Raw genomic sequence first — 72,089 nt, 5'->3', positions numbered from 1 at the left:
TAATAACCATGCTACATACATGGTTAGGTCAACGTAGACATTATACAAATAATTTAGAATACTTTTCTACTATAATCTTCCAGCAAATATCAAATTATGGGTGTTTCACATAAATAATACTTGTAAAAAACTTTAAGGAGCTGTATCTAATTTACATACTGTAACTTGCATGTTCTAGTCAAGTTCTACTATAGGCAAAAAATGCATACACTATACAGTACAGTATGTGTATAGTGAAAACACCCCACGGTAACTACCCTCTTAAACGTTTGCAATGAGATCAAGTGTGGAATGTAATTTACTAGTGCAAAATTCCTAGATTTTGCAAAGGCTTTTGATACTGTTGATAATGTTATCTTGTTAAAGATGCTCTGGAATAGGGGAATATGCTTTAAACTGATTTCACTCCTACCTATTGGGTAGATCGCAACATGTACTTGTAAGGCAACTTCAATTCACATGTACCTGTATACGGATGCACACAGCCCTAGCCTTTCTGACCTTGAACACATACTTCAATCTGAATTTTCAAGACTTGAAAACTGGATTTTCCCAAAACAAATTGTTTTTAAACACGAACTAAACTGTAACAAGGGTATTTGGGACTAAAGATACATTTGAGAGATGCGGAAGGTCAGAGGTAAGCCAGGTTGGTAAGCCAGAAGTGCGGAGTCCAAAGTAAAGCTGGGTCGGTACACAGGAGATCAATCTGAAACAAGGCACTGAGACAAGGTCAGGCAGGACAAGGAACCAGGAAGTGGGAGAACAGTGCTAACTGGATCAATACTCAGCCAAAGTGCAAGTGGCACAGCTGAGCATATGTGAGGGAGCATGACCAATGAGAGAAAGGGGCGGAGCACAGGCGCGGCCTCCGTGGAGACACTGATAGGGAGACAGACACAGGAGACAGGTGGGCATGATAACGAGCCTTGACACGCAGCATGGGAGCGGTGCAAATGCATCACGTGTGCGCGCCGCACAATGTTGATGCGCGTCATAAGTGGGGGCAGAGCCAGACTCCGCAATGTCAGAAAAGCTCCTGTGGGAGCGTGCGCACCGTAAGGACGGTGGGGTTGCGAGAGACATCAGGTAAGGAGGGAGTGTGCCGCGGGGGATGCACTCCCCGATTCCTTACACAATGGCAGCGCTACAGAACCTACTCCAACACCGCTCTAGCCCCTGCAACTTGTTTTAAATATATGTGCATGTGATTTGACTCCCATTTAACATTTGAGTTGCATATTGATACTCTAACATCCAAAACCTATGTCAAACTAGGTGTACTTTATAGGAACAAAGCTGCCCTAAGCCCGCTGATCAGAAAATGCACTTCAAATCTTAATGCCACTTATAGACTATGAGGGCAGTATATATGGTACGCACCACAAATTCACCTTAGTAAAGTAAATATCCTCTACAACTCACATCACTGCAAAATGTTCTAAAAACAAGTTTGGCTATCACTTGAGTCCAGGCGCAAAGTACATTTCTCCTCCTTCTTACCGTTAAATACTTTCTGGGAAAGCTACCCAGTTATTTGAACAAGCTCCTCACCCCTACCACATGCAGCACTTATCATCTTAGATCTGACTCCAAAAGACTGTTCACGCTCCCAAAGGTCAATAAGAAATCGCTCCTCCTTCTGTTACTGGGCACCGTAGGTCTGGATCAACCTACCAGAGACTCTCAAATCCGCCACCTGGCTAAATTCTTTCAAGACTTCAGCTGTCTCACATTTTAATCTTGTATGTAACTGTTACGTACATACATAACTTATATTATCTCTAACTGTCCATGAAATATCATTAAATATAATGTATAGCATCTGTTCATTTAATTTAACCATGTATTGACGTCAAAACTCTGTGCCCAGGACATACAGTACTTCAAAACGAGAGGTAACTGTCAATGTATTACTTCCTGGTAAAACATTTTTTTGATAAATAAAAATAAAATATTCTTCCCCACCCATCGTGCTGATCTCACATTCAGCATAACTAATCCACTGCCCCTCCCCCTGAGTGTCCGTTTCTGAGCTGGGCATGGCGTATGCCACAAAAGGTTGCCTGCTTCACATGAATTGCATTCATTGTTAAAAGCGAGAATGATTATCTCACCGATCAACTAGCCTTTTGTTAACCAATGGTCAAATTTGATGAAGACATTCACACCCCATCAGTGGACGATACTTTTCAGCTGTTACCGAAACTTGTATCTGAAAGAGACTTCCTACTTTCAATAACACTATAGAGAAACTTTGCAAAGCTATGTTTCACACAGCAGATGAAATTCGAGTCGATTTGCTCAGCTAATTTCTCAACATCATGAGACTTTTGAACGTTATGCTGATTGGGCCAGACTTGAACTTTGATGGCCTATTTGATGGCCTAAGAAGTCTATTCCTAACTATTTGAGGAGAGCAATTTAAGATGAACTTGGGAAGCAGTACAGTATACTGTAAATGCACTACTACAGAATTCAAGACTATGAAAGACTCAATCAATGGACGTTTACGGCATCAGAGGACTGTGGGCTTGACTAATCAAGGAATGACCTGATGAGTAAGACATGACATGTTTGAATTTATACAGTCTTTAATACAGTTATTACATTTTTGTCATTGTTTAATCCTTATTTTCATTCTTTTTTCAGATTTGGCAGGCTGATCAACGTCAACACCTTGTTCATGCATGAAACACATCCAGCAAGAATGGACAATCAAGGTAATGTATGCGTTCCATTCGAATGGCAATACATGTACTGCGCATGCACACAAATATACTGCATATGCGTTCCATACATACAGTTTACATAGAACATGCATGCGCACAGTTACAGGAGCACATTGTAATTCTTACATCTATTTCTTCTTGATTATTAATAAATCACATTCTCACAATTATTTTTCAGGTGAAACTGTAGAAGAGACACCCAGAAGCAGATGTTAGTTGAAAAAAACTGTATTATTGTAAGAAGATTGTATTATTTCATAAAGTTTTTCTTATTTATCTCTAAGCTCTAATTTACTCGAATAAAAATGTCATACTTTAAAAATACTTTTTAGTCATACATTTTTCTGGGAATAACTTGTGGCTTACACTGCATTTAGATTAAAGACATGCTAGCACACTAGAACTGTCTATCATTACTGCAAAATACTAAAGAGTTACAGTCACAGTCATAGGGCCATAACTTGCAAATAAATGCCAGGGTTTTTCACTTGGTTTTGTGCAGCACCAAAAACAGTAAGTCTGGCTATATCTATACAGATGTAGCCAGCATTATTGCTATCTCATTGATGCTAACCCAAGGTTTAATGTAGAGCTATTGAAAATGATGGTAACTCATGCATTATCTTCTAAATACACTCATTACTTATGAAATATTGTTAACGGGGGTAAGTGTGCCTGAAACATCTGTATATTCAGTAGGTAGATAGAAAGAAGTATAGATAGTTAGAGATACAAAAACAGTATACAGACAGACATAGATAGATACTGAAGGGTATGAATACATAATATTCAGATAAAGGGGCAGTGTGAGAGAAAGATAGAGAGAGAACAATGGAGAGCGAGAAAGAGGTAGAGAATGAGATCAAGGTCAGTGAGAGAAAGTAAAAGAATGTCGAAGCACAGACTACCTTAACATAGGGCATGCAGACACTAGTAGGATGTACTGTATGTATGTAGTATAGCTTTATATTGGTGCTTACAGTGTACTCAGAACTTTACAAAAGAGGCAATGCAATACAGAGAATTATAATGCAATAAGTGCAATAAACAAAACCATGCAATGGGAAAGTAAAGGAAATCTCTACCCTCACAAAGAGCTTACAAAGGGTGAGAGTGGGGAATAAAACAGGAGCAAGAGTTCTGATAAGGTGCGAGGGGATGGGATCGAAAGGGCATGGGACATATCCTTTCCAAACAGAGCTTCATCTGGAATATCTTTCTCTGTCTCATCTTGTTCCTTTAGATCCTCTAGTTTGGAGACTTGAGAGTGTTGTGCTGTAGTAACTCCTGGAATACTGGGAAAATAACAAGAAGAAGTTCTTTCAATGGGAGAATTTCTGCAATCCAGGAGAAATTTGAGGTTATATATAATTTTTGTACCTCGGAGGTACAAACATTAAGTATGACCTCAACAAATTTCTGTTGTGTAAAGAGAGAGAAGTGAAAATCAGCTTAGAAATGGCCAACTCTGTTTAAACAGAAGAAAGGAGTCAAGTGTAGAAGAAGAAGGTTTCGGTAGAAGCAGAGAGGAGGGGGAAGGGATAGAAGGAATCCCATTGTGGGTAGCATACACCTTGCCTTTAAAGTGGTTAGCAAAGGCTTGAGAAGAAGTGAAGGAAGGACAGTGGGAGGAGAAGGTCAGAGAAGGAAGTCAAATACAGAGAAAAAAATAATGATGTCTGACTATTGATGAGTGAGGATAGTAATGGTGTTTGGCTTGAGAGAAATCAGAATTAAAACAGGAGAGAGACGGTTACAGGTCATATATTTTTCATTTCCACACCCTTTTGTTTGTTGCACTGACTGCGCTGAGTACACGTCAGCACTATATAATTAAAAATATACATACATATAACTAACATATATATGGATATATAGCGATCAAGTGAGGAAGAGAGGATAGAGTCAGGTTCATACGAAGGACAGAAGTTAGTGTTCAAAGTACAGTAGATGCCAGTGCCAAGAGGTCAATGGAAGGTGAAAGGAATGAGGCGGTATATAATAGGATGTGAATATTTGAGAGCAGAAAAAAGAAAAAGAAATCAGAAAGGGAACAGTTTTTTTTAATAAAAAACAGGTCTAAATAGTTACCATCCTTGTGGGTTCTAAAATTGGTCCATGGGTGAATGCCAAAGGAGGAGGTTAATGAGAGAAGGCGAGATGCCCAGGAGACTGAGGGATAATCAATATGACCGTTTAAGTCCTCCAGTAAAAGGATGGGAGAATCAGAGGAGAGAAAGAAGGAAAGCCAGGATTCAAGGCACAGTGCAGAGCTGATATCGGCAGTGTGAGGAGTGGAGGATACCTATCACTCCACCTTGGCTAAACATAGCATTAGCAAAAGTCACTTTAAATAGTCCACAGGTGCACAGAGTTAACTCAATTAAGAGTATTTATTTGAGACAAAAAGATTGTACAGTAGTTTTTTGAAGCTGGACGTGTCCTCTGAAGCCATCCAGACATCAAAGTGTGGCCCCTGTGTGTTATGGAGAGTATCGCTGAAAATGTCCAGTCCTCCCATAGGAGTAGCCTCTCTGATACAGCATTGTTTTTACACTGTGGAATCAAGGGTCCAGGAAAATAAATATATGTACTTTCCCAAGACCTCAGTATTGTTAAGCTAAGTAGGGAAACCATTACCACACATTTAATAAAATTCCCTCCTAAACCAGACTGCAAAATGCCAAAGAGCTCTAACCCAGTCCACCATGTAGAGAAAGTCTAAGACTCTCACACAAAAAAAAGGTGTAGCGCTATTCACAGAGTTAAGGCCAGGACAGGTGAAAAACCTGAATTCATAGTGATTACGAAGTAGAGCTCTACTGGATGTATAGTGCAATAGTGTTAAGTGACTGTGTAAGAAAGAATACCTATATTGACTGCTAATAGAAACTGACAAAAGGGGAAACTGATGAATTTATTATCCACCTATTCATTATTTTTGTTACTCATCAGATACCTTTTCAAATGCAGGTAATTCCAATATACAGTATTAGCATTTATGTGTATTCAATTACTGTATTATTTTCCTTTATCTCTCTCCTCATCTTTTGAAGGAGCTATCTGTTTGGCCTCTCCCCGAGTTACTGGTTGATAAGAGTATACGTACCTGTGTGCAGTCTACTCTGGCTGGAGTTGTTGAGGGAGCCACAGAGAGGTTCAATAGATCTCCATTCCTAACCTAGTATTCCCTTGGGTTCAGCCACTACGCATTATAGACGGCTTCCTAATAAATGATGGGAGTTTTCTTCATAAATGATAGAGCTTTTCCTGACAAACATGGAGAGCTTTTCCTGATGCACATGGTTGAGGTTTCCCTGATACACAAGGTAGAGGATTCCCTGATACACATGGTAGAGGATTCCCTGATGCACATGGTAGAGGTTTCCCTGGTACACATGGTAGAGGTTTCCCTGATACACATGGTAGAGGATTCCCTGATACACATGGTAGAGGTTTCCTTGATACATATTGTAGAGGCTTCCCTGATACACATGGTAGAGGTTTCCCTGATACACATGGTAGAGGCTTCCCTGATACACACGGTAGAGGCTTCCCTGATACACATGGTAGAGGTTTCACTGATACACATCGTAGTGGTTTCCCTGATACATATGGTAGATGTTTCCTTGATACACATGAAAGAAGTTTACCTGATACACATGGTACAGGTTTCACTGATACACATGGTAGATGTTTCCTTGATACATATGGTAGAGGCTTCCCTGATACACATGGTAGAGGCTTCCCTGATACACATGTTAGAGGCTTCCCTGATACACATGGTAGAGGCTTCCCTGATACACATGGCAGAGGTAGTCCTGATACACATGGTAGAGGTTTCCCTGATACACATGGTAGAGGCTTCCCTGATACACATGTTAGAGGCTTCCCTGATACACATGGTAGAGGTTTCCCAGATACACATGGTAGAGGCTTCCCTGATACACATGGTAGAGGCTTCCCTGATACACATGGTAGATGTTTCCTTGATACACATGAAAGAAGTTTACCTGATACACATGGTAAACATGGTAGAGCTTTTCTTGATACACATGGTAGAGGCTTCCCTGATACACATGGTAGAGGTTTCACTGATACACATCATAGTGGTTTCCCTGATACATATGGTAGATGTTTCCTTGATACACATGAAAGAAGTTTACCTGATACACATGGTAAAGGTTTCCCTAATAAACATGGTAGAGCTTTTCTTGATACATATGGTAGAGGTTTCCCTGATACACACCAGAAGTTTTCCTGATATGGGAGGATGAGATTATTTTCTCCATACATGACAACTGAGAAAGACAAACAAATTATTGATGGCTGCCTTCTGAGGATGTCAAAGTTTTCCTGAAATATAATACATGATGTGTGATGGATGACAACGTTTTTGTTGTTGATTGATGCTTGCTGGGGGATGCTTGGTGAGTGATGAGTGATTACACAGTAAGCCAGGTGGTAAAAGGGAGACAATATTCAAAAAATGATCAATATACATTTTTGTCTCAATTATTTAATCTTAAACATATTTCTAAGGCTTTAATCTAAAAAAAAAATTTGAATGTACATTTTAAAGGAAACACCATGCATATATATCGCAGATCTGCATTTTTATTCTTTACTGCCATGTTAACCTGGTTTTAGTTATCAATTACTAATTGCTATCCACTTGTATGGCTACTAATTATCAATAGCCGCGATTGCACATTAGTAATTATATTGCTGTTATGATAACATAACCATTTTTATTCTGGGACGAAACAAAAACAATCTAATCAATGACAAAAAGCCCCCAAAAAAGTTAGTTGATACCCTGAGAGTCAAAGAGAACAGGTTTCTAGATGAGACAAAGGTTTCCTAAGTTAAAACAACTGTGTACTAAAGCATTAACTTGGCAATGTGTATGAATTCTCTCTACCATTTCATCCAAAGAAGGAAATTCAATTTCTACTTTAATATGCTTTGCTACATAATCAGTAACATTGATCCATGCCAGCCTGGCACTTGTTAATTGCAGATGTCAGATTTAAAAAAAATGGAACTATAGTACCTTAAACAACATTACAAATCAAAAGATCCAGGCACAAATTAAATAATCACTCATGCTTATTTATAAAATATTAAAAGTGGAAAATGAAGGCCCTAAACTTGGATTGTTTACACTGGAAGTTCTATCTGTTGTGTATTACAGCTTTGTAAGTGAATGTACTGTACTACTCTATAGTACTGTAACTGAAATGCCCCATTACCAAAAAAACCCTGAAATTTTGGGTCAGTTATTTAGTGGGGAAAAAGGTTTATCTATTCAGCTGTTAAAAAGGAACTGCACATATTAAGGTGAGACTAGGCATATGTTTATCGGAAACCATCTTTCTGTCAGAAATTTATTTACAGAATAAAGGTCATCACATTGAATTTTAGTCTTACAGATGTTTCAGGTTGTTCTAATTTATGAGCACAACAAGAAGCAAATCATGGGCAGTACGCTTGCACAATGTATTTTGAACATAAGCATAAAATACACTGGCGACACACTTTATTCGAGCTCGGCTAGTCCCACGAATTCGGGTATACCCGGGTGTATTGAGGTTTGTGACTGTTTTCTGCCCGAGTATATTGGGTTATTTTCTAGGCAGGGATTGAAGCATTTTATTCCCGCTGGCTGCAATACTGCACAGTATATATATATATACTGCATTACAATTCATGAATTTATGCCATCTGGTAGACACGCGAAGCATTGCAGCCTATTAAATCCTAATCATTATCATTTAACAAATCAGCCGCCCATCAGCCAGGCATGAACCCAGGCTGGGAAGGCAAACGCAACGGGGCTTGTCAGAGGTGAGGAGCGGCGCATTCCAGGTATCTGCCAGGTACATACCGGGTATTTGCTCGAATAAAGTGTGTCGGTGCAGTAAGTCTCTCTAATTACCTTCTCTGGGGAATCATGATACCCTTAGATTTAGTTTGCTGTGATGGTCAGCTTTAACCTTACATAACTTTATTACAATGCAACTCTGCAGACTTTCGGGTAGTTTGGACTGCCAGAACACAACAGAAATTAAGCTGCAGGCACCACACAAAATATTATCAACATGGGAAACATAAAAGACTTTCTGATTACCTTCTTTTATGATTCAATCTGCTGTTTGAAAGCTTTAACCTTAGAATGCCATATGTATCTTCGGTGTCTCAAACTCCTTGTTGAATCTATTTAAATAGTGGAATACATAGTCTTATCAAGCTCAAAACTCATACCCACTGCATTATATATATATATATATATATATATATATATATATATATATATATATATATATATATATATATATATATCTTTTTGACCAAAATGTATACAACAAGAGACACAAAGGCCCCAATGCTACATCCAAAATGACACATTTTTTAGTACATTAATATGTAGTTTATATGTATTTTTTCTACATATATATGAGTAATTTAGTTCAATACTTTGGCCAAAATATTTTAAGCCTATATATAACCACGTCACGGTAAACCCATTTGAGTAGGGCTTACATTACCAATATTATACTGTCTTATGTATTTCTTCCACTGCATAGAGAGAAGGGGAAACAAAACACTGATGCCAAGAGTATGGGGTGCATGACATACATGCGGTGCCGGAAGGGCTACATTTTAAGAAGCTCTATATGTGCTATGTATGAGCTGCAGTGCAGTTACATTTTTTAAAAATTACACATCTTATCGTTTTAATATGCTTATATTTAAATAGAATTCCATGGCACTTCAGCAGATTAAATCTAAACACTTAGTTTATTCCATCACGAAAATACAAAAGATAAAAAGTGTGACGTTTTGGGCTCTGTGACGAAGCGGCATGTATGCAAGGTCAGTTAAGAGTCCACAAGATGCATTTCAGAGTAAACCAAAACATTGTGTTGTATTGTATTGTATGTCTTTATTTATATAGCGCCATTAATGTACATAGCGCTTCACAGTAGTAATACATGTGGTAATCCAATAAATAACAGATAATATAAATAACAGATCATGGGAATAAGTGCTTTAGACATTAAAGTAACATTAAGGAAGAGGAGTCCCTGCCCCGAGGAGCTTACAGTCTAATTGGCAGGTAGGGAGAACGTACAGAGACAGTAGGAGGGAATTCTGGTAAGTGCGTCTGCAGGGGGCCAAGCTACTGTATATGTATCATGTGTTCAGAATATCTACATATGCTTCTTTAAGCAAGTGTGTCTTAAGGTGGGTCTTAAAGGTGGATAGAGAGGGTGCTAGTTGGGTACTGAGGGGAAGGGAATTCCAGGGGTGTGGGGCAGTCAGTGAAAAAGGTTTAAGGCGGGAGAGGGCTTTAGATACAAAGGGGGTAGAAAGAAGACATCCTTGAGCAGAACGCAAGAGTCGGGATGGTGCACATCTACACTAGTATTAAAAAAAACATAACAATAAACAATAATTCATTACCGTAGCGGCTATCCGCTATGGTAATGAAGCAGCATTAATGTATTTTTAATAATAGTGTGCGGGAGCAGGGGGTCCCCTGAGCTGAACTGCATTGATTTCTGCCTCAGAGACCCCCTGCATCCCGAGTTACAGGCCCCGGTATGGGGCATTGGGGGACCGGTACCGCTGCCATCTTTATAGCATCCAAGACGCGATGTGGGCTCTATAAAGATAGGGTCCGCACTGGCACCGATGCCCCAAACCGGGGCCTGTAACTCGGGAAGCAAGGGGACTCTGAGGCAGAAATCAATGCGGTTCAGCTCAGGGGACCACCTGCTTCCTCACACTATTAATAAAAATACATTAATGCAGCTTCATTACCTTAGCGGATAGCCGCTAAGGCAATGAAGGGGTTAAGGCACATTAGCATGTTTATTGGGGACAATTGCCCCCAATAAACAACACGCATCCCCCCACCCCCTAACACATACAGTACTGTAATGGGCAAAATTACTATTATCCACATATGGATAATAATGCATTTGCCCATTTAAAATACATATAAATGACAATAAATACAATAAAAACATTTTACACTTACGTTTTACAGGCACCAACGATAAAGGCCGTCTTCATCCTCATCTTCATTCTGGCCATGCCTCTTCGGTGCTGCAAAACATGCAAAACAATCACAATAGCCAATGTAATGTCCCCTAACCCCTTAATCACCATAGCGGTTAGTAACCGCTACAGTCATGAAGGGGTTAACCCACCCTCACCCACCACTCGGGAGGCCTACATACCCTCCCACACTAACCCCCAACCCCATGAGGCCTATCCACCCTCACCCACTACCCACAATGGAGGCCTACCCACATACCCTTGGGGCCAATACACCCCCCCCCCAACACATACAGTACAATAATGTGCAAAATAACTATTATCCAGATATGGATAATATATTATTTGCCCATTATGAAACACATAAAACATGCATAAATCAAAACATGAATTTTTAATCTTAAAATCACCACATTCCATGTTAAAAAAAATCCAGCATCTATTGTAAATATAAGCCAACAAATCAGCAGCTCCACAAATGTCTATGAAATGTCACACAATTGCATAGTGTGTACATGATGCAATTAATCTGTGCATCATGTAACACTATGCAATATATATGTAACAATAAAATACACTATGAACAAGTGGTAAGTCTTGGATATAATCCCTATGTGAGGGGCTCAGCAATCCTATGTATATGTATAGGAATCAGGCATATGTGATTGACTCAAGGTATCTGGGCATGCATGAATGCTGCTGTGGACTCACAGGATAATTAAAGTGATATACTAGTACATGTGATACTGAAGAACGAACACAGATTCATATATATACCATACAAGTCTAATGTGTGTCCCTAGTAAAACAGGTATGCAATAATGTATAATCACTGTGAGAACTCACTTTTGTAAGCAGCAGCCCAGTCCTAGGTAGTTGCGTGCATCACGCCCAGTATGGATAAGGAAATCTTGATCCCGTGGGGTCCGGTGGCGGAACACAGCTGCACAAGCAAAGGGGGCTGCAACCAGTGTGAAGGCTAAAAAGATTTTATTAGGTGGTCATAGGAAACAAGTAAACTCTAACGCGTTTCGGGACCTGTGTCCCTTTGTCAAAGAGTAAATCCGCGTTCAACAGGCTCCCTCGTTATACACTGCAATCCCCGCCCCCAGCGGTGACGTCACGGGGCCGAAATCTCGCGCGAGTAGAGCAGGGAGACCTAGCCATTGGAGGACTGAATCCCCAATGGGTGATCTAGCTGAGTGCTCGCCCCCTCTGGGAACTGTAACCACGGACGCTGTATATTGCGTGGGGGCCTGTGTTAGTACAAAATACAAAATAGTGAATTAAAATGACAATTTGTATACATAGTAAATAATTAAAAACACGAATATTGACCTGAATGGAAATAATGAAACTGTGTCATGCAGAATAGAGGCATACTGTAAAAAAGACACGGATTAGTATAGTGTGATCGGAAGGTAAGCGGGCAAAGTGATAATTATATCATAGAATCAGGCCCATATTAACCCTTTAACCTGGCACAACATAACTCATGTATTGATGGCTATGTGTCACTGGAGGTTATAAACATGAACAATGATCTATAAAAAGGTTATTTGTATAATGAATAGATATACAAAGGAGAAGGGGGGAGGGGGGGGGGAAGAAGGGGGAACAGGGGAAGGGGGGGAGGGGAAGGGAGGGGGTTGTATGGGGGCGGTGGAAGGGGAGGAGGGAAAGAGGAGAGGGAGGGAGGAAAACATAAAACATAGACCTCGCTCACAAGGTGATGGGTGTAGGTAAATCCACACAAAGGGGGATATAAGTAACTTCTACATGAAAATTGAATAACCTACATGACAATATAACATTGTAAATATATTCCATATTGTATATTAATGTAGTTGTTAAAAAACCTCTAGACCATCAATATGATATATGTACATAGACATTGATTAAATAGTCAATAATTGTAAAATCGCTCTATATAACATATGAATGGATAAATATGGTGCTTATGTGAGGAAATGTTTAAGTTCCCAATCTAGATTCATGCCCCTGGGTGCCAATGTCCCAAGGGCATAAATCCAGTACATCTCCCTTTGGTTGAGGAGAGTCTCTCTGTCCCCTCCTCGTATATTGGGACGAATGTGCTCAATCGCACTAAAGGTAAAATTCTGAATGGACCCTTGTTGACATGTAGAAAAATGACGTGCTACAGGATATCTTTCATCTCTATTTTTTATCGTTCTGACGTGTTCTGAGATTCTCTCTCTAAGTGGCCTAATTGTCCTGCCCACGTATGAGCTACCACAGTTGCATTTAAGTACATATACTACGTATTTTGTATTACACGTCATAAATGAGCACAAAGTGTGGTTCTTTTTTGTATGTATATTCTTTGTATTTTTCATGGGGGAGGCGTACTTACACATGTTGCAAGTGCCACATCTGAAGAAGCCTTTAGTCTTAGGTTTATTCCTTTCTTTATTTGGATCAAAAAGACTCGGTGAGATATTGTTGCCAATTGTTTTGGCCCTTCTAAATACCATTCTAGGATGGTCTTGAATTACTCTATCCAAATCTTTGTCGAGTTTTAACACTCCCCAATGTTTGGTTAGAATAGTGCGGATTTGCTGTGCCTGTCTAGAGAAGGTTGTAATGAATAAAGGGGAATCTTCAGTGGGTTTGTTGCCTTGATACTCATTTTTTGTTTTCTTGGACTTAATCTGTTTGAGAAGTGTAGTCCTATCTGTGTGTAGTGCATAGTTGTATGCACTTTGTATGTCTGTCTCTCTATAACCCCTGAGCTTAAACCTCTCGGATAGTTCTTCTGCCTGAGTACGAAACGCTTGATCTGTAGAACAGAGTCTCCGAAGCCTCAGAAATTGGCCCTTCGGAATGCCTCTAATAAGTGGCCGTGGGTGTGCACTGTTGGCCCTGAGCAGGGAATTTCTGGAGTTCTCTTTTCTATACATTTTGGTTTGAATTCTAAGATCCGCATCTATATAGAGGTGCAGGTCCAGAAAATCCATCTCCGTTGGATGTGTTTTGGATGTAAATTTGAGGTTAAACGAATTATTGTTCAGATATACAAAAAATTCATGTAGTGTGGAAATATTACCGGACCAAATAATCAACAGGTCGTCTATATATCGACGATAGAAAAATATGTGCTGTCTAAAGGGATTAGCATCACCAAAAATATAAGTGGATTCCCAAAAGCCCATAAATAAATTGGCGTATGAGGGTGCAAAGGATGTCCCCATAGCCGTACCGCGTGTTTGTAGATAATAAGTGTTATTGAATAAAAAATAATTGTGTTGTAACAGAAATATAATTGAATCAAGAATAAACGTGCTCTGTGCCAGGTGAATATTAGAGTGATTTAAATAATAACTAATGGCTTTGATACCTAGTGTGTGATTAATAATAGTGTATAACGAGGTCACATCTAATGTGACCCAAGAAAAAGAATGTGCCCATGTAATCTTTTGTATATCTGTCAACAAGTCAATGGAGTCTCTTAGAAAAGATGGAAGTGTCCTAACCATGGGTTGTAAGAATTGGTCCACGTACCTAGATAGACCATCTCCCAAAGATCCAATGCTCGATATAATTGGTCTACCAGGTGGGTTGACCAGAGACTTATGGATCTTTGGGAGATGGTGAAAAATAGGTACAGTGGGAAATTGATTATATATAAACTGGTATTCACGTTGTGTGAGAACCCCTAGTTCCCTGCCCATTTCCAAAAGCTCTTTGATTTCAACAAGGTATGGAGCTGTGGGTTTTTTTGTCAAGTTTGCAATAAGCCTCTGTATCATTAAGTTGTCTAAGGGCTTCATTTAAATATGCGTCTGCATGCATTACCACCACAGCTCCACCCTTATCGGCATTCTTAATCACAATGTCCCCTCTCTTGGCTAGTGAACTAAGAAATGTTCGTTCATATGTTGAGACATTGCCATGTGTACTGCCGGAGAAGGTGAACCCTCTGGCTAGTGTCTGTAGGTCTCTTTCTACAAGCTTCTCAAACGTATCAATCTGTGCCCCTCTGTTAGAGACTGGACAAAAAGTGGATCTATTCTTAAAGTGAGTATGTTTACTATCCACTAGAAAGTTGAATTGTTGATCTGTGTCAATATATGATGACTCTCTTGCTTCTTGTTCAGCGAGTAGGTCATTCATATCCTGTATGGCACTCAATTCTCTAAAAGAGGGTCTTTCCTGTGTATCTTCTGCAGGAGTGGACTCTGTTCTATCTAAAGTATCCTGTGAGGGAGTGTATATGCATCTGTCAACCTTAGACGAGAAAAACTTTTTTAAGGATAATTTTCTAACATATCTTTGGAGGTCAATGACAGTGCTGAAGAGGTCAAAATCCTCGCTGGGAGCGAAGTTCAGACCCTTCTCCAGCACTGCCATCTCTCCTTCTGAAAGAGTGGCACCCGAAATGTTGACTACATTAGTTGGACATGTCAGAGGTCCCTCTTGCCTCTGTTTTGCGCCCCGTCTTTTGGACGAGCGCCTTGTCCTTTTTGATAGTTTTTTGAGTTCTTTGAACTCCTTAGGTCATAAGAGGTTGTAGTGTCTTGTGGGGTCCTCGTCTGTCGGGTTTCATATTCTGTGCTGTCTTTTGTTTTGTCTCCTTCTTCATCGGTAGAAAACGAGACTACTACTATCTTGTCTCGTTATCAGACATATCTGACATGCTGGGCATTTCTGGATGTCTCTTAAGGATCGATTTCTTCGGTGTTGATTTTGTCTGATGGTCAGCACGTCGATTGGAGCCCTTTCTTTGTATGTTGTCTTGTCTGTTAAAGTTCCTTGTCGGTGGTGGTTTCTGCCAGGAGTAAATTTGGTTCCGCTCGTAATCAGTCCTGTCTCGATCAAACTTTGTTTGTTTTTTGATCATGATGTCATCTTCAATTTTATCAATATCTTTACTTAGTTGATGATCCATTTTCTCAAAGTCTGCCATATTTCTAAATGTATGGAGATTTTGTTGTAATTCTTTGATATTCTTCTTTACCACATTCCTTTCTTGTATTTTATTTTTAATAATTAGATCCATCAATTTCATTGAACAATCGTCCAGTACTTTTATCCACTCTGTTTCAAAACCTTTGGAAGGGAAGCCGAATGAGGGTGTTTTTTTGATCCGGAGACCTCTGGGGATCCTCTTGGAAATGATATAGTTATCCAACGTTGTTATGTCCCACCAAAGTCTGAGGTTGGTTGTTAATGCTTTTTCCAACCTTGCAAAGTACATGGTCAAGTCCAATGTGTCCTCACAGGTATTTAACATTATTCCCGTAAAGACATGTGCTGCACGGCGTTTGCGTCCACTATTATCAGCACATTTCTGAATGAATGTGGTATTGGTTGAAATATCAGGAATATTTTCCTCTACAGTTTCTTCCATTTCAAGAAAAATTGTCTCCTTATTGATCCACCAATTTAAAAATGTACAAATATAAATGTAAACTGGTATAATAGCAGCCCCCCGTATTGAGGATAATTGATTAATTAATAGTCCATGATAGGCGAGCTCCCAAACGAATAGATGCAAGTGGTAAGTCTGGGATATAATCCCTATGTGAGGGGCTCAGCAATCCTATGTATATGTATAGGAATCAGGCATATGTGATTGACTCAAGGTATCTGGGCATGCATGAATGCTGCTGTGGACTCACAGGATAATTAAAGTGATATACTAGTACATGTGATACTGAAGAACGAACACAGATTCATATATATACCATACAAGTCTAATGTGTGTCCCTAGTAAAACAGGTATGCAATAATGTATAATCACTGTGAGAACTCACTTTTGTAAGCAGCAGCCCAGTCCTAGGTAGTTGCGTGCATCACGCCCAGTATTGATAAGGAAATCTTGATCCCGTGGGGTCCGGTGGCGGAGCACAGCTGCACAAGCAAAGGGGGCTGCAACCAGTGTGAAGGCTAAAAAGATTTTATTAGGTGGTCATAGGAAACAAGTAAACTCTAACGCGTTTCGGGACCTGTGTCCCTTTGTCAAAGAGTAAATCCGCGTTCAACAGGCTCCCTCGTTATACACTGCAATCCCCGCCCCCAGCGGTGACGTCACGGGGCCGAAATCTCGCGCGAGTAGAGCAGGGAGACCTAGCCATTGGAGGACTGAATCCCCAATGGGTGATCTAGCTGAGTGCTCGCCCCCTCTGGGAACTGTAACCACGGACGCTGTATATTGCGTGGGGGCCTGTGTTAGTACAAAATACAAAATAGTGAATTAAAATGAAAATTTGTATACATAGTAAATAATTAAAAACACGAATATTGACCTGAATGGAAATAATGAAACTGTGTCATGCAGAATAGAGGCATACTGTAAAAAAGACACGGATTAGTATAGTGTGATCGGAAGGTAAGCGGGCAAAGTGATAATTATATCATAGAATCAGGCCCATATTAACCCTTTAACCTGGCACAACATAACTCATGTATTGATGGCTATGTGTCACTGGAGGTTATAAACATGAACAATGATCTATAAAAAGGTTATTTGTATAATGAATAGATATACAAAGGAGAAGGGGGGAGGGGGGGGGAAGAAGGGGGAACAGGGGAAGGGGGGGAGGGGAAGGGAGGGGGTTGTATGGGGGGGGTGGAAGGGGAGGAGGGGGGGGGGGGAAGGGAGGAGGGAAAGAGGAGAGGGAGGGAGGAAAACATAAAACATAGACCTCGCTCACAAGGTGATGGGTGTAGGTAAATCCACACAAAGGGGGATATAAGTAACTTCTACATGAAAATTGAATAACCTACATGACAATATAACATTGTAAATATATTCCATATTGTATATTAATGTAGTTGTTAAAAAACCTCTAGACCATCAATATGATATATGTACATAGACATTGATTAAATAGTCAATAATTGTAAAATACGTAGTATATGTACTTAAATGCAACTGTGGTAGCTCATACGTGGGCAGGACAATTAGGCCACTTAGAGAGAGAATCTCAGAACACGTCAGAACGATAAAAAATAGAGATGAAAGATATCCTGTAGCACGTCATTTTTCTACATGTCAACAAGGGTCCATTCAGAATTTTACCTTTAGTGCGATTGAGCACATTCGTCCCAATATACGAGGAGGGGACAGAGAGTCTCTCCTCAACCAAAGGGAGATGTACTGGATTTATGCCCTTGGGACATTGGCACCCAGGGGCATGAATCTAGATTGGGAACTTAAACATTTCCTCACATAAGCACCATATTTATCCATTCATATGTTATATAGAGCGATTTTACAATTATTGACTATTTAATCAATGTCTATGTACATATATCATATTGATGGTCTAGAGGTTTTTTAACAACTACATTAATATACAATATGGAATATATTTACAATGTTATATTGTCATGTAGGTTATTCAATTTTCATGTAGAAGTTACTTATATCCCCCTTTGTGTGGATTTACCTACACCCATCACCTTGTGAGCGAGGTCTATGTTTTATGTTTTCCTCCCTCCCTCTCCTCTTTCCCTCCTCCCCTTCCACCCCCCCCATACAACCCCCTCCCTTCCCCTCCCCCCCCCTTCCCCTGGTCCCCCTTCTTCCCCCCCCCTCCCCCCTTCTCCTTTGTATATCTATTCATTATACAAATAACCTTTTTATAGATCATTGTTCATGTTTATAACCTCCAGTGACACATAGCCATCAATACATGAGTTATGTTGTGCCAGGTTAAAGGGTTAATATGGGCCTGATTCTATGATATAATTATCATTTCGCCCGCTTACCTTCCGATCACACTATACTAATCCGTGTCTTTTTTACAGTATGCCTCTATTCTGCATGACACAGTTTCATTATTTCCATTCAGGTCAATATTCGTGTTTTTAATTATTTACTATGTATACAAATTGTCATTTTAATTCACTATTTTGTATTTTGTTCTAACACAGGCCCCCACGCAATATACAGCGTCCGTGGTTACAGTTCTCAGAGGGGGCGAGCACTCAGCTAGATCACCCATTGGGGATTCAGTCCTCCAATGGCTAGGTCTCCCTGCTCTACTCGCGCGAGATTTCGGCCCCGTGACGTCACCGCTGGGGGCGGGGATTGCAGTGTATAACGAGGGAGCCTGTTGAACGCGGATTTACTCTTTGACAAAGGGACACAGGTCCCGAAACGCGTTAGAGTTTACTTGTTTCCTATGACCACCTAATAAAATCTTTCTAGCCTTCACACTGGTTGCAGCCCCCTTTGCTTGTGCAGCTGTGCTCCGCCACCGGACCCCACGGGATCAAGATTTCCTACACTATGAACAATGTCCCCTAACCACCAATGCCATCATGAAAATCAATTAGAAACTAACCAACATCAATACAATTAGCATCAATCAATTAATCCATTTCCTCAAACAATTAAAATACAATACAAATCAATTATACAATTCCCTATTCAATTGCTAAAGCCAAACCATTGCCAAAACAATTCTAATTGAAAGTAACCACATCATTCTAATTTAAGTACCATAAAGAAGCCATTACCTAAATACAAATTACATTATTCACAACAATTACAAAATAAAGATGCTAAATACATTATCCATACATGAAAAGAACCTAAACATGAGCCAACCAATCAATTATTATCCCTGTATGTCTATCCATACAGATAGATAAACATAACATACAGGGGCAATAATAGAGCATAAAATACAAAGCATTTACATACAAAATTCAGATACAATACAGCCATTCAGTGTCCGTGAATGTATGTACTGTATATACATAGATACATTAACGGGCATTAAATGGGACTGAAAAAATAGACAGAGGCTTGGGGGAGAACGGATGTGACGTCTTTGAAAGCCTGTCACATGGTACTAGAGCCAATCAGAGTTGGGATGTATTTCCCACGCTCTGATTGGCTACCGTACCATGTGAGACCGGCCATGTTTCTTTTAATGACGTCATCTTAAAGGCAATTGAAGCAAAGCCATTCTCATTGGCTGTGCTTTCATTGCCTTTAAATGACGTCATCATTTTTTTTTTGGCTTGGCCAAATCACATGTTTTTCACAGCCCAATCAGGACCGTGGGAAACATTTGACCAAAATGTGACGTCATAGGCCTATAAAAGCCTACGTCGCCTCATTTTGAAGCTAGTTGCCGAGGAGGGAACATCTCCCCTCCTAAGAAGAGAAGAAGGGTGTGGCGTAAGAAGATGGAAGAAGACGGAAGAAGCTGGAGAAGACCCAAAGAAGGAAAGAAGACCCCAAGACAGACGGGAAGGATTACAAATAGAAGAAAAAGACACAGACGTGATTTGTTATGGTTTTTTATTTTATGGCTTACCTGTGGATTGGTTCCTGTGCTTCCGGGTCGCTTGGATTTCGGTGAGTGGGCATCTAATGGTGAGTAAACAAAAGAAAAGTTTATTATTTTTACTTTTACAGGATTTTATGATTTTTCATTCATGTCTTTTATTTTTTCAGTCCCATTTAATGCCCGTTAATGTATATATGTATATACATACACTCACGGACACTGAATGGGTGTATTCTATGTGACTTTTGTATGGAAATGCATTGTTTTTTATGCTGTACTATTGCTCCTGTATTTATGTATATCTATCTATATGGATAGACATACAGGGATAATAATTGATTGGTTTGCTAATGTTTATGTTCTTTTCGTGTATGGCTAATGTATTTATCAGCTTTATTTTGTAATTGTTGTGAATAATGTAATTTGTATTTAGGTAATGGCTTCTTTATGGTACTTAGATTAGAATGATGGTGGTTACTTTAAATTAGAATTGTTTTGGCAATGGTTTGGCTTTAGGAATTGAATAGGGAATTGTATAATTGATTTGTATTGTATTTTAATTGTTTGAGGAAATTGATTAATTGATTGATGCTAATTGTATTGATGTTGCTTAGTTTATAATTGATTTTCATGATGGCATTGCTGGTTAGGGGACATTGTTCATATTGTATTTTATTGTTACATATATTTTGCATAGTGTTACATGATGCACAGATTAATTGCATCATGTACACACTCTATGCAATTGTGTGACATTTCATAGACATTTGTGGAGCTGCAGTTTGTTTTTTTTATATTTACAATGGCTGCTGGATTTATTTTAACATGCAATGTGATGATTTTAAGATTAAAAATGCATGTTTTGATTTATGCATGTTTTATGTGTGTAATAATGGGCAAATAATCTATTATCCATATCTGTTGGTGTTGGGGGGGGCGGCATGTATGTATTGAATATATAGGCCAGGTTTATTTATTTAACATTCAGGATTGGTTCCTTGGTTCTGCGTGAGACCTCTGGAGACCACCTGCGGTATCCTCGGGTATCTCACGGGTATCAGGCTGGTGGTTCCACGGATGACACCTACGGGGAAGAACCGGTGGTCCCACATCCGTGGGGGCACCGCAGACCCGTTGTGAGCACTCGTGAGTCCCCAGACCCCTGTGAGAACCACCCGAGGCCCCGCAGCACCTGTGGGTCTGACCCGGGGCTCTAATTTTTTTTGAGGTGGGGGATTCTATTCAATACCTTTGGGTAGGCTTAGTCTACTTATAGTATCATTCTGTTTATGGAAATATCACACACACATGGTATAGTCATAACTTTTATTGTATTTTACAACAGTTAAAATGATTTGTTTCAACTTTAATCCTGCAGGCTCACCACAGCATTATGTACACCAAGATAAAACATTTGGCTAATTTTGACTAATCTGGTTTTTAATTCCATGAGGTTTAGCTGAGTCAGGGATTTAGCTGAGTCACCTCAGACAGTGTAAAATACCTTTTGTCATTGAGAGAGGGTTGGATTAGGACAAACTATTGACTGTTATTATGCACACAGTACAATAAGCTTGAACACCCCCCCCCCCTTCCAGAAGTGTTGCATCTCTGAAAGATAAAAAATGGCTGCAGGATTAGTAAACTGAAGACCTGGACTGGTTAACACTACTGGAAGCTACACAAAATGAATAAACTACATTATAACTTGCCGTACATGTAAACTATAAGGAATTTATAAATAAAATAGGTAATACACACGTCTAATACAAATACTATACATACAGTTCTGTATATAATTAAGAATATATAAATTGGAGAGTAAGGAGAGACATAAAATGGTTAACGTTCCATTACTTTTAATAGAAGGCTATCATTTAATCAGGTTATTGTCAGTAACATACTTACATGTACTATGCTTAACAAATATATAATCGCCGTGCTTTTCCATGTAAGGAACATGTAGCTGAAGAAGGGATTGGCCATACAAATGTGAAAAACAGACAGTAAATCCCTGTGTTCTCCCTTTGGGAAAGCAATAAATGGGGTGTATATATATATATATATATATATATACATACAGTGTTCGACAAACCTATACATTTGCTCGCCCCGGGCGAGTGGATTTAACATCGTGGCGAGCTCCTATTGGCCCAAGCAGCATACGTTTGGTACTAGGTGGCGAGTAGATTTTTTTGTGATTTGTCAACCACAGTATGCATGCTTTCCAGTAGACGAGGGGTTAACCCAGCTTGATAAGCAGTTCACAGGTGATTCAAATTAAGCTAGTTCACCTGCTTTAAAACAAGAAGAGGAAATGCCTCTGGGGCGGCAGTCTCTCTCTCTGAGGTGCAGAGAGAAGACAGAGGAATATTGACAGACAGACACAAGCTGCTCAGATTGATCCTGTCCCAAGGGGGAAGAATAAAGCTCCCAGGTAAGGAGCCAACTGCTATTGCTGAACCTTGTTGGGCTGGACTAGGTTAGCTAGCAAGCCAGGTAGTTAGCCTGCACTTTTGTTTAGTCAGTGCCCGACCGGGGTTAGGCTTTTGTTTACGTTTCAATTTAAAGGGACAGTGTACCCATTGTTTTAGTTACCCTTTTTGGACAAATAAAATCCACCAGCACTATTTCACCAGAAAAGTCGTGTTGTCTCCTCACTTACCACGACCATCCTGCCACACGTGGTGTAAGAAGTGGGTTGTCGAACACCCTGTAAAAGGGGCGGAGCTACCGATTGCAACTGGTGGGACCTGTCCACGCGTTAACTATCAGTATGGAGGACGTTGTAAAGGCCTTAGTGCACAGCACCGCTGTTCAGCAGGAAAGCACGGCTGCACAATGCGAGACGAACCGGATACTTGCAGCCCAGCTTGACATTATTGCAGGCACACAGAAAAAGATGATTGAGCAGCTGACCCAGATTAAAATGGACTCGTCCAGTACGGCCCCGGCGCGGCCCGTCCAGGCGAATGTGTACCTGCAGAAAATGACGCCGCACGATGACGTCGAGGGATACCTCAGGTCCTTTGAGCGAATCGCTTCCCGGGAAAGTTGGGCCCCTCCAAGTGGGCTGGGATTATCGCACCCTTTTTACTGGGGGAAGCCCAAAAAGCGTATTGTGACCTTGACGAAGAAGCCGCAGCAGACTATGACTGTCTGAAAAGCGAAATCCTTGCAAGGATTGGAGTGACTCCCGCAGTTTGTGCGCAGAGGTTCCATACGTGGAGATACCAGGAACAGAAGCCACCCAGGTCCAAGTTATGGGATTTGATTCACATAGCGTCCAAGTGGCTGAAACCAGAGGAATATAGCCCGACACGGATCCTTGAGATGGTTGTGTTGGACTGCTTCATTCGAGCGTTACCCCAGGACCTTCAACAGTGGGTGGGGCAGGGAGATCCCCTCTCTTGTGATGCCATGGTAGGAGCAGTGGAGCAGTTTTTGGCTACCCGTGAACTGTCACGCCCCACTGTCACGCACAAAGCACAACCCACATACCAACTCGAACAGTAGAGGCCAGCGCTGGCGCCAGGACCCACGACCGTTCGCACGATTTGAGCGGGTGGAAGAAAACCCGGATAGGGACAGAAGCTCTAAATCTCAGAAAGGGTTTCAAGAACGAACTGGGCCAATTGTTTGTTTTGAGTGTGGGAGACAGGACATATTAAGGCTCACTGCCCACAGTTGTCTGAGCCAATGGAGTGTGCGTATGGCTCTGTGAAGTCTGAATTTTGTGGGGTGGTAGGTATGACCCGCGAGGGAAAACGTACCCACAACTTCCTCACCACGGTGATTTTAAATGGTAAACCAGTCTCCGCCCTGGTGGACTCAGGGAGTAATATTAGCTTGGTATCAGGGAAGTTGGTTTAGCCTCTCCGGTTACACCAGGGTGAGAAGTTGCGGGTATTATGTGTGCATGGATGTGCGCTTCCGTACACCACGACTCTGATAAAAGTAAAAATTGAGGGGCAAGTCATCCAAACTATGGCAGCAATTGTACCAAAGTTACCCCATTCCATAGTGTTAGGCTGTAATTTCCCGGGTTTTGACACCCTGATCAGAGGACAGCTCACCTTAAACAATCCTACTCCAGATGAGCTTTTTCCATTTACAGACCCCGGATTAGTCTCCGAGGTGTCTAAAACTCCTAAGTCGAAACGAGAACGTAGGATGGAAAAAAAAAAGAGGTACACCCCCACCCCAGTTAGCACTGGCCACTACTCCTGAAGGAGGGGGACCAAAGGGAGAAGAGTTGTCCGAGACAGGACCTGTTGATGCTCAGGTGTCCGAGTCATCCGTGGAGGTAACCGGCCAAACTCCAGATGAGGAAGGTTTTGAAAGTCTAGAACTTTCCCTGACTAACTTTGGTAGGGAGCAGGCTAATGATCCCCAGTTGAAAAATGGGTTTAGCCAGGCAGTAGAAGTTAATGGAGTCCCGGTAGAAGGGACAACCAAGGAATCCTATCCCTATTTTTGTATTAAAAATGACTTGTTATACCATGTGAGCCAAGAGGAGGGCCAAGAGATAGAAAAATTGCTAGTACCCAGTTCATTAGTAAGGAAGGTCCTGAAGCTAGCGCACACTCATTTATTGGGGGTCATCTGGGAGTAGAGAAGACACAGCAAAGAATCCTAAAAAGATTTTACTGGCCAGGGATATATAATGCAGTAAACAGATTCTGTGCCTCTTGTCCAGAGTGTCAGTTGACAGCCCCCCGACCAAGTTTGAGGGCCCCATTGATCCCTATGCCTATTATTGAGATCCCATTTGAGAGGATCGCCATGGATATAGTGTGTCCCTTGGAGAAATCTGCCAAGGGTCATCAATACATCCTAGTGATCCTAGACTATGCCACTCGCTGTCCAGAGGCATTGCCTTTACGTAATACTTCCTCCAAAGCTATAGCTAAGGAATTGTTACAGGTCTTCTCCCGACTCGGGATACCGAAAGAAATTCTGACAGATCAGGGAACCCCGTTTACATCTAAGCTTATGCGAGACTTATGTGTAGAGCTAAAAATACAGTCGCTATGAACCTCTGTTTACCATCCGCAAACGGACGGACTGGTAGAACGATTTAATAAAACTCTGAAGATGATGTTGAGAAAGGTGGTTGCTAGTGATGGGAAAAACTGGGACACCTTGTTGCCTTATCTCTTGTTTGCTATCCGAGAGGTGCCACTGGCCTCTACAGGGTTTCCCCCATTTGAACTCCTGTATGGGAGACGCCCAAGAGGGATTCTGGATAGCCTCAAAGAAGAGTGGGAGCAACAAGCTGTTCCAGGGAAAAATGTTGTCCAATTTGTGGAAGATTTGAAAGAACGTATTGCGCATATTACCCCCATAGTCAGACAACATTTAGAAGAGGCACAGAGGGCCCAACAGAACCTTTACAACAGACAGGCTACGGTTCGCAACTTCTGACCAGGGGATCGAGTAATGGTGCTTGTTCCCACGGCCGAAAGCAAGCTGTTATCACATTGGCAGGGGCCATATGAGGTTCTAGAACAGGTCGGCCCGGTGAATTATAAAATTTGACAGCCAGATCGGAGGAAGGTAGAGCAAATCTATCACATAAATCTATTAAAATCCTGGAAGGATAGAGAGGTATGTCTGACGGTAGTAGCTAATAAATCCGGGAAAGGGGAGGAACCACTTGTTCAAATATCGGCAGAACTCACCCCTGAACAATACAGAGAAGCTGTGGACTTGGTAAAAAGGAACAGGGATGTATTTTCCAGCGTACCAGGGAAAACTAGGGTAATTTCCCATGATATCATCACCAAGCCAGGCGTAGCCATTAAGATAAGACCCTATAGAATCCCAGAAGCCAGAAGAGGGGCTATTCAGTCAGAGGTAAAGAAGATGCTAGATTTAGGCGTAATTGAGGAGTCCCATAGTCAATGGTCCAGCCCTATTGTCTTGGTACCTAAGCCAGATGGGTCAATACGGTTCTGTAATGACTTTAGAAAAGTAAATGAAGTCTCGAAGTTTGATGCCTATCCTATGCCACGGGTAGACGAGTTAATTGAGAGGTTGGCAAGGGCTCGTTTTTTAACCACTTTAGATCTTAGAAAACAAGGGAGGATTGGGGAGTGATCACAGGGCCACACTAATTGAGTAAAGTGAAAAAATATTTTAATGTAGTGCTTTTAAGTCTCCTGGCTCTATTTATGCATTAATGTAGTGCTTTTAAGTCTCCTAGCTCTATTTATGCAGACGGCATTTTGCTGGATAAATATAACAACAGGCAGTGAGTTTGCCTCCCTGCTACATACAATACATGATATATGCACAATTAGAGCCTCTCTGCTGGGTAACTCTATGTCAATGGCACTGTGAGTCCCAGCTTAACTACACTGAGGGTTATTCTCGATTGATTGTGCCTGTGTCAGCGTCACCTCTCAAGCATATGCATTTAATACAACCATAGGTGTTCGCTGCTATATATATCATTGCAGGATTGCTGGATCTTTGACCAGTTAAAGGCTCACTGAGTAGGATACGGTTACCCACAGTCTGCATATAAACTCCAGAGGGGTTAATACCCTAACTTACAGCATCCACTGTCCTGTCAAACCCAAGAAATATTGCATTTGGGTTTGCACAATCATACATTTATTGACAGGGTTGCACGTTATTGTACATTTAATTCATTTTTTTAAAACACATAGTACACTACGCTTGTAATATATGTTTTAAGTAAATTTATTAAAAGTTAGATTTTACATTATGTAGGTGTGCAGTTAGTGAATTCTTTAGGGGACTCATTCATTTTGTGTTCCCCTCCCCCCTCTTTTTGCCTGATTCACTTTAGATCTTAGAAAGGGTTATTGACAAATCCCCTTAACAAGTTCAGCAAAAGAGAAAACGGCCTTCTCCACACCTGATGGTCTTTTTCAGTATACTGTCTTACCCTTTGGTCTTCATGGGGCGCCTGCAACCTTCCAAAGGTTGATGAATAAATTGTTACACCCACACTCGAACTACGCCTCAGCGTACTTAGACGATGTGGTAATTCATAGTCCAGATTGGGACTCACATCTACAAAAGGTTGAAGCAATGTTGAGAACCTTTCGGGGGGCAGGTCTTACAGCCAACCCAGCTAAATGTTCAGTTGGCCTAGCAGAAGCAAAATATCTTGGCTATGTTGTGGGAAGGGGGACAGTAAAACCCCAGCTCAATAAAGTTGAAGCCATTGAGAGTTGGCCCCGTCCCCTTAAAAAAAAACAGGTTAGGACATTTCTAGGCATGGTAGGTTACTACAGGCGATTTATACCCCATTTTGCAACCCGGGCAGCACAGCTTTCAGATCTAGTAAAGGCAAAGGCACCTGATGTTGTAAAATGGAACAGTAATGCGGAGACCTCATTTTTACACCTACGTACAGCGCTCTGTAGTCACTCAGTCTTGGTAGCCCCGGATTTTACTAAGGAGTTTTTTCTGCAAACGGACGCCTCCGAAGTAGGTCTCGGAGCAGTACTGTCCCAGTTTGTAGGAGAAGAGGAACACCCGGTCCTCTATTTAAGTCGCAAATTGTGTCCCTGCGAACAAAGATATGCCATAGTAGAAAAAGAGTGTTTGGCCGTAAAGTGGGCAACAGACACATTGAAGTATTACCTGTTAGGCAGGTCTTTTACGCTCATTACAGATCACGCACCCCTACAGTGGATGCATAGAAATAAAAAAAAGAACACGAGAGTTACCCGTTGGTTTTTGTCGTTGCAACCTTTCAACTTCACGGTCCAACATCGGCCAGGCATACTGCACGGTAATGCTGACGCACTCTCTAGGGTGCACAGTCTCGGTGCACGGGCCGCTCCACTCGGTAACGTTATGCTGGGAAGGGGGATATGTGACAGGGTCATTGACTCAGTATATGTTAGTAGGAGATGGCAGTATGCATGCTTTCCAGTAGACGAGGGGTTAACCCAGCTTGATAAGCAGTTCACAGGTGATTCAAATTAAGCTAGTTCACCTGCTTTAAAACAGGAAGAGGAAATGCCTCTGGGGCGGCAGTCTCTCTCTCTGAGGTGCAGAGAGAAGACAGAGGAGTGTTGACAGACAGACACAAGCTGCTCAGATTGATCCTGTCCCAAGGGGGAAGAATAAAGCTCCCAGGTAAGGAGCCAACTGCTTTGCTGAACCTTGTTGGGCTGGACTAGGTTAGCTAGCCAGCCAGGTAGTTAGCCTGCACTTTTGTTTAGTCAGTGCCCCGACCGAGGTTAGGCTTTTGTTTACGTTTCAATTAAAAGGGACAGTGTACCCATTGTTTTAGTTACCCTTTTTGGACAAATAAAATCCACCAGCACTATTTAACCAGAAAAGTCGTGTTGTCTCCTCACTTACCACGACCATCCTGCCACAATATATATATATATATATATATATATATATATATATACTGCTGCGGCCAAGTTTATTCGAGCATTTGCCCGTTCTTGGCCGCAGCAGTAGCCTGGCGCGCGCCCGAGGGTGACGGGCGCGCGCCGAAGCAGCGGAAGAGCGCCCTCCGATCGGGGCGCTCTCCCTAGCGCTGCCGGGTCCGCCGGGTCCCCCGGAACCCCCTGCCGCCGTCCCGCGATCGCGGGACACCAGGGCTCCCTCGGGGAGCCCTGGACGCGCGTGCAGGGGGCGCAGGCTCCCGAAGACGCGTGACCGCGCGTCTATGACGCGCGGCACGCCGAGGGGCAGCCACTAGGAAGCCGGGAAATCTCCCGGCTTGCGGATCTGGCCGCAGTGTAATAAACTGTGTCGCCACTGTATATATATATATATATATATGGTGTAAAACTCTATATGATAAATTAGACTTTTCTTCCTCTCTCTCTCTCTCTCTCTCTCTCTCTCTCTCATTTTTGCATGTTTCTGCTATTATAAGTAGTCTTGCAATGGGTGCGGTCGCTTATTGATATTTCTATGCACTAATATTTACACACAAGAGTATTTCTCTATACTCCATATTGATAGCTCTGTGTCTAACAGCTATGTATTTTAATAGTATCTAATTGATAGTGCTTAGTTACACTCAAACATATGAGAGAGAGGGAGAGATATTGTATATATATATATATATATATAAAAATAGAATTTACCAGATTGGAGTCCGGAAAAAACGAGACAGCACACAGTCTTAGTGATTCCAATGCAGATCATATATATATATATATATATATATATATATATACTGCTGCGGCCGAGTTTATTCGAGCATTTGCCCGTTCTCGGCCGCAGCAGTTACCTGGCGCGCGCCGGAGGGTGCCGGGCGCGCGCCGAAGCAGCGGAGGAGAGGCCCGCCGATCGCGGCTTCCCCCTCTCCTCTCCGGGTCCACCGGGTCCCCCGGAACCCCCTGCCGCCGTCCCCCACATCGCAGGACACCAGGGCTCCCTCGGGGAGCCCTGGACGCACGTGCAGGGGGCGCAGGCACCCGATGACGCGTGACCGCGCATCGGTGACGCGCGGCACGCCGAGGGGATGCCACTCCCGGCTTGCAGAACTGGCCACACTTCAATAAAGTGTGTCGCCAGTGTATATATATATATATATATATATATATATATATTTACTATGGAGTCATTGTTATACATTCTCCATATTTTTCAATATATTTTTCACTTTTATTTTCTGACTGGTTATAATAATGATAGGTTTTATTCATTTATTTGTATTTGACTAGTTTTTATATTTTGTCATATAATATTGCTGTGTACCTACTAGGATTAGTTCAGTATGGTATACAAAGGGTTATGTAACACAAGTCTTCTACAACTGATACTAATCAAGCCAATTAGCTAGATCTCTTCCGATTGGATTGTTTTATCTATATATACTAATGATGCTACATCTTAGATCCATCCCCTGATGAAACCACGTAATGTGAAGAAACGCGTAGGGTGTATATCGCGTTGCTGATGTGAGTACTTACCTTTTGCATCTTGGATTTACAAAACGATATAGGCAACTAATTTCAGCTCAGACACGGTACACATTTGTGCCCGGAACTGGTCACACACCAGTCTTGTTTCCGGAGGATCATCTGAACCACAGTGTCGTTTCCTGAGTTCCTGCTGGACGGAGACCCAGTGGAGCACTGCAAATCCATGCGGTGAAGACACGGAGTGAGCTGAGTAGCTGTATCCTCGTCCGGTGCATGAGTATACCTCATAAAACGCTGTTTTTAGTCTGTTGTTTCTGAGTTAGCATTTATTTGGATTTTTATGGGAAATAAATGTATATATTTTTGGACATATTGCACTAGGATCGGGCGCTTTCTTTTTTGTTTTTTTGTACAGATTGGTTTGGAATTCGTTGGCTCCCTGTGGAAGGTAGCATGTTCCTGTTTGTAGAAAGATCTCACTACTGATCCATTCAAAATTGGACTTTTTTCATCAGTTCATGCAGTTGTATCCATAATTTTATTGTTTTACTTGTTTTGTTTGTATTATTATCCCTTGTCCTATCCATTGGTGGTATATGCTACTCTATTCAGCTTCATATAGACCAGCAATATTTAGACATACATTTATATATATTCTTTTTTATATTCTTTATTATAATTAATTTTTTATATTTGATCTTGTTTGTTACATCATCGGTTTGATATCTATTATATCCACCATTATTTTGTTTATAAATAAATTATATTGTTATATCTTTTAGCTGGGGATCGGTTCACATTTTAAGGCGCAGTCTTGTTTGTTTTTTATATATATATGATAAAGGAGACTTTTGGTTTACATCCATATGCTTATATAACATAGTGTATACCAGTTTTTAACTGCACTATGTTATATAAGCATATGCTTGGCTATATTAACCCCTTCTGGGTTTATTTCACATAACATTAGTATGCCTTTAGTGTAGGGACCTGCTATAGGGACTTACATTGACGTGGTTAGCAGGCTTGGCATTATTTTATCAAAGCATGTAAACCAAAAATCTCCTTTATCATATACATTTTTACTCAATATATTATATATATATATATATATATATATATATATATATATATATATGTTCCCCATTTATTGCTATCCCAAAGGGAGATGTACTATGCTTACCTGTTCCAGAAGCTCATTATTCCTTGTATTAATTCCTCCTTTTTTGACTGTTTAACAACCTTTCATTTATGATCCTTCTGATCATGCCATACCAGTTTGATGGGGTTCAGACCTGGTGATCTTGAATGGGAGGGGAAAAAGACAATGTGCCGGGAACCTCCCCCCCCCCACCCCCTTTTTGGTGTAGAAACTCTCCCAGCAATACGGCCAGGTAAGACACACAGTGCTCAAATCAACCAGCCGTGCCAGGCTTATTGTGGGTAGCAGAGGTGGGTGAAGGGGGTATTTGGCCCTTGGTGGGTTTTTAGGCCTTGCGGGGGGGGGGGGGGTGTGGGTGGACTTAACCCCTTCATTACCTTAGCGGTTAATACCGCTAAGGTAATAAATGGGTTAAGCCTACCGCTACCCACCCGCAAGGTCTAAACACCCATCCTTGGGGCTAAAACCCACTTCACCCACCCCCACTACACACAATAAAAACAATACACACACACAGACACAACAGCCCTAAAACCCACCTCCTATGCCACAATAAAATTGCAATATTTAATATACATCAATACACCCCCCCATAATGTAAAACCATTATTTATTTTTTAACATATAGGATTCATACCCCAGACCTACGGTAGTCCCCGGTGGTCCAGACGGGTGTCAGCAGGCCCCACAGTGCACCAGAACCCCAGGGTCTGGGTGTCTATGGGTGGTTCCCATCAGGTGCCATAGGGCCTCCAGGTGGTCCCCGCGGGTCACCGTGGGCCACAATTGGGTCCACGGGTAGGTCCGTGGGTGTCTGGGGGTCCCCAGGTCAACCCCACAGGTGTCTGAGGCCCTCAGGTGGTTCCCACAGGGGCCTGGGGGCTCTTGGGTGGTCTCTGCGGATCCGCTGGGCCCCCACAGCTGTGGGGCCCCCGGTTCTTCCCCGCAGGTGTCTCCCGTGGGTACACCGTGGGTCCGCAGGTGTTATCCGTGGGTGTCCGGGGGCATCCTCAGGTTGTCTCCATAGGTCACCGCAGACCTAACGTACCAACCCTGTAAGTCAACAAATAAACATGGCCTATATTTCAATCAATCGCCCCCCCCTCCACCCAAACACATACAGTACAGTAATGGGCAAAATAACTATTATCCAGATATGGATAATACAGTGGCGACCAACTTTATTCTTACTTGGCTAGCTCCGCGAATTTCAGAATATCCCGGTGATGTGCGGTTTTGTGTCGTTTTCTCCCGGGGTGTATTGCGTTATTTTCGCGGCTGGGTTTTAGGCATTTGATTCCCTCTGGCTGCAATACTGCAATGCCGTGTAAAAATGCATGGGGGCGTTTGCGAGCTGTTGTCTTTGAGGCCGAGAAATTCATGAATTGTAATGCAGTATATACTGTATATATACAGTATATACTGCATAACAACAACCCCTATAACCCCTAACATACACATACAGTACTGTATATGCACATCAATGATACTATAGGCCGGCGGGGGCGAGATGTGTTTGCAGCAGAGAGAGAACCGCTGCTCTCTCTGCGCAAACATCGGCACATTAAAAATTATTTAAAATACATTTTTATTCATAGTGTAGATGTGCAGGGGGTCTCCGGAGCTGAACCACGTTGGTTTCAGGTCCGGGGACCCCTTGCTTCCCGAGATACAGCCCCCTTTATGAGGTGCCGGTATCCCTCTGCATTTAAAGGTCCCGATCACGTGACCGCGGCATGTAAACCAAGCAGAGGGATACCGGCACCCCCTAAAGGGGCCTGTATCTCGGGAAGCAGGGGGTCCTCGGACCTAAAACCAAAACTTTTCTGCTCCGGAGACCCTCTGCACATGTACAGTATAAATAAAACACATATATAAATAAACACTCGTTCCTTACCTTAGCGGCTATGTGCTATGGTAACGAAGCAGCATTTCTGTATTTTAATAATATTGTACAGTGAGCAGGGGGTCCCCTGAGCCAGAAATTAATGCTCAGGGGACCCCCTGCTCCTGCACAATATTATTAAAAATACAGAAATGCTGCTTCATTACCGTAGCTGATAGCCGCTAAGGCAATGAAGGGGTTAACCCACCGTGCTCGCCTTATTGTGGGTAGCGGGGGTGGGTTAAGGGGGTATTTGGCCCTTGGTGTGAGTTTAGGACTTGCGGGGGGGTTGCAGGTGCACTTAACCCCTTCACGACCGTAGCAGTTAATACCGCTACGGTCATGAAGGGGTTCACCCCTCCCGCTACCCCCCCCCGCAAGCCCTAAACAACCACCGTTGGGGCTAAAACCCCCTTCACCCACCCCAGCTACCCAAAATAAAAAAAACTCACACACAGCAGCCGCCCAAAAAATAAATAAATAAATCTAAATAAATAAATTAATATAAATAAATACATTTAAAATACATTTTTATTCATAGTGTAGATGTGCAGGGGGTCTCCGGAGCTGAACCGTGTTGGTTTCAGGTCCGGGGACCCTTGCTCCCCGAGATACAGCCCCCTTTATGAGGTGCCGGTATCCCTCTGCTTTTAAAGGTCCCGATCACGTGACCGCGGCATGTAAACCAAGCAGAGGGATACCGGCACCCCCTAAAGGGGCCTGTATCTCGGGGAGCAGGGGGTCCCCGAACCTAAAACCAAAACGTTTCTGCTCCAGAGACCCTCTGCACATCTACAGTATGAATAAAACATACACATCAATAAAGAATCGTTCTTTACCTTTGCGGCTATGTGCTATTGTAATGAAGCAGCATTTCTGTATTTTTAATAATATTGTACAGTGAACAGGGGGTTCCCTGAGCTAGAAATTAATGCTCAGGGGACCCCCTGCTCCTGCACAATATTATTAAAAATACAGAAATGCTGCTTCATTACCATAGCTGATAGCCGCTAAGGCAATGAAGGGTTAAGGCAGAATAAACAATAAATACATTAAATACATATTTTTAATGTGTGTGTTAAACCTCCCTGCCTTGACTGTAATCTGTGTAAGACCCCCTCCCCCTATTGTGTGTGTTAAACTTCCCTGCCTTGACTGTAATCTATGTAAAAAACCCTCCCCCTGTTGTGTCTGCTAAACTTCCCTGCTTTGACTAATCTGTGTAAGCCCCCCTCCCCCTATTGTGTCGGTTAAATCTCCCTGCCTGGGTTTCTGTGAGTGCAGTGTACTGTATGTAAATGTGGGGAGGGGGATCCCGTGTAAATAACCACACGCACACCCACTACCCACTACCCACCTTCACATGGCCCCTCCGCTGCTGCAAAACAGAGACAAAAATTAAAACCTACAAAGTAATGTCCCCTAACCCCTTAATCACCATAGCGGTTATTAACCGCTACAGTCATTAAGGGGTTAACCCACCCTCACCCACCACTCGGGATGCCTACATACCCTCCCACACTAACCCCCCACCCCGTGAGGCCTAACCACCCTCACCCAGTACCCACAAGGGAGGCCTACCCACATACCATTGGGGAAACACCCCCCCACCCCCAGTACCCACAATAAAAACAATACAGTGACCCACAATAAACATCATTATATTTATTAAATACATTACCCACCCCCTGTGCCCCCCCATAAATACATGATTTATTCTTTTACATACAGGGTTCATAACGCAGCCCCACGCGAGTCCCCGGTGGGCTGGCGGGGCACCTGGACAGACCTACAGTGTACCAGCAGCCCTTTTTAAACAGGTTCTGGAGGCCTGCTGGTGGGTCCCGCCAGCACCATGGCCCCCAGGTGGTCTCCCTGGGTCCCCGTGGGCCACAATTGGGTCCCCACGGTAGGCCCAAGGATGTCTGGGAGCCCCGGGTCAGACCCTCAGGTGTCAGTGGGGCCTCGGGTGGTTCCCACGGGGGTCTGGGGAACTCACGAGTGCTCACTATGGGTCCGCGGTGCCCCCACAGAAGTGGGACCACACATCATCATCCCCGCACCTACGGGTCGTTGGTGCCCCCACTGAAGTGGGACCACACAGCTTCATCCCCGCAGACTACGGGTCGGCGGTGCCCCCACAGATGTGAGGCCACCGCTTCATCCCCGCATGTGCCACCCGTGGAAAAACCAGCCTGATACCCGTGGGATACCCGAGGAAACCACAGGTGGTCTCCAGAGGTCCCACACAGAACCACGGAACAAACCCTGAATGTAAAAAAAATAAACCTGGCCTACACATTCAATACATAAACCCCCCCCCCCCAACACCTACAGTACAATAATGTGCAAAATAACTATTATCCAGATATGGCTAATACAGGCATACCCCGCATTAACGTACGCAATTGGACCGGAGCATGTATGTAAAATGAAAATGTACTTAAAGTGAAGCACTACCTTTTCCCACTTATCGATGCATGTACTGTACTGCAATCGTCGTATACGCGCATAACCAATGTAAATAACGCATTTGTAACAGGTTCTATAATCTCCCCACTTGCGCACAGCTTTGGTACAGGTATGGAGCCGGTATTGCTGTTCAGGACGTGCTGAAAGGCGCATGCGTGAGTTGCCGTTTGCCTATTGGGCGATATGTACTTACTTGCGAGTGTACTTAAAGTGAGTGTCCTTAAACCGGGGTATGCCTGTAGATTAATTGCCCATTATTAAAATCATTAACTAGCATATTAAAATAAATAAAGTACTACGGACCTCATCAATACGAAGTGTCCATCGCCAGCAACATCCTTGTCTTGCCCACAAAATACATAGCCAATACAAAGCCAATCCATTGCAATTACATTCAGATATCAATTAACCCCTTAAACACCTTATCAGATAATAACCGCAAAGGTAATTAAGGGGTTAAGCCACACTGGCCCGATACCCACCCTTCAGCAATGAATTTGTACAGTGGCTTCATCATGCAGCTATTGTTCTGCTCCAGGCGTGAATTAGTGAATTAGTTAATTGTTTCATTGTTCGGGATGGACTGTCAATTGTTTAGGGATGTAAATAATGATTGCTAATTGATTTTTGTTTACTTGATTGGTTAAAATAGTTGACTTGTTTGGAAGTGTTTGTATTTTGCTTGCAATGATATTGTTCACATTCATTTGCAGAATGTATATGGTGCATATATTTTATGCATCATAAATACAATGTAAATGCAATGTATTGATTGGAATGTGAGTATATATATATATATATACTGCACCGACACACTTTATTCGAGCAAATACCCAGTATGTACCTGGCAGATACCTGGAATGCGCCGCTCCTCACCTCTGACAAGCCCCGTTGCGTTTGCCTTCCCAGCCTGGGTTCATGCCTGGCTGACGGGCGGCTGATCTGTTAAATGATAATGATTAGGATTTAATAGGCTGCAATGCTTCGCGTGTCTACCAGATGGCATAAATTCATGAATTGTAATGCAGTATATATATATATATAGTGCAGTATTGCAGCCAGCGGGAATAAAATGCTTCAATCCCTGCCTGGAAAATAACCCAATGCACTCGGGCAGAAAACAGTCACAAACCTCAATACACCCGGGTATACCCGAATTCGTGGGACTAGCCGAGCTCGAATAAAGTGTGTCGCCAGTGTATACAGTGGTTGACAAATCACCAAAAAATCTACTCGCCACACAAAAAAATCTACTCGCCACCTAGTACCAAACGTGTGCTGCTTGGGACAATATTTACTCGCCCGGGGGTTAAATCCACTCGCCCGGGGCGAGCAAATGTATAGGTTTGTCGAACACTGTATGTATATATATATATATATATATATATATATATATATATATATGTATAGGGATAGTTGTTATATATATACTGTATATATATACTGTATATATATATATATTATTATATATTAGTGAAAGCACTGTATGCCTGTCTGCATCTTCCTCTGTCCCTACGGACAATCTGATTGCACCTTTGGCCTGTCACTCCACCTCAGGCCATACCCGCCCCCGCACACCTCTCATTGGTCTGCGGTTCGCCCCCGCACAACTCTCATTGGTCTGCGGCCAACACCACTGCCACACTGTCCCACCCCTCACTGACCTACACCACTGACACACTCTCCCACCACTCACTCACTGAGCTTTGGGAACGCTTGCCAGCACCTAACCCTCAGTGCTCTGAGAGATTTGCTCCTAACCCTGAGATTTCCACCTAACCCTCACTGCTCTCAACCCAGAAAACCCTGACCGCCTGCTACCACGACAGAACTGCACAATCAGGTACCAGTCTTATTGCTTTCAGCACTGCAACATTCCACCCTCACACAACACCACACACACCGCACGCTCACACCGCCTCTTACGGCCTACACTGCCAACACACCTCCCCTTCACCTCACCACCTCATCCTCACCTCTCCAACGGACACCGCACACACACCCCCTGAGGCAGCAGCGCTGTCTGATCCCCCCCCCCACACATCCACCCCACCCTCACACACACGCACCACCCCCACACACACACCCACACCCCCCACACACCCCCCCCACACCCCCAGGCAACAGCGCAGTGTGATACTCACATCACCAAAGGACACCGCACGTGGCCGCAGCTGAGGTCTGTGAGGTGCAGGGAGCAGTGGTGGCGGCCAGTGCCAGGGAGGCAGCCACCATGATCGGGGACAGCGCAACTCCACGCCAGTGACACCCCCCCCCCTACCTCTACTTCCGGCTGCCGCCATCTTAGGCACTTGGCGCAGCGAGGGAGGAAGGGGGTCCTTCAGCCCGCCGCCATCTTGGCCACTCGGCGCCGCGAGGCAGCCTGCCTGGCCACTGGCTGTTCCCCCGCCGGGGAGGGTGGTGACTTGGAGCGCCGGGGAGGGGGAGGCATGTGGGGAGGAGGGGGCATGTGGGGAGGGGGGGGGGCATGTGGGGAGGGGGTATTAACCCCCCCCCCTCCTGAGGCCGCAAGGGAGGAAGGGGGTCCTTCAGCCCGCCGCCATCTTGGCCACTCGGCGCCGCGAGGCAGCCTGCCTGGCCACTGGCTGTTCCCCCGCCAGGGAGAGGGGTGACTTGGAGCGCCGGGGAGGGGGGGCATGTGGGGAGGTGGGGGCATGTGGGAAGGGGGGTATTAACCCCCCCCCCACTCCCGAGGCAACAGCGCTGTGTTATCCCAACATTACCCCCCCCCACAACCCCCCCCCCAGGCAACAGCGCTGTGTTATCCCAACATTAACCCCCCCCCCAACCCCCCCTCCTGAGGCAACAGCGCTGTGTCAATTCACTGCACTCATCTTTTCTTTACATTAATTTCAACAACACACACTTCACCATTACTACTATCAAAAATTCACATAACCATCTTTCACCAACACTTTCCAACACTAACATTTTCACAACTAACAACCGTAACAACTAACATACACTTACCAAAATTACCCTCATATACATGTGCTTTCTACTGTTGTTGTTTTACAAATACACTTTTCACAAATATTACATAACATTCACATTAGCTTACAATTTTACAATACAACATTTACACATACTTATTCACACTTCACATCCCGGGCAACGCCGGGTCTCTCAGCTAGTATATATATATATATATATATATATATATATATATATATATATATATATATATATATACATATATATTTATTTATATTCATGTATTTATTTATTTATTTAGATTTATTTATTAATTGTGGGGCTGCTGTGCGTGATTTTTTTTATTGTGGGTAGCGGGGGTGGGTGAAGGGGGTATTTGGCCCTTGGTGTGAGTTTAGGACTTGCGGGGGGGTTGCGGGTGCACTTAACCACTTGACGACCGCAACGGTTGTGAAGGGGTTAAGTGCACCCGCTACACCCCCGCAAGCCCTAAACAACCACCGTTGGGGCTAATACCCCCTTCACCCACCCCCGCTACCCACAATAAAAAAAATTCACACACAGCAGCAGCACAATTAATAAATAAATCTAAATAAATAAATAAATACATGAATATAAATAAATACATTTAAAATACATTTTTATTCATACTGTAGATGTGCAGGGGTTCTCCGGAGCTGAACCGCTTTGGTTTTAGGTCTGGGGACCCCCTGCTTCCCGAGATACAGGCCCCTTTAGCGGGTGCCGGTATCCCTCTGCTTGGTTTACATGCCGCGGTCACGTGATCGGGACCTTGAAATGCAGAGGGATACCGGCACCTCATAAAGGGGGCTGTATCTCGGGAAGCAGGGGGTCCCTGGACCTGAAACCAACGCGGTTCAGCTCCGGAGACCCCCTGCACATCTACACTATGAATAAAAATGTATTTTAAATAATTTTTAATGTGCCGATGTTTGCGTAGAGAGAGCAGCGGTTCTCTCTCTGCTGCAAACACACTCACCCCCGCCGGCCTATAGTATCATTGATGTGCATACAGTATACAGTACTGTATGTGTACAGTACTGTATGTTAGGGGTTATAGGGGTTGTTGTTATACAGTATATATATACTGCATTACAATTCATGAATTTATGCCATCTGGCGGACACGCGAAGCATTGCAGCCTAGTAAATCCTGAACCATTATCAATTAACACATCAACCGCGCGTCAGCCGGGCATGACCCCTGGCTGGGACCGCTGCATGCTCCGGGTGAACAGCGTGGCATTCCAGGAACCAGCCAGGGACAAACCGGTGATTTGTTAGAATAAAGTGTGCCGCTACTGTAGATTATTTGCCCATTATTAAACACAACATTAGCCAACATAAATAAAGTAAATAAATATAGTTCTACTTACAACAGCAATATGCTGGCTCCGTTACCAGAAAGACATTCTAATGGCCCCTAACCCCTTAATCACCTTAGCGGTTAATAACCGCTACAGTAATTAAGGGGTTAAACCACCCTGCCCTGCTACCCACCCGGGAGGCCTAACCACCCACCCCGGACTGACTATACCCACCCCGGACTGACTATACCCACCCTGTACCCATTGAGTAGTATAGTGGTACATCATACCCATATAATAATATATTCATGATAAGTATCTATAGCACTCAATGGGCACCCAAATCACAATACATGAATGCACAAAACACACAATCATAAAACATTAAAAAACTCCAACAAAAACACACTTCACGAAATAAAAACAGTAGCCAGCTAATCCAAATAATACAAACAAGTGCTAGGAGATGGAGAGACATACTGTAAGGTGGGGGTAATGATAGTGCAAATGTAGTGGTGTGCTTACACAGAGCGGGTGAACCCTTTTTGTGGATCTTGACTTGAAGGTTTATACTGACATTTACAGAAAACCAAATTCACATAATACATTATTACATGCACATACAGTAGCTGCCATCATCGTAGCTTCTTTTCTGGCATTCCTCGTGGACAATTCTTACGTCTACAACAGAATTGTTCTACAATGACAGATTATGATACTAGATCTCTAGAGTTAATTCATAGATTCAAAAATAGAGGCTATGATTTCAAAATAATAAATGATGCATATCTTAATGAAAGATCACAATTGAGAGAGGAGATGATTGATCCTGATCCGATTACATACTGTAATAGGAACAGTAGAGATAGAACTGAGGATCATAAACTTTACAGCTCCAATCGAGATCCTCTCTTCATTATTACAAAATATAGTAATCAGGCAAAAAGCATCAAATCTATTGTCAAAAATACTGGCATATTCTATTAACAGATCCCCTTTTGAAAGGTATAGTCATAATGGATCCCAAATTCGATTAAAAAAAATCGGAAACACTGGCTTATATACTGTCTCCCAGTATGCTTAAGCCCATTACAAAATACAACAAGGAATTGTTTCCACATCTGCATGGCCGTCATGCATGAGGTAAATGTAAAATCTGTAGATTTGTCCTAAAAGCAAATACATTTAATAATACAGTAAGTAGGGACTAAGGAATTTCGTATTCTGTCATTTATGAACTGTAAAACAGATTATATTGTCTATATGCTCATTTGCCGATGTAACCTGAGGTACATAGGTCTCACTACCAGAGCCTTTAAAGAGAGAGTACTTGAACATATGAGATTAAAGTCAAAGAAAGTGTAGAGGGAGAAAGGGGGTGGCCCGGTATTAAAGGGGTTGCACCCCCTATGGCCATCCCCTGACCTCACCAGAGAGACAAGGGGTTAACTGGACTGCGGTCCAGGGATGAGGTTTGCACCTTGTTGTACCTTGAAAATGTATGTTCCCCTGTTCCCATGTTTCATTATAAGCATGTATTTTATTGTTTTAAAGTGCATTTCTGTATCTCCAGTTCTGGAGGTCATAGAGAGTTCATATTTGGCCAATATGTGGAGTCACTGTAGGCATTAAAAACTGGCAAAGGTCGACCCACTGAGCCCACCAGAATGGAACTTATTTATATGTGTAGATATTAAAGTGTATATGTATTTTATTTTGGATCTGTTCTGAAAATGCAGACGCCATGTGCTAGGCTAATAAGTCATGAAGGGCAGACGGCTGAGTAACCTAAGCACGGTGATCAAAAGTAACTGCCTTGATTGTTACCCAATGTCTAGGGATTAAGTATTAGTCAATCAACAAACTCTGCCAGTCTAATTGTTACCTGAGGGCATGGGTTAGTCTGTTAGTCTGTGTCTCCACATTAGAGAGTGGATACAGATAATTGTTCACCAATAGGCTGTGTTCAATGTTAAGAATAGGGTTGCACAGGTATATAAACTGTATCAACCCTACAGTTTTTAGTTGTGCTTCTGATACCATCTTGAATGTCACTGGACTGCTGGAGAATTGCTATTGGATACTTCTCCATTCCCCAACACTAAGTAAGTGTTATCTTCTTGCCTGTTAATTGTACTATATTGCTGTGTTCACCTTATTTAAGGAATAAATTATATTTTATTATATCTAAGCCTCGTTCAGTTCAACCCATATATTTGGTGTTCATTATATCTTGTCATAAGCTACCGTGACAGAAAGATCAGACACATCCGATGTCCAAGCATTTCAGTACTTGCCAAATGGGCAATAATTTCAAATGTATACACTACCGACACGCTACCGACACGCTTTATCCCGGCTTGCTAGTGGCCGCCCCTCGGCGTGCCGCGCGTCATAAACGCGCGGTCACGCGTCTTCGGGAGCCTGCGCCCCCTGCACGCGCGTCCAGGGCTCCCCGAGGGAGCCCTAGTGTCCCGCGATGTGGGGGACGGCGGCAGGGGGTTCCGGGGGACCCGGCGGACCCGGCAGCGGTAGGGAGAGCGCCCCCGATCGGAGGGCGCTCTTCCGCTGCTTCGGCGCGCGCCCGTCACCCTCGGGCGCGCGCCAGGCTACTGCTGCGGCCAAGAACGGGCAAATGCTCGAATAAACTTGGCCGCAGCAGTAGCAATAGAGCATGTAAAAACACATTTATGAGGGGGCAATAGGACCTCTCTATTACATCAAAGAGAGGCCTATTGGATTTTCACCTTAGATACCAAATAGTTTAAATACCCAATGGAACTTAAACATTTATTATAATCCAATAACATGGTTGTTTCTCTCTTGCTGGCCCCTTCCCCCCCTCCCCTCCCGGCCCTCTCTCCTTTTCCCTCCCTCCCTCCCCTCCCCCATCCCCCCCTTCCTTAACCTCACATTTCTTACATTCATTATCTAAAGCCATAGCCATGTCCGTTTTGGACATTTTTCTCTGAGACAAGTAATGAGTCCCTGACTTTTTGGACTCTTTCAGAGAATTTATTATTTCATATTATGTGGATCTCCATCTTTAGAATATAATGCTCTATGCATTTAATATTCCATTTCTTGTTTATCTATTGCATTTTTTCATAATCATGTAATGATAAGCTGTCTTTATGTGTGTTTACGTGTCTCTGAAGTCAGATTAATCTATTGATAATGGACTAAATATACTAATTATTAACAAAGTATAATTGGTTATAATATATATCTATTTTCATATTTGATTTTGTTAAGGTTCATGATTGTAGTTATTATGAAAACAATTAAACTCCACATGTTTATGTGGGTTTCAATATATGTCCTTAAACATACCATCAAGGCTCTAAAATTAGAGGCACTATTTACTAGTCCATTTATGCTTAGAGAATACTATTGTCTGTAATCAGATTCATGATGCATGTTTGCTTATCATTTACTATTTTACAAACAATTAATTTAAACAAATTATTTTTATGTTTTGTTATTTAATTGTTTGTTTATTTATCTATTTATTTTTCTATCATTATATTGCCTTATTTACAATATCAATATCAGATGGACTTATTTTCTTATTCTTTTTTCCTTTTCTTTCTCGTCTTGTATCCAGTTTAGTGTCAAGCATATTATCTGTTCTCCTGTTTCTCTCTATGTCATTATATGTTAATTGACATCAGCGATTCTGTCTCTGTGATGGAGGTATATATTGCACCTTCATCTCCTAACTGCACACTCCTTGAAAAAGCACCGCAGTGGGCGTACAACGCGTGGGAGGAAGAGTATGACCTATCTTTGTCCATTTTTATGTAGCTGAATAAATGGATTTTAACTTCTAAATCAGCTGGCGATTTTCCAATATTTTTTCACTCGAAGCGGCAGTCATATCGATCTTTCTTTTCCACTAATAAAACACACATGCCATTTTAATCTTAAAATGCCACACCCAAAAAATTGACTGGCATGGTGGCACACCCATGCCCTGTGGGCATGAGATGCCACTATGCTATGTAATGGGCAACCTCTCCCATCTTAAAAAAGCCCTCTCCCACCTTAAACCTTTTTCACTGACTGCCCCGCACCTCTGGAATGCCCTTCCCCTCAATATCCGACTAGCACCCACTCTATCCACCTTTAAGACCCACCTTAAGACACACTTGCTTAAACAAGCATATGAATAGCACTGTGGATAATACTGGACACATGATACATAAAGCTTGGCCCCCTGCAGACACACTTACCAGAACTCCTTCCTACTGTCTCTGTACGTTCTCCCTACCTACCAATTAGACTGTAAGTTCCTCAGACCAGGGACTCCTCCTCCTTAATGTTACTTTTATGTCTGAAGCACTTATTCCCATGATCTGTTATTTATATTATCTGTTATTTATTTAATTACCATGTGTATTACTACTGTGAAGCGCTATGTACTGTACAAGGTGGTGCACTAATGCTGCTATGTGTGAGAACTGTATGAGTATGGATTTCACTATGACTATGACGATATATACCTAGAGAGGAGGCATTTGTTATCTTAACATTGTTATGGCAAAGGTAATCCTGATAAGGTTGATGAGAACATCAACATCTTTAGCAGATGTAACCCCCTTGTAAGTGCATGTATTCTGAAACACATTGCACCTTGCACAGTGCACATAGCCTCCTGTGACTTGGGATGGACATGGCCTCAGCCAATGATATTGGACTCTGGATAATAGGGAATAATGAAAATGAGTCTTTAAGAGACTGGCAGAGCACGTGGTGGCCGAGCTGCTGTAACCCTGAGGGATTTGGGGGAAACTTAAGGTGATAAGGGAGCCAGTCTGTACAGTACAACTCAGCAAATGCTAAATGACCAGATCCAAGTGCTGAGTGCCTGATACCATGAGGCTACTGAGAGGATCCTCAACACAGACAAAGTAAATGGATACCAATGTCTTTGTGCAGACAGGCCTGCTACTTTTAAATACTATCTACAGAGGTGCATGCGCGGCGGCTGGCTGAATGGGAGCTTGAAGGAGGAGCTCCGCTCTACCCGGCACTTCAACAGATAATAAACACACTTTATACAGCCCGATAGTACCCGAATGATGGGGCATAGTATCCAGACCCAGCAGAGATGTCGAAAAGGCCAAAAACAAAGAAAGCGGCGTCCCCCCTTGTCCGAGACTTTTGAAAAGGAGATCTGGCACGAACAGAGATCCCTGAGTCGCCGGCTCATCATGGCGACGGGGATTCCGAAGAAGAACCGACATAGTGGGGGAGAGACCAGAAAACCCAGGGGGAAGCTAGGTGATGACCCGTGATGACATGGGGGACTTTTGTAGGGAAATAAAAGCGTTTTTCCACAAAGAGCTGGCAGACCTTAGGAAAGAAATTTCCAGCATTGGAGAGTGCACCGACTCGCTGCAGAGGAGGATGGACACCTCAGCTAATTCACAGCAATCTACGGATTGGCAAATCGCTCACCTGTCAAATGCGGTCTCGCAGCTGCTGGATAAGCAGGAAGACTCCGAGAACCGCGATCGCCGAAACAATATAAGAGTGCGGGGTGTACCGGAGTCAGTGGCAGATGTGGAGGACTTTATGACAATATGGCTGACAGGCCCCATGCCAGATCTGACTGAGCGGGATATACTGTTAGATATGTGCAACAGGGCACTCCGATCGAAACCCCAAAACGGAGACCCCCCTCAAGATATTATAGCAAGGTTTCTCCACTTTACTACCAAAGATAAAGTTTGCAGGATATCCAGAGCCTCACCGCATATAGAATTTGAAGGGATGAGGCTCCAGATCTTCCAGGACATTTCCCCCACTACATTGGTGAAGCGGAGGGGTTTGGCCCCAATCACCAGGATTTTATGGGATAATGACGTCAAGTACAGGTGGATTTTCACATTTGGTCTGCTTGTCCTTAAGAATAGAACGGCCGTGACCCTGAGACACCCAGACGTGGGAGCTGCTTTCCTGAGGAAGCTAGACATAGGAGATAAAGCTGATAACTTCCGGGATCCTGGAGAACGTCCTGTCGTGGAGCCAGCCTGGAGGGAAGTGAGAGGCGCATCTCGAGGTGCATCGCGAGTCAAATCCCCTAGAAGCCCACGAGGAGGACGTCCAGAGACTTAAAGGAATCCGGCCAGGATCTTCGCTGTGCGGCCAGTATGCTTCTAACCTCAGGGTGGCACCATGGTTCTACTGATGACTGGCATCCTCCTGCAGCGGTGGAGCTCCCTGCTCTTGTGGCCATCTTGGACTGCGGCAGCAACTGACTGACCGAGGGAAGGTCTGCGCATGCGCAGGGACGGGCCAATAGGGAGAGGGGGGCGGAACAAATAGAGCAAACGACAACATGCGCGGGTTTAAGACGGAGAGCCTAGGCGACAGGAAACCCAAGGCAAAGAGAGTCCCCCGGAACACTGGGAGGGGGGAGGAAAGGCCCACGAGAAGCAAAGGCTGGGTTACAGTGGCATGGCTGCAAATGAATCTGAGAGAGAGAAAGAGAGGACAGAAGCCTGATAATCCCACTTAAAGGACGGTTTCGGTTTGTATACACTCTTGCCTATACTGTGGACTTTTGACCAGGGCTTGATACTGAGCTAATTCTTATTTGGCTACTTTGTGTCTTGTAGGGGGGGTTAGGGTTAAGGGAAGTACCTTGTGGTTCTGTTGGACCCAAGGGAACGTGCCTGAGGAAAGGGTTATTACCATGAAACGTTGCCCCTCTTACCCTCCCCCATTGTCTTATTCTATGTTTATTTGTTTGCAGTTTTTCCTTTAGTGTTTTTTCCCCCACTCCCCTTCCCTGTGTCTCTCCCCCCTACTCTTGTGCTTTTTAAGATCCACATATTCTGCATTTATAGTCGTGTAGCATTTCCATATTTGTGTGATACCTATTGTTCTATTATTACCGCTATTACATTTTTGGCTTATTCCGTGACTCTTTTGTTTCCTCTAATCAGTGTGTGCTGGAGCCCTTGTTTTGGTTTATATGATCTTCAGTGGGGTTGTTTGGGCCCACTTTGTTCCGTTTGCACCCTGTACATCATGATTTTTTTATTGATTATTTAGAGTGCAGTCTATAATTGTTTATACACTGGTGCTGTGATTTTGTATGAGGTTACGAGGATGTACGATGTCATGAGTTTGTGAGGTATGATGTTATGAGATATGAGGTTAGGATGACGCTATGATGTTATGATGTAATGAGGATATGATGTTATGATGATAAGATGTAGGATGCTAGGAGTATGTTATGATATTATGATGTTAAGATGTTAGGATGTTAGGATAGTATGATATATGAGGTTATGTTAAGTTAAGTATGTTAAGTTAAGTTAAGATGTTATGATGATGTTATGATGATGCTATGATGTTATGAGGTTATGATGGACTGAGGATAGGATGTTAGAATGAAGGATGTTAGGATGAGGTTATGTGATTAGGATGTTAAGATACTATCATATTGTGATATGTGAGGTCATATTAAATTAAGTATGTTAAGTTCAGTTAAGTATGTTTGCATTCATGTCACATGAACTCGACAAGGGCTGTGAACATTTGCAGAAGTGCCGGCGGAGTTTTAGCCGCAGTCGTTCGCCAGCGCCCCACTATGAGTGCTCGGGCACACGCTCGACCACCCAACAAAGTCCATTGGGAGGCTAAACCCCGGGCTGTCCTGGACAACTGGTTGCCACTGTTAGGGTACCAGTCTTTAGCCATTTATCAAAGACAAGGGAGCCAGGGGTGTCCTGGACATCGGCTCTCCAGTTAAGTTCCCCCTCAGTGTCTTGTCTTCCCTGCCCCATTTCCCCTCTTTACCCCTTATAGGCCGACTCGCCACGGGGTGGTACCCCAAACCAGTTGAGAGATCCTCTAAGGTGACTTTGAGAACAGGTAGGATAATCAACACAATATGGCCTTAGTAGTCTTATCACATAACGTTAAAGGATTTAATTGTCCAAAGAAACGCAGGGTGTTTCTGGCAGAATACAAGCGGAAGAATGAAGACGTGATCATGCTGCAAGAGATGCATTTTAGTGTCAGGAGCCACCCTGGGTTTATTGATAAACATTTCCGACAAATATACATGTCCTCAGCACAGAGAAAAAGAGAGGGGTGGCAATTCTAATAAATAACAAACTCCCACTCCTCGTAGAGACAGTAAAAAGGGACTTGGAGGGTAGATTCTTACTGCTCGTGGGTTCCATCAACCAGCAACCCATCTCCTTGGCCACAATATATGCGCCGTGGGAGCAAGATCCCCTCTTTTTTAGCAAAATCTTTTCGGACACTCGGAAGATTGGCCAGGGCTCGATTTTAATACGGTATTAAACGCTTGAATAGATAGATCAGGCTCCTTGAGGGTAAAGAGCTCAGAAAAGTCATCTACTCTAGCTAAGTGCTTAAAGGAGAATAAGCTGGTAGACATATGGCGGGAACTTCGCCCACTACATAGGGAGTATACCTTCTATTCTTTCCCTCACAACACATATAGCAGAATCGATCACTTCTTTGTTTCTAGTAGACTGGTTCCACGGATCTCCCAGGCTGGGATCCATGATATTTTGTGGTCTGATCACGCATCTATAGAGCTATGGTGCACCCAAATTAGCCTAGATTAACCGGGAGCAAACTGGAAGCTCAATGAGTCCCTCATTAAAATCCCAGAAATATAGAATACGGTGAATGGAGAGATAGATCAGTTCTTTAGAGAGAATTTGGGAAGTGTGGAGTCACCCCTGACCCTCTGGGAGGCACACAAATCAACATTAAGAGGGTTTTTAAGTAACATTGCAGCAAGGAGTAAAAGGGAGCAAAATAAAAAAGTCCTTGAATTACAGTCCAAGTTGGGAGTTCTCTCCTCTCACCATAAACAGAGCCTGGATAAAGAAGCCCTTAGAAAAATGAAAGACACCCAAATAGAACTGAACCTCCTCCTAACCTCCTCCTAACCTCCCAGGCGGAGAAATCGTTGAGCTGGTCAGAGAGGAAATTTTATGAAAAAGCAAACAAGCCAGATACCATGCTAGCTAGGCTATTAGGCTGCAATCGGGGGGACCTCTGTCAATCCGAAAACAATAGTGGGGGAATTCAAAAAGTTCTATGAAAAGCTTTACGACGGGAACAAAGTGGCACATAACAATTCTACTAAGAAAGCGATGAAGGACTTCCTTCAGAGTGCCGGACTTCCCAGGCTGAGCAGCTTGGATGGGGAAGTGTTGGGGAGAGACTTCTTCTTAGAGGAGATATCTGAGGTCATTAAGAATCTAAAAACCTCTAAAGCCCCGGGGCCTGAGGGTTTCTTGAATTTATATTACAAAAAATGTACTAAACAGCTGGCTCCCCATCTCCTCCATATGTTCAATGCGGTGCTGGCGGGGACCCCTTTCCCAGAACACATGCTCCAAGCGTCTGTATCCTTAATCCATAAACAGGGAAAAGATCCGTTGGACTGCAAGAGATACAGGCCAATTTCCCTTATAAACACTGATGTGAAGATATATTCGAAATTGCTGGCCAATAGATTGAGTGTCATCCTGTCCAGGCTAATACACCCAGAACAAGTCGGTTTCATTAAGGATTGTCAAGCTGCAGACAACACCCGACGAATTATTGATCTGATAGAGATAGCCAATTCAATATCACTACTGGTTATGGTGCTAAGCCTGGATGCCGAAAAGGCATGACAGGATAGACTGGCCCTATTTAGAAGCCACGCTTGTAGTGTTTGGGTTTGACGGGAAATTGCTAAAAGCTATTTTTGCATTATATTCTGGGCCATCGGCAAGGGTTACCCACCAGGGTTTCCCTTCAGATCCCTTCAAAATAAAAAGCGGTACGAGATAGGGCTGCCCGCTTTCCCCCCTCCTCTTTGTGCTGTGTATGGAGCCTCTGGCAGCCAAGATCCGTACTAGCAAAGACATTGAGGGCATCACGTTGGGGAATCAGACACATAAAGTTGCACTGTATGCGGATGACGTTTTCCTGACAGTTTCAAAGCCCCTCACTTCTTTACCTAATCTGTTCGACTTATTGGGAAGGTTCAATAGGATTTCAGGTTTCAAAATAAACCAGGCAAAGTCGGAAGCATTAAACATCAGCCTTCCTATGCAAGTAGAACATCTGATCGAGACCAACTTCAATTTAAATTGGCAAAAAATATACATCAAGTACCTGGGTGTTCATATCACATGGGGCTACAAAAGTGTCTATGGTGCAAATTATTCAAAAGTAATCCAAACTTTAAGAGAGGACATTGGCAAATGGGCCGACAAACGGATCTCATGGATAGGTAAAATATATACTGTAGTATCAAGATGAATCTGTTGCCTCACCTTCTATACCTCTTCCAAATTCTACCAGTGCCACTCAGATTGAAGGACTTCCTCTTGCTTCAGTCTGCAATATCCAAATTTATTTTGAATGGTAAGAAGGCTAAAATTAAGAAGCAGATTCTGATGAGACAATTGGGTAATGGGGGTCTAGCTTGCTTGTTATCCTACTATAAGGCGGCTCAATTATGCCAAATCGTACAATGGCACTCTGAACCAAATTCGAAAAGATGGGTTGCATTGGAAAAAGAAGCTTGTTCCCCATTGGAATTAAGCAACCTAATTTGGCTACCCAAAATGGCAAGAAAGAATGACATGTTGCCGCTCTCCTCAGTGGCAAACTCCTTCTCCACCTGGGATGCAACAAAATTCAGGTGCTCACTGACATCCAAGAATTCACTGATGACCCCACTTTGGGGCAACCCGTTGTTTGCTCCAGGTTTAAATAGCACAAACATTTCTAATTGGAAACAGAAAGGAGTTGGCAGACTCAAAGATCTGGAGGGTCGTAGGGGCATCCAAACATTTGAACAAATTAGAGCCGATACATTTATGCCCAAACTGACTTTTATAAGTATCTCCAGATCAGAGCGTTCAATAAGAAGTTAAATCCAAAGTCTAACTTGACCAATTTTGAAAAACTCTGTCAGAATGGGACAAACAGTAAGGGACTTACATCGCAGATATACAGAGAAGTGATTGTTTCTGGCCCCGAAGTTACTGAAAAATTACAATACATGACACAGTGGGAGACGGATCTGGGAGAGACACTGAGATTTGGTGAAAGATATTGGGAGCCACCGCAAAGAGTTCCATATGCACAACATTAAAGGAGAACGCATATAAGGTCCTAATGAGGTGGTACCTCCCCCCGCTAAAATTATCTAAATTCCTGCCAGGTTACTCCCCATTGTGCCCCAAGCAATGCGGAGAGCAGGCAGACTTGTTACATATGCTGTGGTCCTGCCCCCACATTGCCCAGATCTGGAACGATATCAGAGATTGGCTTATAAGGATCCTTAGCATCCAAATTCCGCTAGACTCCTGGCTATTCTTACTGAATAGACCAGCGGAGGGGCTATCCAAAAGCATGAACAAACATATAGCGCACTTTGCGATAGCGGTGAGAGGGGAGATCGCAGCAATATGGATACAGAACACTTCCTTCAATCACAAAAATTCGACACAAGATTTGGTATATATGCCAGATGGAAAAATTGATGAGTTTAGTCAATGACACTGGCACAAATTTTCTAAAGGTCTGGTCGCCCTGGCTGGCAAAGACAGATATCCCCAGGGTGGAGAGGGCCACAATTTGGCTCTGATAGTTATAAGTGCATTCTTCTTTGATGGGGTTGGATTTCACGGGCAGAAATTTGCCAGGAAACATAGAAATTAGTTACTCTACGGGAACCTGGAGGAACTCTCGCTCACTTGGCTTTAACCGTGTGATTCTGAAGTCAACCTGGAAGCGACGCAGGCGTTGAAGTAGCCTTTCCTATCCGCCCCCCCCCCCTTACCCCTCCTTGTCTTACCCCCAATGTGTCATCTACCCTTTTCTTTGTTACCACTCATTGTTCTTACTATGTTACTGTTATGATATGTTTGGAAAATGGCCTCATGTACAGACCAATGTATATATATTGTCTGGAAGCAGTGTATTGAAATCTGTATATTGGACCAATAAAAACTTATGTTATAAAAAATAAAAAAAATACTATCTACAAGAGTTCCAATGTTGTTTCAGCACCTACATATGAGCCCTTAAGTAGAGGGGGGAGGGAAGTTAGTGGGGAGAAATACTTACATACACCTGCACAGTGTCTTGTATGAGATATTTATATATATATATATATATATATATATATATATGTGTGTGTGTGTGTGTGTGTGTGTGTGTGTGTGTGTGTGTGTGTGTGTGTGTGTGTGTGTGTCTGTGTGTGTGTGTGTGTGTGTGTGTGTGTGTGTGTGTGTGTGTGCTCTGCTTAAAAGCTGTGTTAACAGCAGAGCATTTGCTTATATGGGTTCCATGTAAATGGATTTCAGGCAAAAGGTGATACATTGTGTGCTCTTTGCATGTCCTTTCCCAGAATACCTTGCTGCAGTGGAAGCACTGTATGCTAGGTGATAATGGTTGATAGGCAGGGTTGCAGATCCCGTTTGGGGATCGTATGTTTATCTTCTGATTCATATAGATCAGGCCTGCACAACTCGTAAAGCGAGAAGGGCCGAACTGCTCCAAGGAAAAAAAATTTGGGCCGCACGGGTAAAATCATCATCAACATAATCCTCTCTCCTCCAGCACCTCTCATCATCATCATCCTCATATAACTCCCCCAGCACCCCTCATCATCATCCTCATATCTCCCCCAGCACCCTTCATCATCATCCTCATATCTCCCCCAGCACCCTTTATCATCCTCATATCTCCCCCAGAACCCCTCACTATCAACCTTTGCGATACTCCCCATCTATCTCTCATACCCCCATCTCTCCCCCTCACCCACACACATAATACTCCCCCTCTCCACATCAAACACACAATACCCCCCTGCACACCACACACATCCCACCCCCCTGCACCTCACATCCTTCTCCCCCCTGCACCTCACATCATTCTCCCCCCTTGCACCTCACATCATTCTCCCCCTGTGCACCTCACATCATTCTCCCCCCTGCACCTCACATCATTCTCCCCCCCATGCACCTCACATCACTCTCCCCCCCTGCACCTCACATCATTCTCCCCCCTTTCACCTCCAATCACCTCCCCTGCACCTCCAATGACCACCCCTGCACCTCCAATCACCCCCCTGCACCTCCAATCACCCCCCTGCACCTCCAATGACCCTCACCTGCACCTCCAATGGCCCTCCCCTGAACCTCCAATCACCTCCCCTGCACCTCCAATGACCCTCCCCTGCACCTCCAATGACACTCCCCTCCACCTCCAATGACCCCCCCTGCACCTCACATCACCCGCCCTGCACCTCACATCACCCGCCCTGTATCTCACATCACCCGCCCTGCATCTCACACCACCCTGCACCTCACATCATCCCCCTGCACCTCACATCACCCTCTCCCCCCCTGCACATCACCCTCTTCCCACTGCACCTCACATCACCCTCTCCCTCACTCCACATCTCATCTCCCTCTCCCCCTGCTACAGCGTGCAGGGGGGCGCAGTTTGGCATTAAACCTCTGGCGCTCCTTTCCTAAGTTGTCGGCAGGCTCAGGGTTGAGGGGGGGGAGGAGGAGCGCGTCACCATGCTGGCGCTCTTTCCCTAATGTGTCGGCAGGGCGGGAATTGGTCGGCAGAGCAGGCTCAGAGGGGGAGCGCGTCACCATGCTGGCGCTCCTTCCCTCATGTGTCGGCAGATCGGGTGCAGGGTGGCGTGTTACAATGCTGGCGCTCCTTCCCTCCTCTGCCTGCCGAGCGGTCTCGGGAGGGGGGAGTGAAATGGGTGGGGGGGGAGTGGGGAGGGGGGAGTGGGGAGTGGGGAGGGGGTAGTGGGGGGAGTGAAAGGGGGGGTGCACAGGGAGCCATCGTGGGCCGCACAGGGAGACCAGGCGGGCCGCATGTTGTGCAGGCCTGATATAGATGTTACGCTATCAACATTCCTCTGTTATTTACATGACTCTGTGTGCTTCTATTATCTGACTTATGGATACGTGCTCGATAATAGATATAAAGGGCCAATACAAGGAGGAGGACTTGGCCCCCCACCTTAGCAGATATGTGCCAGTCTAGGGAATATACAAAGAGATACCACACATCTGTGAAACATCAAAAACCAACATAAATGTCAAGACCAAAACACCACACATTATCAGTATGACCTTAACCAACAGATGCTATAGCCCTACCAAAATAGGGTGGGCGAAAAGGAAATTCCTGCTGTTAGAAGATAAGAGGAAGAATACCCACGGGCCACCTAACTATGTACCCTGGGCTACCCTTGCCTTTCATCACCCCTGCCTAACCTGCATCTTACCAATAGCAAGCACGGGGGAGGGGGGTGGGCGCAGCATCAGTCATGGCAACCCATCACAGCTTACTTGAAGTTGCGGAAGTTCTGGTTTGCATAAGGTATCTGAGCTATGGTTCATTTAGGGTTACTTTACTAATATGTGCTTGTCGGCACAAACCAGTAGAGAGGTCACATTGATTGACTAAACAGATCTGAGCAAATAACCAATGAAGATTAGTTTCTAGAGCCACATACAAAAATCCAGATCGATATAGCACTGTTAGGTTAATTTCATGTTAACTCGCTTAAGTTAACTATGCCTTAATGTATATCATCAAAGCTCAATAACATTATGTTAAGTCCTGTTTTCCGCCGGGAAGGGTATTGCATTCTCCCTAAACACATATCCACCACGGTACTGTCTAAAGTTAACGCAGGGATTTAATCTGATGTTAAATAAGTCATAAACTATATTTCATGGTCGGGATTAGAGTACTGCCACCTTTAAATATTGATGACATTATTTTTACACATATGTAATTGGCTTTGTGGATATGGGTTAACCTGAGGGGAAAAAATAACCATTTCTGTTTCTGGTAATGTGCTATTAGGAGCCCTGAGTTAATGAACCTCTATAAATCTGTCCCAAAAAACAGCAAGTTACAACACTATGCTCCAAGAAACTAGAAGTGATGCAATATGCTGTTGCATCTGCCACATTTAGAATATACTGTAGTACAAGGTAATTAAAAGAGGAGTGTGCAGAGAGATGATAAACTGCTTAATGAATGCACTCTCATACAAAATAGTAAACACACATAGTGCCGCATACATGATTAAAAGTATATCTAATTTATTGGTATAGAATATTATAGCAAGTGAAGAAGTGTTTGTCACATAAATTGTAAATAACATACTAATGGAATACAATTGGCCACCCTTTGAGAATCTTTGTTGTTGGGGCATCATCATATTTAGCGTCATCCTGATGGACTTACAGTATGGTGTTTACCCAGCGTTATGAAGATTTGGCTTGTTTCTATAGGAAATTGCAACCTGAGCGCTCGCTAAAGATTGCAAATTGTGATATGAATGCTTCCGAAAAAAATGTTTTCACCTATTTTAACACTTTTACTATTTTTAACTTGTTTTTAGAAATGCCCCCTGATAGAAAAATAGGATAAGTAGCCTCCACATACATCACACACAGTGCTCTTGTTATCTCACAGTACCAGAAAATAAACGTACATACAGTACTGTACAGTAATGTTCTTCTAATCACATTATTGTAAGTATTCTGCCCTGAAGTAGTCACCGTTGCTTGTGGTTGACTACCAAGGGAGAACCACAAGGCTATGGGCAATGCTACATGTCTAATATTAAAGAGTATACTGTAATATGCTTGAACCCAGGTCTTAAAAGTCCAGAGGGGTTAGGGAGCGCAAATACATGTAATAGAGAAAATAATATACAAATTGTGCAGTATGTCTTTAAATGCTGGGAGAAGTATTCATTCGCCCAGTAGAAATATACTCACAGATTTCTCTGTGTTTAGATGTATATAAAGGTTTCTTTAGGCTGCGGTGGTTGTGAGATGATCATACTGTATATAGGAATTGCATGGAGTCAAATTCTCAATGTATGTGACCTGTAATAAAAGAAACATATGCAAACTGCGCAGTATGTCTTGAATTCACAACTTGGAATCAGTGCTCCTTCACCCTGTAGAAGTTATACTCACAGATTTCTCTGTGTCAGGGTGTTCATAAAGGTATCTTTGTTTTGTACTGCTTGTAAAATGGTCACATGTAGAAACAGCATGTAGGAAATCCTCCAGGCATATATAAGATTTAGAGAAGAAAAACAGACATAGTGCAGACTGCAAAGTACTTTTATCTGCAGTAGAAAAGTAAAATCGCCCTCACATAGTATATCACTTATATGTGCAGTCAAATCAGCATCAGCGGCGGAGGTCACATAGCGTGCTCTCTGCTCTATTCACTGGGTACACTGAAGCACTTGCGTCTTCCTCACTTCCGGGTTGCGACTCCTTTTGGAAATTCTGAAGGCAGCTCAGGGTAGACAGGATGCGAGATCTGGAACCTCCCCTTCAGTTTTGGCTGAGCGCTGGATACACTAAATACACTCTACGCGTTTCTCCTCCTTGGAGGTTTCATCAGGAGTGTTTGTTGGTTAATTTCTAGCAAGTTAAATACCCTGCCAAAAGCTGCTATTGGTGGGTCAAATGACCAACCGGCATGTAGCTAATTTGCATAATTTAAAACACACAGGTGTAATATGTGTGTTGTACACCATATTCAGTGCTATACTGTACATATATTAATACTCCAAACACAACATGCTTGGAGCCCAACAATATTTGACACAATCATAAACAATTTAATAGTACCAATAATAATAATATTTATATAAAAAACACAATTGTAAAACTCATACTTAAAATATTTAAAATATTAAAATATATCAGAAAAAGAACAAATGTTAGAGACCAAAAAATTCTAATTCAAAGAAATACTGACATTTAAAGAAACACACTCATTAAATATTAGAAACAAAAGAACCAATATTTAATGAACCAATATTTAAAGAACCAATATTTAAAGAAACACGCTCATATCAATTTCAGCGTTAGGGCCAGTGGGTAACATAGTGTTTAGTGAGTATGTGACAGTGATATTATACGCGCAAAAAACCCCAATAGTGAATATATAAAAAATAACAATGTTAAATAAATACAATACAATGTGATAAGTGAATAAATATAAAGTGATAATAATCCCAGCTCAAACCCTTCTGTGGGACTTGTCTTCACGGGTTCCAGAACAGAAGAATGATTCTCAAGAAATCCAGGAGGAGCATATGGGAGAGAAGAGAAAACAGCGACACAGAAAATATAAGTGTAGACGTAGGAACACAATGGAAGTTATTAGAGTGTTATTTATCTTGGCTCTATGTCCTGCCTACTCACAGGATAGAAGTAGTCACAGGGTGTTTTAGGGAACAAATCCCAAGAGGTACTGGTAAACTCTTCTCTTCCGGTATCACAAAGATGGGTGTGTGTGCTCTAATGAATATAAGGAAGATAAAAAGGACTACATAGCACAGATCAATAAAATAGGTGAAAAACTTTATGGGAAATATAAAAAACACACTTACAATAGTGCCAGTAAAACAGGCATATCACTGAATAGTGAACCAGGTACGATCACAGTGTCTCTCACCGCCTCGCAATGTGTGGGGTCCCTACCACCGACTGTGGATGTCCCCCATCTTTAGCCTGCACTTCCGATCACCTGGGGAGTTTATCCAAGTGAAGTGTCTATTCCCTCAGTCACAGCGTCTCAGCGTCTCAGCACTGTGATCGCGTTAGCTGTGAACGAGTCTCCGCTCGTTCACAGCTAACGCGATCACAGTGTTGACGTCACAATGCAGGCGGTCCGGCATACGGATCGTCTGGATGGCCACAATTCCTCCACTCAACGGGTTTCGCCCAGTTTACACTGCTAATGGCTTTGTCAGGAGTTTTGATTGATCTGTAGTGTGCTAGATTTATAGTCCCTCTAATTAATGTGTTCATTAAATAATTAGATAAGGTATAAACAGTGCTTAGAGTGTTAATAAGCATTGAATCAACATTACATTCAGCAGGGACATAGTAAGAGCACCATGTAGTGTTGAGTGGAGGAATTTTGGCCATCCAAACGATCCGTATCCAGGATCACCTGCATTGTGACGTCAGCTGATCAGAAGTGCAGGCTAAAGACGGGGGACATCCACAGCCGGTGGTAGGGACCAACACATTGCGAGGCGGTGAGAGACACTGTGATCGTACCTGGTTCACTATTCAGTGATATATGCCTGTTTTACTGGCACTATTGTAAGTGCGTTTTTGATATTTTACCATAAAGTTTTTCACCTATTTTATTGATCTGTGCTATGTAGTCCTTCTTATCTTCCTTATATTCATTGGAGCACACACCCATCTTTGTGATACCGGAGGGGAAGAGTTTACCAGTACCTCTTGGGATTTGTTCCCGAAAACGCCCTGTGACTACTTCTATCCTATGAGTAGGCAGGACATAGAGCCAAGATAACACTCTAATAACTTCCATTGTGTTCCTATGTCTACACTTATATTTCCTGTGTCGCTGTTTTTTCTTCTCTCCCATATGCTCCCCCTGGATTTCTGAGTAATATACAGTAGTGTTTAGTTCATAGATCCATAAGGATTCTCTTTTTTTTTTGTTTCAATTTTTTTTATTGTTTTGGAGAGACACAACAAATATTCAACATTGGTACACATATATTGTTCAAGTATTACCAGTTGTGTTTAAAACAAAAAAAAACCTCTACAATTCGTTATCAGTGCTTAAATAAAATATTCGTTTTAACATAGTTTTTGTGTTCATATGATCTGTTTCCACATCTTAGGCTGTGCTAGGGAAGCAGCCGCTTCTTTGCTTAGAAAAGAATAGAGAAGAACAGAAAAAAGAAGAGAAAGAAAGGGGGAGGGGGAGCCCATTTATCTAGTTTATCTGTATTTATGTCTATGTGTTCCTAATTGCCAAGCCAAATTTCCCAGATTTTGTGAAATTTGTCAAGTTTTTGGCTCAATTGCGCTGAAAGGAGCTCCATCATTTTTATTTCCCTTAGTCTCCGTAACACCGTCTGTCTAGAGGGCGCGTTCACCTTTTTCCAGGCCGCTGCAATAGCACAGCGGGCTGCCGTAAATACGTGAATTGTCATTTTACTTTCCGCCGTTTCCAGCTCTTCGATTGGTTTGGCCAGCACCATGGTCAGCGGTTCCACCTCCACCTCCACCCCCATGTACTCTCGGATCAATGTTTGAATCATGACCAAGAATACCTGAATTTTTGGACAATTCCACCAAATATAAGCCATATCTCCTTTTTGCCCGCATCCCCTCCAGCACAAATCCGGGGACCCGGGGAAAATCTGGCTCAGCCTGCTCGGGGTTAGGTACCAATGAAACAAAATTTTATAAATATTCTCCTTAATAGTGGTACAGATTGATGTTTTTGAAGCTGCTTCCCAGATATCCTCCCAATCTTCTCTATCGATCTCTGCATTCAAATCTTCTACCCATTTAATCATGTAGCTGTGTTGGGAACAACCGCCCGATCGTGCCAGGCCCAAATGCATGAGAGAATTTTAAAATCATTTACAATCCAACATGTCTGCAGAGCTAGCTTTTCATTTTTTTATCTACAGTAGTTATTCCATTATAGATTACTTTTGGGTTACATTACAAGGCAATATGAGATAGTTGGATTTAAAAACAGCATCTGTTCATATGGTGCAATGTGTTCATGTGTCACTATTTTGCCCTTGAGTTATACCAACATTCTGATATTAACAGAAGGTGCTGACAGATGTCATTACCTTTACTAAATTACACAGCAAATGGGAACTTCACCTGGAAGTCTATTTTTTTTATCCACTGAAACCAATAAATGTAACTAGATAAGGGTATTTAAAGGGGAAATCCTTCTAGAGTCGAAACATGCCTACTACAATATTGTACCTGTGCACAAAAAAAGAAAAAAATACCTGACATACCTGGGAAATATGCAAATGTCAATCATTTGAATATACTTTAGCTATGTAAATTAGCATATGTCCCAGTCTATGCTAATGAGTTAAACCACGGCCTCTGTTTTTGCATGTAATTATCTTTGTCGATATGCATTAAACTCAGAGAAAATAACATCTGTTACAAATTTAGGTAACCTAACTTTACAGAGCTTTGTGTATCTAGCCCATTGTGAGATTAGACATGGAAGGGGTTTGATTTTTTTAAAGTAAACAACTGCATAGAGTATTATTCAATATTTGATATCCAAGTCTTAAAGTGTATTGAACGTCTCTGCTTGATGTGGTTAAACATACTGTGTAAGAATTACTATTGTTCTTTATTTCTTTTTTCATGTTCAGTTTGTTTTATCTGCACCCTGAGAGTCTTCATTGCCTCCTTCAAGTTTCTTTGCAATATACACTGGCGACACACTTTATTCGAGCTCGGCTAGTTCCACGAATTCGGGTATACCCGGGTGTATTGAGGTTTGTGACTGTTTTCTGCCCGAGTGCATTGAGTTATTTTCCAGCAGGGATTGAAGCATTTTATTCCCACTGGCTGCAATACTGCACAGTACATATATATATACTGCATTACAATTCATGAATTTATGCCATCTGGTAGACACGCGAAGCATTGCAGCCTATTAAATCCTAATCATTATCATTTAACAGATCAGCCGCCCATCAGCCAGGCATGAACCCAGGCTGGGAAGGCAAATGCAACGGGGCTTGTCAGAGGTGAGGAGCGGCGCATTCCAGGTATCTGCCAGGTACATACCATGTATTTGCTCGAATAAAGTGTGTCGGTGCAGTACGTGAGCTTCATGGACACACTCTGGCTGCATTTTGACTGAATATACTGTATTTACAATATATTATTTTATATTGTCTTCTTTTTTCACTTGTTTCCCTTTCTCACAGTATACGGGAGAGACTATTTTAGTGCTTATCAAACATTGTATATGTATTTCTTCATCACTTGTTTAAGCAGCTTAAAATATTTCCTTTTCCTTTTCTTTTCTAATCAATTTAGGTATTCATTTTTATACACTATAATTTAGGTATTGTAATTTGTACACTATAAATACTTCATTATGTATTAGTAGAACCCAGCGAGAGATGCATTTAGATTCTATGTTCACTGTTGACGGATTTACACATAATTTAGACACACAAGAACACAATTTGAACATTCAATTTGATAAATTAGACAAATGAATAATTAATTAATTTAAACAATAGTGTGGAACAGTACTGTAACTTTAGAGCAGTGTATTGAGCAAAGAAGAATCCCTAGGGGAATTTTTAAAACACCTACAGTACTTTTGATTTGTATAACGAGAGTGTTTGAAAGGAATGGAACAGAATATTTATCAACTGTTTATTTATTTGAATTAATAAGACTTCCTCATTGAACACAAAAGACTGTCAGTACAAAATGTAGATTTGAACAATGATGGCACAAACAAATGGTATTCTTTTATTGTACATGTTTAAAAGATTTAAATATTTTAGAAGAAATAGATAAGATAACATTATATAGAGTTGAAAAATAAGTGATTTTGAATAAATAAAATACATAAAGACAAACATTAGTTATAACAATTGCTGTAGGAATTGAAAGAGACTGAAGATACAAAGGATTATGAGTAATAATAGATCCAGTAGAGTAATAATAGAAACTAGTACATTTACATCTTAAGAGTGAGATTTAGTAATTTTCCAAAAAATTTAACCAAAATTATATGTCTAGAAACAATTGAATTAGCGGTCAAGGTGAAATCAAATATAATAATGATGGGGAAAAAAACAGATGCTAGGCATTTTCACCATCAAAATGAATCTCCCAGATATGGGTATGCTGTGAAAAGGGATAACCCTTAATTCCCAGAAATTCATTACAAATATTGTTTAAAAAGGAAAATCAAGAGACTTCCAGTGACGTCAAGGAACATGGTCGGATAGTTGAGGAGCTCCCAATACCCTCACGAACAAACTGCGAGCGATCCAAACCACGCAGAAACCCACAAAAAACGCACAGACAACACATTAAACTGTAAGGAAGATGCCGGTCCGGCCAAAAGGGAACCAGGGACCAGGCGTAACGAAATTTCACTCCCACGCATCGCCCCATAGAACAGTGTGGTGACTCCCAAGATGGCGCCGAAGAAGCAGCCCACGCGGCCCAAATGGATGTAATTTCTGAAACAGGCTCATCAGAACTACAAGAAATGGGGTTGAATAAAAGCTACTTTGAATCCCTGTTTTACAGAATGTACAAAGAACTGCGCAAAGAAATCCAGACGGATATGAATACTGCGCTAGAGGGTCTGAGGACAGAAATACACGGACTAACAAAATGCACTGATGTGCTGGAGCGCAAAATCACCGATGTAATCGGTTCACAACACACAACAGAAGATGAAGTACAGTATTAAGACTAGGCCAAGAAGTCGCAGACCTGAGAGACGCCCTGGAAGACCACGAAAACAGAGACCGATGACAAAACCTGAGAATAAGGAACATACCTGAGTCAGTCTCTGCGGAGGGTCTCCACACTTACAGGGACGTAATAGTCAAGTTCCATGCATACTCAGCTAAAGAGAGGATCATGGCCGCAAGCAGAAGAGCAGGAGACATTCAAATTGAAAACATCTCCCTCCAAATCTTCAGCGATTTGTCAAGATCCACGATAGAAAAGAGGAAAGGGATGAAGCCACTCACGAACATTCTTCAGGAAAGGGGCATCACCTACCATTGGGGCTTCCCCTTTAAGCTGATCGTCGTGAAGAATGGACGCGACTTCACCATCTCCAGACCGGGGGACTCGCCGGGGTTCCTAAAAGCGCTGGGGCTGAGTCATCAGCACGACCGCAGAGCATCATCCAAGACTCCCACAAACAGCGAGGAGCCAGAGGTTCCCCGGGCCTCTAAACGGTTGGCCAACCAGAGGAACCCGGGGGACCGGAATAAAGAACATACCCGCAAAACATGCTGGCAGCTTCCCCAGAGAGATCAACGAATGACCACGCACCGGCCTACCCGATTCGATTCGACACTCAACTATGATTTTCTGCCTGTCTATCCCTTCACTGACAGCAAAACAGACCAAAGAAGTGAAGGCTGAAGTATCATCACCTCGACCCCCTTAAGATCCGAGACAGGAAAACCACCTCAACCTACGATCCACTCATGGAACCTGAACCGTAAACCTGTCTCCCTTTCCCCCCCCCCCGAAGCTCCGCTCATACCACCATCCCCCCTGCCCAGTAACCAACTTATGCAGCCCTGACCCCTCACCTCCCATCACCTTTAACCCTTCACCCCCCCAAGTCCCCCTCAACGCATCCCCCTTCCCCCCCTTCCCCCCTTCTGTCTCCCCTCCCCCCGATCCACACACCCCACTCACCATCCCGCCCCGCGATCACACAACCAGCTCCAACCAGCGCGAACCCACCCCCCTCCCCACCCTGAAGGTAAAACTCGCCCTACTCACCTCACCTTAGCATCCAGAAGCAGTCGGGGCGACCCCGACCAGACCAATCTGCACTCTCTCGGAGGCTGACCCGGGATCCTAGAACATACACCTTGACAACTACGACCGAGGAGAACACACACCAATTTGGCCCACGTGTACAACAGAGGCCACTCCGGCAATCTCCACTGGCGCCGCAAGCGATGCCAACCCAAGCACTTGGTGCCCATCTCCCAGGACTACCCCACTCACACGGACAGGAGACGCAGAACCCCCTGCACACACCCCCCCACTCCCACCCATTGGACATTGAGTTACAGTACAGCAACAGACTCACCTCTCTACGGCCCGAGTAGCCCAGGTTGTATGGACTTACCCCCCTTCCCTCCTCCCCGGGCTAATGCCAACATGTTTCCCTAGTCTTGTTAAAAGGTGGTAGATAACCAACACGCATTCAGGAAATATAACGTAAATATTGTAAACTCAGGCTGTATTCATATCCCCTGTATCACCCCCATCCAACTCTCTCCCTCCCCCAGTCCTTCCCCCAGTCCCTCCCCCCCTGACCCACCCCCCACAACCAGCCCACCCCCAGCCCCATCCTGACCCCCCCCCCCACCACCTCCCTCCCTCCCCCCCTGTAACCCCTCCCATCTCCCCTGGTCCCCTCTCCCTCCCCCCCCCCATATTAACAAGATGTAAGCAATAGCCATAAGGAAAAGGCAAATGTTATGTGAAATATGCCAAATGATGTTGTTCTTTTGACAGCTGTCAGAAACAACGATGAAAAGTAGATACTAGCAAAGGTCAATTTATCTCTCAATGGTTGCTTAGCCAAGGCAAGCCAGATATACAACCAACTCCGCGCAGAGGCCCCCCCGACCCTCTCCCTCCCCCCCCCTCCCACCTCCTCCCCCCCTTCCCCCCACTCCCCCCCTCCACCTCCCTCTCCCCCTCCTTCCCCCCGCCCCCCGTTCCCCTCCTCCCCCCTCCTTATTATCAAGATATAAGCAACAGCCAAAAGGAAAATGCAAAGGTTGTATGAAAAATGCCAAATGATGTTGTTCCTTTGACAGTTGTCAAAAATAGAGACGATAAGTAGATAATAGCAAATTTCAACTCAGTTCACAATGGTTACTTAGCCAAGATAAGCAAAATATGCATCCACCCCTGCACAGAGGCACCCTACCCCAGATCCTCTCCCCTCCCGCCCCCCATCCCCCCTCCCCCCTCTCTCCCCCCCCTCCTCAGTAGGAGACCTGAGCCTGAGTCAAGAGGAGCTTGCAAACGCTTTGTGATTATGTCTGATGTTGTTGTTACTAGGCCAGAGGAAAGAAATAGAGATGATAAGCAGACACCAGAATTTGTCAAGCTAGCTCAATACACTGGTTTACCCAAGTCAGAAATACAATCATCCCCTGCACATAAGAACTCCCCCACCCATTTCCTCCCCAGTCATATCCCCGTCCTGCCCCCCTCCCTCCCTTCTCCACCCATCTACCCCCCCACCCCTCCCATCCCCACCATGAGAAGGTCGAAGCATTTCGCAAGCTGAAAAATGATAGGCATCATTCAGATCGAAATGCTCTGACACCAAGCCCATAGCAACAATAAAGAGGGATGTTAAGTGACTTACATCTACAGAATAGTAAGATAGATGCTATAAACTTACGTGGTCAAAATGCATGTATTCAAACAGTTTTTGTATTCTCCAAAGGTATATGTGTTGTTGTACTTAAATGTTTAAAGGACGCCACGCTAAGTGGTTTCCAGAAGTGGTTCTATGTAAGTTTTCTCACAGAGGGTGTGGGACCCTCTCTCCGGTTCTGTGTACTGGAAGGATCTCTAGGGGTATTAAACCCCCCCCACCTCTCTAGCCCACATGAGAGAGGCTAACTCTTTAGGGCCACCTAAAGGCCCAACGATCCCCCCCTTTCCTATTGTGTTCCCCCACCCCTCCCCCCTCCGGGGGGGCACCTCCCACCTCATCCACCCACCTAAACAAACCCATCCACTGTTCCCAGGGCTTATGGAGGCACGAGAGCCGTTGAGCAGCTCGCTCTTGAACTCTAAAGTCCAAGCCCTTACTGTGGGAATTTTAGGGGCCTCGGAGCCTAGTGCTCCGAAAAATACACACACTATAAAATGTCAGACATAAAACTGATCACACTTAATGTGAAAGGACTTTACTCAACTAAAAAAAGGAAACTAGCGCTCCAGGAATTGAAAAAAAACAAAGGGGACAAAGGGGACATATATATAAACGCACTTTAACTCGCCCGTTCCCCCGAATAAATTTAAAAGTCTGTTCCCTCAGGCTTTCTATGCATCTTTCCCGAGTAAAAAAAAAGGGGTAGCTATCCTAATAAGGAACAATGTCCCCTTTGCTCTAACCAACACACAAGCAGACCCAGACGGGAGATTCCTGGTGCTCCAGGGCACCCTAGCGGACTCACCTATAACACTGGTGAATCTATACTCTCCCAATGACAACCAGACTCAGTTTCTCAAAAAACTGCTGGATTCCATGGAGCTGAGGAAAAAAGAGAGATCCAGCACTCCACGGATTTCAAGATAAATGAATTTATTGTGCCACACGATGTTTCGACCAACAGGTCTTTTTCAAGTGATTAGGCATACTCAAATGAGGATCTACCTAGTACTGTATATATACTCTCCAACATTAATCTAACAAGTGAAAACAAGTGAAAACATTTACATAATCACCCCAGCTGCTCCCAATCTGCTTCCCCCGATCAGTGCTACCTTCATGCATAGCCATAACAGTCCATGAGAGTTCATTTCCGGTTCCTGCGTCCATTTCCGGTCTGTGCGTTCCAGTGACGTCACGGTCCTCTTCTGCGCATGTGCATGCGTTCCAGCATCGTCATCATCTCCCCATCGATCTGCTGTGACGTCAGTCTCCTTGCCTGGATGGATTATCCTTCCCTCGTGATGCTGTGGGGGCTGTATGCTCGCTCTGTGAGCTGTAAGCCTTCCTTCCTTCTGCGTCTCGATGTGGGAGGTGCTCCTGCGTCCTGTGTCATCACTGGAATCTTGTAGTCCTTCTTGGGTCCTGTAAAAATGGGCTTTCCTTCTTTCTCTCTCTTCCTGCAATAAAAGTCCTTTACTATGCATGAATGAACCATAGTGTGTGATCAGAGGTAGCTATATATAGTGTGTTCCAGTGTAAAATTTAGAATGTGCAAAATCAACATTTAATAAAAGCTTTTGGAATGCTTATCAATCTATTTGGCCCTTACTCACTTTAAAGGCTTTTCACTAACAGCAGCCAAAGCTGTTTCACTAACAGAAACACATTTATCTCCTATGAAGAAAACCAGACCATAAACACCCAGTCTCATCCCTTCGTGTAATGGGGATAGAAGTAATTAAAAGAAAGTCCACAGGGTTTGATGTTGATACACTTTTATTACAACGAGAGACATACTGGACATACACACTGGACACAGTTTATCCAAAAGGGCTAAATGACAACATATCTTACAACTGTTTTCTTAATAGGAGATAAATGTGTTTCTTATATGGCATGGCTGCTGTAGGTGAAAAGCCTTTAAAGTTAGTAAGGGCCAAATAGATTGATAAGCATTCCAAAAGCTTTTATTAAATGTTGATTTTGCACATTCTAAATTTTACACTGGAACACACTATATATAGCTACCTCTGATCACACACTATGGTTCATTCATGCATAGTAAAGGACTTTTATTGCAGCAAGAGAGAGAAAGAAGGAAAGCCCATTTTTACAGGACCCAAGAAGGACTACAAGATTCCAGTGATGACACAGGACGCAGGAGCACCTCCCACATCGAGACGCAGAAGGAAGGAAGGATTACAGCTCACAGAGCGAGCATACAACCCCCACAGCATCACAAGGGAAGGATAATCCATCCAGGCAAGGAGACTGACGTCACAGCAGATCGACGGGGAGACGATGACGATGCTGGAACGCATGCACATGCGCAGAAGAGGGCCGTGACGTCACTGGAACGCACAGACCGGAAATGGATGCAGGAACCGGAAATGAACTCTCGTTGGACTGTTATGGCTATGCATGAAGGTAGCACTGATCGGGGGAAGCAGATTGGGAGCAGCTGGGGTGATTATGTAAATGTTTTCACTTGTTTTCACTTGTTAGATTAATGCTGGAGGGTATATATACTAGGTAGATCCTCATTTGAGTATGCCTAATCACTTGAAAAAGACCTGTTGGTTGAAACGTCGTGTGGCACAATAAATTCATTTATCTTGAAATCCGCGGAGCGCTGGATCTCTCTTTTTTCCTCAGTGTACATTGGAATTTGCCTGGCAGGTACTTCCTTGAACCAGCAGCACCGGTAAACTGTATGTATTTATTATATTGTGGTGTGCAGCCTTAAACCCCTTTACATTGGATTCCATGGAGCAACAGGCACTCTCTTCCTTAATCATAGGAGGAGACTTCAATATGGTCGCCTCACACACACAAGATAAATCAAAAATCCCAAAATACCCGCCCAACACAAACCAATGCACATCTTATACTATCCAATCGCAAAAAAAGGCAAAAAAAGTCAGGGAAATAATGGAAGAATTCTCCCTAGTCGATATCTGGAGGGCTGAGCACCAGGGTAAGCGAGATTACACCTTCTTCTCCACCCCTCATCAGTCCTATTCGAGGATCGACTACTTTCTAGGTACCAACAACATAGTCCAGGCCTCCTCCCACTCCAATATTGGCCCAATTACCTGATCTGACCACGCCCCGGTGGAACTCACCCTCTCCCTACCCTTTATCAAAAACAATCCCTACAAATGGAAGTTGAATGATTCCCTACTCAACTGCCCAGAGACAGAGACAGATATAAGAGATAAGCTCTCCTACTTTTTCCAAATTAACGCAGGTACTGTCTCGGCTCCGGCTATGCTATGGGAGGCACATAAAGCCTCAATAAGAGGAGACCTAATCTCGATTTCAGCCTATAAGAAAAAACAAAAAGTTAAACTCCAAACAGAACTAACAGATAAAATCACACAACTAGAGCAACAACATAAAACTACAGCATCCAAAAAGATACTAAAGCAGTTAAACCAAACACGAGCAGCCCTTAAACAAACACAATTAGAAGAAGTAGAAAGAGCCCTGAGATGGACAAAACAAAAATTCTTTGATAAGGGAAACAAGGCTGATAAGTTTTTAGCCACAAAACTTAGAGGCATCAGGGTCAAATCCAAGATATCCAAAATCCACACAAAAACAGGGAGAGTCACATATGTGGAAAAAGAAATAGCACAAGAATTTGCCGATTACTACTCGGACTTTTATAACCTACACCCACCGGGCCAAAGCCATACCCCCTTGGAGATGATCTCAAACCACCTTGAGCAGTGTACCCTCACCTCCCTTTCAAAGGCTGGATTATAAAAACTAAATAGAAACATCACGCTAGAGGAACTAACTGAAGCCATTAGCTCCCTTAAACAGCAAAAACACCGGGCCCAGACGGATTCTCTAACACCTATTATAAGACATTCATGCTGACTCTGTCCCCCTATCTGCTCAATATGTTTAACTCCTTCTTACAAGGAGAGACAATCCCCACTACCATCACTGCAGAAAATTTAACCATAATCCACAAAGAGGGTCGAGACCCGCTCCTCTGCGGTAACTACAGGCCAATATCACTACTTAACTCAGATCTCAAAATTTACAGCAAGATACTAGCAAACAGGCTCAACCCAATTCTCCCCCAACTCATTAACACCGATCAAGTAGGTTTTGTGTCTGGAAGATAGGCCTCCGACAACACCCGCAAAATAGTGGACATCATAGACCATGTGCATCTCACAGGTACCAAAGCAATGATCTTGAGCCTCGACACGGAAAAAGCGTTCGACAGGATCAAATGGTCCTTCCTAGACCAAACAATGCTGAAGTTTGGTTTTAGTGGTCCCTATTTAGAGGGTGTTAGAGCCCTCTACCAAAACCCCACAGCATGTGTAAAAATTTCAGGAGGCCTATCAGACCCAATTACAATCAGAAATGGGACCAGACAGGGCTGCCCGCTATCCCCACTCCTATTTGCCTTAACAATTGAACCCTTGGCATCCAAAATAAGAGAAGAAAAGAGCATCAAGGGGATTTCGATCTCAGAAAAAGAATACAAAATTTCCCTATTCGCGGATGATGTGATCCTGACCCTCGTTGACCCCCACATCTCTTTCCCTAACCTACAAAAGGTTCTTCACCAATTTGGCACAATGTCTGACTATAAAATAAATATAGACAAGTCAGAAGCACTGAACATATCCCTCCCAAACGCAACGTGGAAGCTATTGCATTCCAATTATAAATATAGGTGGAGCACCACATATATTAAATACCTCGGTATAAGAATCTCGAGCTCCTACGGATCCCTCTACCAACACAACTACCCCCCCCCCCCCAGTTTGACCAGATTAAAAAGGACCTAGAGTCCTGTAAAAAGCTCCAAATATCATGGTTCGGGAGAATAGTCTCCCTCAAAATGACTATTCTGCCTAGGCTGATGTACTTCTTTCAAACACTCCCAGCAGTCGTCCCACTAGCAGCCATGAAAAATATACAGGCCCTAATGTTCCAATTCATCTGGAACAATAAAAGACCGAGGGTCCCCAGATCGGTCATGCTATCATCAAAACCAAGAGGAGGTCTGGGGGTCCCCGATGTGGTCAGGTACTATTTTGCAGCCCAGCTAAAACAAGCTGTAGTTTGGAATTGCGACCCGGCATTGGCCCGCTGGCTTGAGATAGAATCACATTACGCAGCCCCATCCTCACTTCAGGTCCTCATGTGGTCCCAAGGAGGAAAAGAGGGAGGACCGAGGAGGTTTGAGCTAGGAGCAATGAGATGCACGTGGGATTCTTGGCTTAAAAGCAAAGGGAAGTATGGCCTGCTAAATACCCCATCACAAATCACCCCTATCTTTGGAAACCCAAACTTCCCGCCCGGGTGCTCCAAAAAGCAATTTGCCCAATTTCAGGGCCTTGGAATAAGGCTGGTTGCCGACTTGCTGAAAAATGGAGAGATCCTAACCTTCAAAGAAGTACGAGACAAATACCAATCACAATATCTCCCTCTATTCAAATACCTACAAATTAGACATTTCCTGCTTTCCCTCACTCAGAACTCCAAATTTCCCCCACCCACAAGATTCGAAACGCTATGCAGTAAAGGAAGGTACCAATGAGGCCTAATCTCTGAGATCTATAGGGGGATAGAGTCAGCATCAGAATCCCCGACCCACCAATACATGCATAAATGGTCTGCGGACCTAAACATACAAATTGACAAAGATGAGTGGGAGGATATCTGGGAGATGGCAGCAAAAACCTCAATCTGCACAGTAACAAAAGAGAATATCTACAAAATTGTATTCCAATGGTACCTGACCCCGACTAGACTGAGCCAGATCTTCCCCGGCACACCAGACTTGTGCTGGAGGGGATGTGGTCAAAAGGGAGACATGGCCCATATTTGATGGTCATGTCTGGAGATCCAAAGGTTCTGGGTAAAGATTCAGATGCTTCTCTACGAGACGACGGGGATCCCTCTCCCCCTGGATCCGCTGTCCCCGGTGCTGAGTAAGCCATTCGACGACCTACCCCCACCAATGAATAGACTGGTCTCTGCAATTTTGACGGCAGCCCGGTGCTCAATAGCAGCAGCCTGGAAGCAAATCAAAGCTCCGGCAAAAAACACGGTCATAAGGCGTGTTGACGAGGTAATGTCAATGGAAAAACTAACTGCCATGATACACAAAAAAATGCCGCAGTTCTGGAACACATGGGACCCATGGATAGGCCCCCAAGGCCTGGGATAAAGCGAAAACTGGATGGAGGACACGAGTTCAGAACCCAAATGTAGGTGGAGTGGATGAGCCATGAGGGAATCCTCCCCCTCCCCCATCCCTCCCCAACCCCCCCCCCCTCTGTGTGGTCCACCCCCCCCCCCCCCACAGCACCCATCCCCCACATTTTCTCTTCCTCTCTACCCGTACCCTCAACTATTAAAAAATATGTTGGCCAGTTCTCTCACAGTACAAGCAAAGTTAAAAAGATATATGTTGTTGACCATATTGTACCCATATCTGTAAATATCAATGCCAATAAAAAAAGATTGATACAAAAAAAAAGGAAAATCAAAATAATGGAGATTTGTTTTGGGGATTTGCATGACAGCAGAGAGGTTAGGAGATGAGACTGAATCTTTTAGCAATGCTTCCACCCTAACGAGAAGAAGAATCGAAGAGGGAAGAGGGGATAGACAAAAACTAGCAATAAGATTAAATCACTGAAAAAATATATTTATATTTCTAACCCAGCAAACATTCTTTGACTCAAGGTGAAATTTCTGTATTAAATGAGGGTTTATCTTTTTGTGCTGACGTGGCCCCAATACGTTTAACATGTATATTGATTAACACAAATTTGTAAAATGACTTTAAAAACATGTTTAAGAAAGATCACATTGAATACAACTAAAAAGATATGAGTATGTCTAATATGCATACTCCTTTCCTCCTAGTCATTTAAAGGGGAACTTTTATAGAAACATTAAAAACATGGCAATATATGACTTAAAAAAAACTTTGGAATTGAAAAGAAGCAATTGTATTAATTATGAAAATGAAGCATTGAGGGATTTAGAAACTAATGAAGATATAATAATTAAAACCAGAAGATAAATGGGGTGGGATAGTTATAATTGATCAATTCATATCAGAATTATAAGAAGTGAAACAAAAGTTGCAAAAGGGCAATACAATTAGTAAATACTGAAAATCAAAAAGGATTGCAATAGAAAGTAAGACCAAACATAAAAAAACGTTTTTATGTACCTTAATAACAAAAATATTAGAAAAGAAAATATAGGACCCTTTCAGTGTATTATGGGCA

Source organism: Ascaphus truei, chromosome 2 (assembly GCF_040206685.1).
Source record: "Ascaphus truei isolate aAscTru1 chromosome 2, aAscTru1.hap1, whole genome shotgun sequence".
NCBI classification, from domain to species: Eukaryota; Metazoa; Chordata; class Amphibia; order Anura; family Ascaphidae; genus Ascaphus; species Ascaphus truei.
Note: the sequence above shows the minus strand (reverse complement) of the source record.